The sequence below is a fragment of the Gossypium arboreum genome, chromosome 5, assembly GCF_025698485.1.
Source record: "Gossypium arboreum isolate Shixiya-1 chromosome 5, ASM2569848v2, whole genome shotgun sequence".
Classification (NCBI taxonomy): Eukaryota; Viridiplantae; Streptophyta; class Magnoliopsida; order Malvales; family Malvaceae; genus Gossypium; species Gossypium arboreum.
Genome location: NC_069074.1, coordinates 5,728,658 through 5,800,345, shown reverse-complemented (window position 1 = coordinate 5,800,345; position 71,688 = coordinate 5,728,658). Strand labels below are relative to the sequence as shown.

The window sequence follows — 71,688 nt, the reverse complement described above, 5'->3', positions numbered from 1 at the left end:
CTTATTCAGAAGAACCAGTGAAGATTTTGGCTCGTGAAGTTAAGGAATTGCGGAACAAAAGAGTACCATTGGTTAAAGTATTATGGCATCGACATGGTATGGAGGAGGCAACCTGGGAAACAGAGGAGTCAATAAGATCACAGTATCTAAATCTATTTTCAGGTAACAAATTTCGAGGACGAAATTTTTAAAGGGGGGGAGAGTTGTAACGGCCTAATTTTCGTTGGTGTCGGAAATGGTGATTTGAGATCACTAAATTCGACAAATAAGATTGAACAAGATAGTAATTTAATATTTATGAGTCAAGTAAGAATTTAGAAGAATTTGTGAAATGGTGAAATTAGTGAATTAAAAGAATTTATTAGGTCAAACGGGTCAAAAATAAGGTATCGAGACCTCAAAGTTGAAAATCGAGCTATAAATATTTTTATAAATATTTATGGAGTGTCATTGAGTTAGTATTAAAGTTTCGTTAGAAAATTTTAACGTTTGGATGGCTAATTAATTGAAAAGGATTAAATTGAAAATAGCACAAAATTTGTTAAATTGTGAGTAAATAGCTTAAGTATTTAAAAAGATGGATTTAAAGAGCAATTAGACCCAAAGGTTAATGGCTGGATGGTTTGGGTATGAAATAAGCAAGAAAACAATGTGAACAAGGGGCAAAATTGGAAATAGATAAAAGTTAATAGTTAAATAATGATGTAATTGAAAAATCTAGACATTTTCTTCATAATTTCTCAGCCAAAACGCCATAGAAGGTCTGGAGAAAGCTGGTTTTCATATTTTTACATCATGTGAGTCTAATTTTGCTTTTTCTTGATAATTTTATGTTTTATGACTTTTACAATTAGGTCCACTTGTAGAATTCATTAGTTTTTGATTTTATGGGTGAAATTGGAAGTTACCCTGGATGTATAAGGAATTTTATGATGAATTATTATGAAATTTAAGTTCTAATTTCATATTAAGGTGGTTTTATTAAGTGATTTTGATAGGAAATGATATTTAGGACCTAATTGTGAAAAAGTTGTGAATTGAAGGTTGCTGTTGAAATTCAGAATATAAAAGGTTTTGAAATAGTTTATAATAATAAAATAAAGTGTTAATTGAGAAAAATTAGTTCAATTGATGGGTGAATTGAGTAGGGACTAAATTGTGAAAACTGTAAATTTTGGGGTAAAAGTGCAATTTCGAAATTTGAACAGCATAAATTGTGAAGTGAAATAGAAATCAAATAAATGCTAATGAGTAGAAATATTTTATATTATAGATCAAGAATCCAAAGAAGAACGAGGAAAAGAAAAAGTTGCGGAATAGTCCCAAAATTTCAATATCTTCTACAAATTAGCCGGTAAGTTCATATGGTTGAAATTAGATGTTTATTTGTGAATGATTGAAGTATATAATGTGTTATTATATACTGAATTTGTTGTGGGATTGTGTAGATTTTGTTAATGAAAGAATAAATGTGGAAATGCAAATTAGGAAAACGCAGGATTGAGTAATGCGTTCGTATCGTGACGTGTGATGAATTGTGGATAAGACCATGGTTGTTCCATGGCAAAGTGTGAAATGTAGGTATGGTATCATCCATACTGAGTTGTGAAATGTAGGTATGGTATTATCCATACTGAGCTGTGAAATGTAGGTATGGTATAAGAAATGTAGGTATGGCATTTCCCATACCGAGTTAAAAAAATGTAGGTATGGTATTTCAATGAGGAAAACCATACTGAGTTGTGAATCGTGGCATTGAGCAACGACGTACTCAATTTCGTAAGCCGCTTCCTAATTTGATTATAAGAAATAAAGAGAAGTGATCCAAATGAAAGAGATTGAGTAGTTATTCTTTGTTGAGCTCAACTATGTGAATTATTATAACAATGGTTGTGAATCGCAGGAAACTTTAGTAAATGTTTTGGTATTGTTTGAAAATATTATGTTTGGTAAGCATTACTTTTAACCTATGAACTTACTAAGCTTCAATAAGCTTGCTTGTGTGTGTTTAATATTTTTATGTAGATTGACTTGAAGTGAAGTGGGTAGATCGGATCAACACAACAAAGCACACTATCCAGATCAATTCCGATAGCTTTTGTTTTATGTTTGAAGATTTATATGGCATGTATAGAGTTTGAATGAATTGAAGTAAAGATGTTATAAACTAGTTAACAATCTTTGTACTAAAATAGTTTTCAGTAAGTAGCAGTAGTTTGACTTTGAAAATCACTAAAAATAGTAGAAATGGAATTAAATAATGAATAAATTATGGAATCGAATCTCGATGAGTCTATTTTCATATGGAAGAAGCAAAACAGGTATATGAGCTATATTTTATGAGATGTTTAAATTTTTGTGAAACAGGGCCAGAGCAATTTCTGGATCCCCTATTCTGACTTTGGAAATTCACCATAAATTTTACAAAGATAATTATAAGTCATACTTTATATGTACAGATTCCTTATTGAGTCTAGTTTTATTAGAGACAAACGGCATAGTCATTGAAGCTCTGTACAGAGAGATATCTGATTCGTAATACACAAAGGTCAGAGTAGTCAAACCCTGAAACAGGGAGATTTTAAATAATAAACTGTACTAATTGGCTTGACCAAAATTCTAGAAAAAATTGGTAAGTAGATGTATGAGTATAAATTCAGAGAAAATTTACGGATTTGGATTTCGAGTTTTATAACTCGAGATATGAATTATTTAGCAACTATGACACAGTTGGACAGCTTGTCTGAAAAGTGTGATATAAATTGTTTGAATTTGTTTAAGTGCTCAAATAAGTTTAGTAATGCCTCGTGCTCGACTCCGGCGACGGTCTCGGGTAAAGGGGGCGTTACATTTATTGAATGTATTAGAACATGAAATAAATGAAAATGACGATCAAATTTATTTATAAAGATCCGGATGACTCGAATACGAGAATTGAACGTGGAAAAGAAAAGATATCGAATTAATGAAATTATAAACATGAACAAACAACGAGGTAAGTTAGTGTAACTTGAATTGTATTTTTAAATGCATGAAATATCGATATAATGAATTAACTGATTTATGTTTATGAAGAAATGACAAGAGAATGATATTTATCATGACATGTAAATATGTGATTATCTTTGATACGTTAATACAAGGAAATTAAGTATATTGAGACGAGTAATAAATTCAAGTAAAACATGTCGAGAAAAAAAAAAGTACGTTTAAGTGACAATATGTTTGATTTTAATTGGTTCCAAATATGAAAGTTAAATGAAATAAAATATCTGATAAATAAATCGGTAACTCCGGTAATGCTCCTTAACTCTATTCTGGTGACGGATGCGGGTTAGGGGCGTTACACCAGGTACTGTGGTTAACTTGCAAACGTTGCCTTCTTCCAGTCTAGACGACAAACTATAACCCAAGAGAAGAATTTTCCACCGCTTGTTGATGTTCCAATGCCTAATGGGTGCTATTAGGCGACACTGGACTGACACCCTATTGCCGATGTGACCGAACGATCACGAACTCCCTCCACCCTTTACTTTTTTCTTTCAAATTTTTTCGGTTCTTTTTTTTTAGTTTTCTTTTTTTTTTCCACTCTCAGCGTTTTTCTTAAACTGATTTTTTCCCATTGTAAATACCCGTTAAAATATTTTTCACCTATTAATACAATTTTAACTTGATATTAGTAACAATGAAAAAAGTTTTTAACTTGATAGTGTTATTTTACTGGACAATCAGGACTGTTATTCCATATATTTTGATACGAAAATAAATTTTTGTGCATAACAATGATCATTCTTTTTTTGAATGATTCGAAAAGTTTTTTTTTTATAATTATCGTAATTCTAATTACATAAATAATGAATCAAAATATGATGATCCCTATTATCATTTTAACTTGTATGATAGTGATACTAAGTACAGTTGAAATAATTACATAACAAAGTGGCGGCCACGGGCTCCCCATATTTTCCTCTTTCTTTTTGGTTTTTTTTTCAATTATTTTTTTTTCTCACTCTATCCTTCCTTTCATGCACCACTATAATAATTACAACTGTTGCAGCCTCGAGTCGCATTTCAGCTTGTTTCTATCGTCACTGTCATTTCCCTCACCGTTGATCTTTTTGCCCCCACCTCCACATAAGTCTTGGACAATAAGATTAAAAATACTAGAAAAAAACTTAATTAAACTCATGTTTTCCATATGATTATACTCTCAAACTTATATGGGGTTTATAAAGCATCATCTTCTGGTGATATTAAACTTGATCACATAACTATGGTCAATTGATGAGGCTTTCCTTGTGCAAGTTTGAACACGTCACTGCATAACAAAATTTGAACACATGACAGCATAACCACGATCAATTGGGAGTCTGAGTTGCAATGTGACATCTTCTAAGGTGATGATACACTTTCCACATGACAAATGAAATGTGTGGGCCTTTAAGCACCACTGCATTACCGTGAACTCAAACATATATTAAAACTATCACAATTTCTCCCTAAAACACCAACATAAATAAATCTTTCTCCCTCAATTTGAAACACTGAACACCAAAGAGAATCAATTTTTTTTCTGTTTTCCCCACTTCTATTGAATACTAAATTTTTTTCCAGTTTTATCCCCTACTACTAGCCACAAATCTTTCTTCCTTTTTTTCTCCTCTTCAACAAACAAAAAAAAAAACTAAACACTTCAACATATACAAATTTTGCATCGGAGATCGGGTATATATAGTGGGTGGTGCCGCTCGACAGCATGGCAACACAAAAAAAAAAAATTATTTTTTTCATTGACAGAAATTTATTTAGAAAAAAAAAAAACTTGACTGATGCCGCCTGACAGGCCGACAACACCCATTAAAAAATATTTTTTTCGTTTTTTTCTCCACCATGAATATCCATATTTTTCACAGGTATTTCGAAATATACATACAGGTGTTGCCTGACACAGTGTCAACACCAAAATTTTTTTAAAAAAAAATAATGATTGAGTAATGATTAAAGGAAAAAAGGAGATGGGGCCGCTGGTTGATTAAACAGTACTGACTGTCATTATAACAAACGAGTTATTTTCATATATTATTTTTCTTCCAAGTCATTTTCGTAATTAAATAAAAATTTAAAGTTATTAATATAAAAAGAACCTCATTTTCCATGTGTACATAATTTTTTTAAAAAAAATTGAAATGTTGGGAAAAATTATTGAAATTTTATTTAAGAATGGAGTGCTTCAACTCTTTATTGCATTTTTGAATAAATACTTGTCCATTTTGGGGGTATTGGGGCACACTGTATTGCATTTTTGTTTTACTAAAAGAAACAAAGCATAAACTTTTATGTTTTATATATTTAGGCAAAAATTGACTCCTTTTTTCTTCAAAAACCTTTCGTTTTTTTGGGTTTTTGTTTTGTTTCTAAAAGCAAACAAAAACCGAAAGGGGACTTAACGTTCAATAATTGCTGCTGCACTCCAATTTTGCAAATCATAATAATATATTAATAACAGTCACTTGTACCATAATCTGTTTCGAAATTTACAAGAGTCGTTGTCAATTTTTTTTTTAATTTTCGTCACTTTTAATTTTTAATCATCAAATATTAGTTAAATTAATTTTTACGAGAAATTGTTAAAAATTTTAAGGAAATTAGTAATTTGTGCTAAAGCTTTAAAAATTCAATCAATTTTTTCATAAAAAATAATTGAATAAAATTTGAAGGTTTAAGTTCAAATTGATAAAAAAAAAGGAAGAGATAAAGTTGTGATTGTACCTTTATACTATTTAGGATTGATAGGATTTGTGGTTGTATATAACAAAAATATAAGTAATATTAACATATTATTAAAACTAGGTCAGATAAAAGAGAAAAAGGATAGGATTCCAAACCTATAAAATGTCAAATTTAAGAATGATTAGATTAAGCAAATAAAGTGAAGTTAGCTTAAACTATAAGCGGTTGAGGTGGAAGGAAACGTTAGCCATTGTATCTGTTGTTTGGTCTCCAGCTTCCCTAATTATTTATGGTTTCTAGCTCATCACTTTCATATATAACGGGAAAAGAAGTAGAGGATGAATTAGATTTTACTTCCTTATAATAATTGTTTTTTGGAACATAAGAGGATTAAAAACATGTTAATAGGATTAATAAATGGCATGTTGAAGTTCTTTATTTGCTTGAAACAAGGGTTAAGGAGACTAATGCATTGGCTATCTTGGGGAAACATTTCAGTGGCTGGAATTATTTGGATTATTTCAAAGAATCATATTGTTTCGGATGTATTTGTGACTACTAGTCAAAGTATTTTTTTTGTAGATTGGAGTTTCAGAATTCTGACTTCTTTCTTACCGCTAGTAATGATAGTGTGGAAAGGAGGGTTTACTGCTGTGAATGCTCTTGTTTGGCTGATTAAGCCTTTCAAATTTTTGGGTTAAGCATAGTGATTTTATGAGTATTGTTGCTGAGTCTTGGCATGATGAGGTTGATGGTCATCCTATGATGAAATTATTTCTTAAGTTGAAGAGGTTAAAAAGGAGTTTAAAGGCTTTGAATTCTGAGGCTTTTGGAGATATTTCTGATCGGGTGCGAAAAAAGAGGGCTGAGCTTGAAGAGTTACAGATTGCTAGCTTAAGGTGTGATTATAACCTCGACTGTGAGAGGCAAATTGAAAGAGTGCAAGCTGAGGTGAAAGGGTTGCAGGATGCTAAAGAGAGATTTCATCGGCAAAAGGCAAGAGTCCAGTGGCTGCAGGAAGGGGACCACAGCACTAAGTTTTTCCATAATGCTGTTGCTGTTACAAAGAATAAGCATACTATTCGTGCTATGGTTGATGATAAGGGTGCCAAGTTGGACACGCCGGAACAAATTGAGGTTGAGATTATTCAGTTTTATCAAAATCTGCTTGGTTGTGATGATGCTAAGGTTTTGGGTTGTACCGATCTGCTTCTTAGTGATTTGTTCATAGGAAGCACAAAATGATATGGTTCGGCCTGTTACGAGGGATGAAATTAAACAAGCTATCTTTGATCAAGGTAATGACGGGACCTGATGGTTACACAGCTTTTTTCTTCAAGGCAGCTTGGAATATCGTGGCAGATGATTTTGTTGATGCTGTGAAGTTTTTCTTTATTTCTTCAAAGCTGTTGGGAGCTTTTAATGCAACTACTGCTACCCTTATTACTAACTGTGCTAATCCTAGCCATATCAAGGAATATAGGCCTATCTCCTATTGTTCTGTTGTTTAAAAATGCATCTCTAAGATTTTGGTTCGGAGGATCACTCCATATATCTCTGCTATTATTTCTAGTAGTCAGTGCATTTGTTAAAGGTAGGAGGCATATTTCTCCTAGGTGCGCCATCAAAGTGGACTTGCAAAAAGCTTTTGATTTAGTGAGTTGGTCTTTTCTTCTTGCTATTTTAAGGAACATGGGTTTTCCCGGTCAATCTGTTCAGTGGATTTCAGCTTGCAGTATTAGTCCCAGGTTTTCTATTCCCGTAAATGGAGGCATTGTTGGGTTTTTTAGAGGTGCTAGGGAATAAAACAGGTAGATCCTCTTTCTCCCTACCTTTTTGTTATCGTTATATGTATTCTTTCAAAACTGTTGAATAGGGCAGCGATGCAAGGAGTTTTCATGTTCCATCTTACTCATCTTTAATTTGCTGATGATCTTATTATTCTTGCAAAGGGCACAGTTGATTCAGTTATTGGTATTTGGTGCATCCTTCAAGAGTTCTACTATTTTTCTAGTTTGCAACTTAATGTTTCTAAGACTGAGATCTTTGTTGCCGTTATATATGGCTAAGGATGATCTGGTAACCGTGCAAAGGGTCACTGGTTTTAAGTTGGGAAGGCTGCTTGTAAGGTAGTTGGGTGTGCCCCTGGTTTCTAGGTAGTTGTCTATTAATGATTGTGGTTCTCTTTTGGAGGAAATCCAGGCAAGAGTCAAGGGTTGGGCTACTCTACATCTTAGCTATGTCCGTCGGTAGCAGCTTATCTAACGGTCTTTGTAAATATATAATCTTACTTATCATTTTCGACTAATTCATCTTTTCAAGTAAGTTTTACTTTTTTATATATACAAGAGAATGTAAGGAGTAAGAAACTTAAATGGAAAATGAGAAAAATCCAACTATTTCCTGATTAAAGATTTCTACAGCCATCATGAAAGGAAATTATGATCCATTGAACAAAAGAATCATTTAATAATTATACTAAACAAAGTTTAACTTGTAGAATATTTTATACCCTGCAGCGAAGGCACATTTGTTATGATTTGATGGAGATACTACCATTATGGTAAAAAAGAATAAAATTATTAAATCAAGGGTGATCATATTTTTCGAGAGTATATAGGAATATGTAAAACAAGATGTGATCAAGTAGATGGTTAAATTTCTAATTAGGCCTTTTTAAGTGCTGGTTATGTCAAAATGGTCATAATTGCCAACCCAATACTGACAGATCCTGCAATTGCGCCGTTGCATTTGCTACAATGAAGGCGTGGGATGATAAGTTAAATCCAAAAAAATTATGTTGAAATAGAGGTGTTTAATTAACTTAATCATATATAAAACATGATTAAAAATGTTGGGGGATTTATTTATGGGGACCAGCTCAGCACCCTAGATTCGCCTAAGCCCCTAGGATTAGCTCATTTGTGAAATTGCATCTTTTATGACTTATAAATGTCACCGTTTCCTTTCTCATCATTAATCTAATCTGATATTATAGTTGGAGATTCTGCAGAAAATTCCTGTTTCTATTTTATCTTTTGCACTGCTCATGCATGTGCTGATCTTCTTCACAGTTTTGAACCAAATAATTCATCAAATAACCTCTGATTTATCCATCAATTTGATTCCTCAACGACACTGAAAAATGGCTTTGTTTTAGTTATCATCGGTCAATTGTTTGGGCTTAGCTCAACTATGTCTAGTTTAAAACCAACCCACATCTCCAATTTCAAAACTCACTGCTTTAATTTACTTGTAATTTGGGAATAATAAGAAATTTTATTCCTGAATTTTTACGGATATCAATTTTTATTAATCATTATATAAATAAATAAACCTATTCTAAGATAATATGGTGTGCATTGCTCGTTCCGAATTCCCGCTTCAAAAACGAAAAAATTTAGAAAAAAATTAGGTTTAGACAAAAAAAAAAAAGGCTTATTTAGAAAACGGATCGGACCTCAGGCAAAATTTTTTGTTCGACCTGAATTTGCAAAAGAAAAGCTATTGTTTTGCTGTTAATTTTTTACTGTTTTGTTATCATTTCACTATTATGTTATTACAATTTTGTTGTTGTTATTTGAATATTATATAACTCTTATTTTATTGTTAATTTTGCTACCATTTTAAAGGCATTTGCTTGTTAAGTTACATTTATCTTAGAGCTATTTAAGTATTAAGATTTTTTAAAATTTATTTTAATTTGTTGGGAAACATTTATTTTAATATTTTTAGTGTATTATATATTTTTTATTTTTTATATAAAAAATAAAAAAATTTAATATAAGCTGAATTAAACCTAAATTTAGCCTCCATAATTTGAGTCAAACTTTTAAAAAAAATTAAACTTATTTTTCGTACCCAACTTATTAAACCCCCTAAAAAAAATTTTTAGGGCGGGGTTCGAGTTATGTAGAGGTGACAAATTTATATTGATTCTGCGTTAACCCAAATTCATATGAAAGTATCCAAAGTGGAAGTGGGTCCAATGATGAGGAAAATATAAAATGATAAAGTGCATTGTGTCGTAGCATGGTGAGATTAAAGGCCATTTACGCTACTTACTTTCCAACCGAATTAGTTATGTTATGCATTTACTATTTCACCATTTTTGTTTTCTTTTTGGGAGGGCTCATTTTGGTTGAAACGTGATATCATACTTTCAAAAACTTCCATCAAACTTTAAAATAGAATAATATAAGTGAGGAAATTGTATGAAGACGCCCACTATTCAACTGATTTTCATTAGCCTTCTCTAAGACTTGGGTTCCTTTAAGAGTCATGTAAAAGTATGTAATTTTATTATTATTGCAGTAAACTTGAACAGTCATTTGAGGGAGCCTTACTTATAGCAGAGCTGTAGATAGGGTTGGGATACAACTTTATCTACAATCTACATCACTCTCTGCAAAGCAGTTTTAACATAAAACTCATATCTTTTCTTGTACATTAGTGCGCAACGTAGCATCTTTTATGGGGATTTTCTTATATTTTGCTACCATAATAGGAATTTGAATCCTCAATCTTATCTTTTCCTTCTAAACAAAGCTAATAATTGATTTATTGTTGGCCCAATTTTGGTGAATCATTCTTATGATATATTTTTTGTCTCAAGAGAATTTTTGTTTCATTTCTAATAGTTTCATTTATATTACCAAAAAGGTTTTATGAAAAAGACTTAAATCCCATCATTGTATAGAAATGAATCTATGAATAACCGTATAATTAATTTTAGTTATTAAAATTTAATTTTGTTGAATATATATAATGCAAGGTAGATGTGGTAAAGACTACTTCCAACTATACCAAACTCCAATAATTCCAAAGATATGTAAGCAGGTGAAGTAATCGACCCTTTTTTACAAAGCAAAGGTCAACTTTATTAAAGTGTTAGAAAAAGGAAACTACATTTATTTCTCCCTACTCAATCTCTCTCTCTCTTTCTTTTTTTTTTTTTTTTTTTTTTGAGGCTTAGATCTTGCCGGAAAATACAATTCCCATGCTTTCACTGAGAGTAGTGACCCATCAGCTTTATTAATTGCATCTAACATGTGCATATTGACAAAAATTTTACACAATATTTTCATGGAACCTCCAATTGGTCCTTAACCATAAGCTCAACTAATTACCCCCCAAGTGATTCTAATTAAGGAACTAAGTTACCCAATTTTTACTTGAGTTGATTTATGCGCTTGCATGGAACATGACAATTAATAAAATAGTAATCTTGCAGTTTTTAAATTTTGAAAAATGGATTGACATATAAGAATCAAAGAAACAAACATATAAAGTAAAAGCACACAAATCTTCTCCTTCATAAATTTTCCAAGAAATTTCGTCTTAGCAAAACTACTGAATATATAATATAATTATTATATTTAAAAAACCAAGTCATAAAGACACAAGTATTCTTTTGGGATGGAAAAATAATAAAAACTTAGTTAAGAGAAACGTCAACAGTGCAGGTTTGCACAAGTTGATACTTCATAGCCGAACCAACTTGGATCGCCTTAGTTCGATCCGTAAAGGAAATATAAGCCGGACAATTGGCGTTGATTTGATACCGACCCGAAATCCAAGTCCCCACCTTCCATTTCAGTTGCCCGTAAACCTTGATGTTCAGCAACACCATGCCGGTATTCATGTCCTGGCTCAACCCTTCCTCCAGAAACGGAGCCACTGGCACTGCATTCCCGCTCAAAAATGGGGACCAAACAGTGACGTCGAGATGCCCCTGGTATGTTCTGGGTACCAGTGTGGGTAAAGTTATCTGCTGGTTATGGTAAGATGCGAAGATGTCGAGTTTTTGGTAGTAAATGCCGATCCTGTTGTTCGGGTTTCGGGAAGATAATGTGATTTGCATGGTGGAAGTGAGCATGTTCGGAGCTGTGAGGTTGAAAGCGTAGATGGTGACATCTTGGAGGATGAACCGAGGCTTGTCGGGGTGGAGAATGGCCCATACGAGGAAAATAACTATGCCCACAACGACGAATACCCCAACAATGGCTACCGTTATGCGCTTGGGTAGCTGTTCCTCGTCATCGTGGTGGCCGCAGTCCTTGGCCGACATGGTGGTGCACAGGCAGTCCTTGGCCGACATGGTCGTGTACAGACGCTGCTTTTGGTGGAGATGACAAGATCTCTAGCTCAGAAAGTACAAAGAGATGGGAAAGGTTTAGGAGGTGATAGCAAGAGAAAAAAATAATTGAGACATGACTAAAGATATATATAGAGATATGTACGTGTGTAAGGTTTCGATTTTTAGCTTGTAAATGAAAAAATATATATAAAGTATTAGAAATATTTAAATAAGTTCGAGCTCGGACTTGGTTTAAAAATGATCATAGTTAATTATAACGGTTTAATATTTATATGTATAATTATATAATTGTATTATTAAAAAGAAAATGCCAATAACTTTATTTTTATTAAATTATTATCATCTAATTCATTCTGTACTTAAATTGACGTGGAAATGTGGTTGATGTATGCTTATGATAGGGAATTGGATGATGTTAAATGGGAGATGGTGGGTGGTCCATAATGAGTGTTTGTTTGGTGCAACCTTGTCTTGGGGTGCATTCCTGCTGGGAAATTCCACTTTTTGTAAGCAAAAACAATATTAAACGGGATTCTTATTATATTTATCTTACTACACTATACTTGCCTCCCAATTTTGGTCAAGTCTAACTCTTCTTTGAAACCAATAAGTGATGCTAAGAAAAGAAACAGTACAATTATGGAGAACCCAAAAAAATGGTTGACATGTGAAGCAAAGGTTGAGCCTAATTATTACATGAATTCCTTCTTATGAATAGATATAGTTTCTTTTTAAAGAAACTCCCAGTAGACAAAGTTTGAAACCCTGAATTGAATTTCTTTTTCTACGAGGAGAATAAAAATGTCCATGGTTTGTTTCATTTCACTTTTTTTTTTTTAAATTCTTCTCCAAGAATTAGATTCTATTAAAATATGTTTTATATCAAAATTTTTACAATTAAGTTTAAATAAAATTATATATTTTAATTATTCTCAACTTGAATAGTACTTTTAGTTTCTTTTTAAACTTTTTTATTTTATTTTTAGCCTCTAAATTTTCAAAAATTTTATTCTCGCCCCTCAATATCGTATTCTTGACTTTTTCCCTAGTTTTTTGAGTACTTATTATGCGTAATAGTGATGTGTACATCTCCAACCTCACAATATGCACATGCCATGTATAAATTTGTCTCGTTCTTCATTTTTGTGTTTTTGTATTATTATTTTTATATATTTCATATTTATTTTACAATCTATAATTATCCTTCTTAACAATGTTGCCTTCTAAGTTCAAACCTACATTCTTTCTTTAGGAATTTGATTTTGTACTAATTATTCTGTGTTGTAATTATTCATTTATATTTGTAATATACAGTTGGAGAAGAAAAAAAGCATGATGCACCAAATAGGGTTATTGGATAGGAGCAAATTAAATAAAAAGCTGAGTTTGCCATTTACTTTTTATCTGTTACAATCTGAGTAACTAGTAATTACAAAGTGCACATGTGGTTGAAGTGAGATTGCAGGAAAAGCCTATTGTAATTGAATTAAATTGTTTGCCCTCTAAGGACCAAAACTGCAGGTGCAGGAATAGCTTGGTTTTTAATACAGTCGTAATTGTACAATAATAAAAATATTGGCTATATATACGTCATATGATAAAAGACTACTATAATATCGTATAAAACAATACATGAATTTATTATGTACTACATAAATAAATAAATAAATAAAACAAAACGTAAAATATAATATGGACCTGCCATGCTACAGTAATAACATTAAATTCAATTCAATAATTGATATATTGAATGAAGAAATTATTACATATAAAAGTTTTAAAAGCTACTTTTAGGATATTCACAAGCAAAATATTGAGCATATAGAAAAAAAACATGTATGTATTTAAACTGTGAAATTTTAATAATAAAATGAAATTATTCTAAAAACCCTCTGAAATTATGAATAATTGTTAAGGTAGTTTATATGCTATAAATGTTAAAAAGAATAGAGGATTAGGTTCAATTATTATTATATGTATATTCTTCTATTTTTTTATAAAATATAAAAATATTAAATTACTCTCAAAATAATATAATTTATTTTGTAAATAAAAATATTTTATTATTATCTAATTAAATTAATATCTATTTAACTCATGACACTAATCGACACCAACTTAATCCAGTGTTTAATGTAGATTATTTGTTAATTTTATAAAATTAAATTAAGATTAATTATATTTGATGGAATGATAGTATTTTACATTACTAACGAATTAGATATTATTACTTAGCTAAAAAATTCAAAAATAAATATAAATAAGTTTAGCTTTAAATGAGATTACATTGTTTATTTCACTTTTAATATATATTAATTATGAATCAAATATAAATAAATAATTAATATGGGGAAAAACCCAAAATTGTTAGAATATGGTGGTTGAAAAGAAAAAGAAAAGAAGGATAAATAGTTTTATAAGTTAAAAAAAAAAAGAAAAAAGTGGAAAATCTTTTGTTTTGCCTTGACGTCAAAGGGAAACAAGTAGGCCGATAGGAATATGGTTCCCAAGTATCCTTTTGCACCTTTGTGCAAAAATATACTTAATCCATCAATCTTAATATAAATCTCTAACCTATCTGAAAAGCAAAAAAGTTCAGGGAAAAATATAAATTTAAAAATGAGTTTGTGTAAAAAATCGAGGCCTATGTTCTAAATAAGTTCGGTCTAAGGTAAGTTTTTTTTGTCCAGACCGAATTTGCAAAAAAAAAAAACTGTTGTTTTCTGTTACTTTTTTGTCACTATTATTATATTCTTACTATTTTGTTGTTATTATTTAGATATTATATAAATTTTATTTTATTGTTAATTTTGCTACTATTTTAGAGGTATTTACTTGCTAAGTTGCATAAAAATATTTATTTTAATATTTTTAATGTATTAGATATATTATATTTTTAAATTTTTTATATAAAAATAATAATCTAAAAGAAATTAATGCCTGTGAACCGAGTCAAACTTAAATTTTAATATTTTTATTTGAGTCAAATTTAGAAAAATTTTAAATTTATTTTTCAGATTGAATCAAAACTTTAAAAATGAGTATACAATTTTATTGATCAAAACTTAAAAAATGAGATCAAAATTTTATTGAGACCCTAAACCATAGACCCGACTGGCGTTAATGACGACAATCTTAATATGATTTTCTTTTCCAATGCATTACTTTGCTTTATTTGGTATTTTATTCCCATTCGTGAAAAGTAGAAAAGAACGTGGAATGCAATGCTTTTTCTTAAGCAATAAAATACAAGAATATGGCTTGGGTAGCATGTGTGGCTTTCAGCTCTTACTACGACAAAAGACTGAAAGAGTAGGTTCTTTCTTTTCCTTCATGGTTTTATTCCCTTTTGTCATCAATAATTTTATATGCAATCTGTTTTTGGATAAGTTTATTGTATGATTTGCAAGTTTAGATTATAGCAGAGATTGGAATCCAATAATATAATTAATTAATTAATTGTATGAGCTGAGATTTGAACTTTAAATTTATTGAATATGAATTTTAAATGTAATTATATGATATCAAATTATTATCTAAAAACTAATATAAGATAAGATTATACATCAATTCTTTTCGACTTAAAGAGAAAGGTAGATGATGGAAAAGCAAAAGGAAGGGATCCATGAAATAGAAAGAAAAGGCTGGAAAACTCACTCTAGATAATGGGAAATTAAAATGAAAAAGGAAAAAAAATATTACGATCATGTTTAAGATATTATATATAAAAAATTTGATAGTTTATTTTAATTAAGTTTTAGAGGTGTCTTGTTATTTTGTTTGTATTTTATTAATTTTAGTATTTTATAAAAAAATATCAATAAAAAATAAAAATTGTTAGCATTAATATGTTAGAATTATATAAAAAATGAAATATTAAAACAATGATTATTTTGAAGAGGGAATATGAAATCATATTTGGCATTGAAGATTATTTTAATTGATAATGAAATAAATATAATATTATGATATTATCTTTTAAATGTTTTTATACATTGTTTATACTAAGTGAAGCAATCACTCTTTAAAATTGTTTTTTATATGCTCATTGTCATGTACTATTATTTTAATTATTGCATATTGTTTTACCTTATTTTTATTTTTTCAAATTAACATTATAGAGTTTACTTAACAATAATTAAAATATATTACTTATAAGTTAATTAAAATTACATGCATACAACACACGCGACATTAGAAATTAATAGTAAATAAATTGATCCACAATAATTTATAGATAATATATAATTAATATAATATAATATATATGTATTACTTTATATAGAAAAATATAAATTATTTATTATTTAAAATTTTCAAACTAACTAGAAAAGCTATCTATTTAGATTACTTTTTAACTTAAAAGACTAATTTAATTTAAAAAATACTTTTAAAACACAACAGTAAACACCATTTTAGAAACAAGGTTGATATGATTGGAGCCCCATGTGATCTTGATTGTTGGGTTTCATAGATTGAATTGTAGTCTTGGACTATGCTTGGGCTGCTTCATCGGCAAACCTTCTAGGACCAATATATATTTTACTCATAATTATTTACCAGCTTTTTAATTCCTTAGTCTTTTTATTATTTGAATTTAACAATATAGGTCCAATTATTATTATTTTTTTAAATTTATATTCGTTATAATGCCAATTTCTTTATTACATGGTTATCGAATAATCAGTGTAAAGTTGAAGGGTTAATTGTGATTAAAGGTTAAAGGGTTTTATGGGTGATTTCATAACTTGGAATCAGATGAATGTTAAATGAGATTTGGTTGGCTAATAAAAGAGAGGAGAAAGGGTGTTGTAAGAGATGGGAAAAACCTCAAGTTGGTGTGGTGAAGGTTAATAGTGATGGGGCCTGGGGACTAAATGAAAGAGCAGGAATTGGGGTTGTTGTGAGGAATGATTGTTGCAGGGTATGCTGGTTTTAGACAAGTTGATACTCCAATTGAGGCTGAAGCTATTGCTGTGAGAGCAAAATGGTTTTCAATCTTGTGTTATTGAAACTGACTCAGAAATTTTGTACAATGGAAAGTGTCAAGGGCCAGTTTGACGCAAACTCTTCATCTTTCTATTTTCTTATTCTTTAATTAATGGTTATTTCCTTTTGTTTTGTATTAAATATAGTCATTTATAGTTAATATTGCTGTGTATATTTCAAATATTTTACTTCTTGTGTTAGACGCAAATAGATAGTATAAAACAATATATTAACCTTAAAAGAAATTAAACTTATTATTTGATAATGCTGATCTGCCAGCTGAAACTTCAAACTGCATTGTCTTGTCAAATGCAAATATGGTAGAACATGTTTTGCTGGACTGGACACTGTGGGTAACTTCTCCAGTTCCCATTCAAATTGCACTGTTAAATTTTCTAGAGCAACTTGTGTCTGTTCATTGGTATAGGAATCACAACCTTACAGTTCCTCGTCAAATCGACCTTGTTCAACATTTATTGGTGACTTTGCAGCGCGGTGATGTTGAAGTTCCTGTTTTGGAAAAATTAGTTGCAGTCCTTGGGGTTGTATTGGAAGATGGGTTCCTGGCATCTGAACTTGAAAACGTGATTAGGTTTGTTATTATGTCATTTGATCCACCTGAGATGAAACCACATCATCAAATAATGCGTGAGCCCATGGGAAAGCACGTTATAGTTAGGAATTTGCTTCTGGAGATGCTTGTGGATCTTCAAGTTAATCAGAAGAAATGCTTGAACAGTGGCATAGAATTGTTTCTTCTAAATTATTGACTTATCTTCTTGATGATGCTGTTCATCCTACTAGTATGAGATGGATCATGACTCTCCTTGGCGTACGTCTGGCTTCTTCTCCCACTTTTGCTCTTAAATTTCGCACTAGTGGAGGTTATCAAGGCCTTATGCGTGTGCTTACTAGTTTTTATGATTCTCCTGATATATATTATATATTATTCTGCCTCATATTTGGGAAACCAGTTTATCCAAGATTGCCAGAAGTTCGTATGCTGGACTTCCATGCACTCATGCCGAGTGATGGGGGTCATGTGGAGTTGAAATTTATAGAACTATTGGAATCTATAATTGCTATGGCAAAATCCACCTTTGATAGGCTGAGCATGCAGTCAATAATTGCTTGCCAAACAGGAAATTTTTTCCAACTTGCGGCAGAACTGGAGGAAAATGCAGACATGACTGCGGAGCTTCAGGGTGAAGCTCTCATGCACAAGACATATGCTGCACGCCTAATGGGTGGGGATGCATCTGCTCCTGCCGCTACAACTGCAGTTCTGAGATTCATGGTTGATTTGGCAAAGATGTGTCCTGCTTTTTCAGCTGTTTGCAGACAGACAGAATTTCTAGAATGTTGTGTTGACCTCTATTTTTCTTGTGTTAGGTTTGTCTTGAGATACATTCTCATTATATGCTTCTAATTTTCTACAATTTTATTCGCATTAATTGTATATCTCATTATAATGCTATATTTTCTCTAATATGACTTATAAGTAATATTGTTCTGTTTGTATTTTGGCTTGCAGGTCTGGTCACACAGTGAAGATGGCAAGAGAGCGTTCAAAAGAGACAGAAGAGAAGAATTTGAATGGTTATGATGATGCTAGTTCGCAAAATGCGCCCTCTAGATTCCCTGTGGAGCAGGAACAGTCTGACAAAACTTCTATTAGTGCTGGAAGCTTCCCTTAAGCTTCAACTTCTAAAGATATGCTTGTCTCTTCAAATTCCAGTGCTGAAGATAAAAGAATAGATGAAACCTAATACATCCCAAGAGGAATCGAAGAAATCATTGCTGGAAGATGTCCAAGTTACTCAGAGCAAAGATGGTGATAGTGTCAATCAGGTTACTGCCTCAAGCACAAATAAGTTCACCTGCCATAATACCGACAATCTGGCTATTCAACCACCAGATTCACAGAGTTCTGTAGCTCTTGCTAGTCCAGATTCTTGTATTTTCTCTGAGAAATTAAATTCCAAAAGCCCCCTCGCTCCTCAATCTCCCATTATTGCTCTGACTTCGTGGTTAAGTTCAACTTCAAACCATAATGAATCCAAAAATCCCATGGAGCCTTCTACGTCTATAGGTGTTGATCAATCCTTTGACTTGAAGTCTGGTTCTCCAGGATTGTTGGAGATTTGACACTCTTTAACCGGATGAAGTAAGAACTTCAACCTGGACTTTAACAGCAATGTATTATACCCAGATAGAGAATGAAGGAAAAAATGCTTGAGATTTAAGCTTTGAGCTTCTTTCAAGAATAGAGAACAGAATTTTAAAGACAAAGAAAAGTGTATGGAAGTGAAATCTGATGATTTCATTCAAAAGAAACTTTGGCTCAAAGCCATTACATATACCAGACTTTAGCTGGTCAAAAATCAACAAATTCATCACCTAAATATTACCTAACTCCACTAGTTAGTTACATAGGGACTAGGTGATTTTGCTTGCACACTTAAACAAAGCTGGTAACCAGCTCTTTGACCATCAGTTATATCAATTTGTCATTCAAAATGAACTAAATTACAAAAACATTGTTAAAAAAGTAACAAAATGAAACTGAGATAAAACAGTAGCATTAACATATTAACATCTTCAATTGCACGTACTTTACCCGGACAACATATGTGCATAAATTCTTATGTGCATGAATCTGCATGAGCTGCATGTGTTGCATGGGAACTAACTTCAACAAGGACCAACAACTACAAATACTGCCTTTCCAGTTATTCCAAAGCTTCTTCTGGAAATGGATGATTCTGGCTATGGTGGTGGCCCTTGTTCAGCTGGGGCAGCTGCTATGTTGGATTTTATAGCTGAAGTACTGGCTAACCTTTTAACAGAGCAAATAAAAGCAGCACAATTTGTGGAGAGCATCTTGGAAATGGTTCCACTATATGTTGAAGCTGAATCTATGATGGTTTTTCAAGGTTTATTTCTAAGCAGACTAATGAACTTCATTGAAAGGCGTCTCTTGCATGACAATGAAGAAGAAGAGAAAAAGTTAGATAAGACCAAATGGTCCTCAAACTTAGATGCATTATGCTGGATGATTGTTGATCGTGTTTACATGGGCGCTTTCCCTCAACCTGCTGTATTGAAAACTCTAGAATTCTTGTTATCAATGTTGCAATTAGCAAACAAAGATGGTCGAATTGAAGACGCAGCTCCTACTGGAAAGGGTCTTTTGTCTATTACAAGAGGTAGCAGACAACTTGAGGCTTACGTACATTCAGTTCTTAAGAATACAAATAGGATGATATTGTACCGCTTCCTACCATCATTCCTGATTAGCATAGGGGAAGAAGATCTCGTTTCCTCCTTCGGTCTACTAACAGAACTTACGCAAAGATCACTCACAAACTCTTCACAAGATGATCCAGGAATTGATATCAGCAAAGTTTTGCAGTTATTAGTTGCTCACCGACAAATAATATTCTGTCCAACCAATCTTGATATTGATCTAAATTGCTGTCTTTGTGTAAATTTAATTTATCTTATTCCTGACCAAACGCGAAATGTACAGAACCTGGCAATTGATGTTGTCAAGTATTTACTGGTTCATCGAAAATCTTCTCTGGAAGACCTGCTTGTCTCTAAACCTAACAAAGGACAGCGCCTAGATGTACTGCATGGTGGTTTTGACAAATTGTTGACTGGAAACTTATCTTCTTTCTTTGACTGGCTTCGGACATCTGAAGAGATGATAAATAAAGTACTGGAGCAATGTGCAACCATAATGTGGGAGCAGTATGTTTCTGGCTCAGCAAAATTTCCTGGAGTAATAATCAAAGGCATGGAGGGCCGTCGTAAGAGGGAAATGGGAAGAAGATCACGAGATACTTCAAAGTTTGAACAAAAACACTGGGAGCAAGCGACTGAAAGGAGATATGCAGTGGAGGGGCTTCGTGATACAATGCTGAAAGCGAATGGCAAACCCATCTCCAACAACTTGTACATGAACGAGGAATATTCCCAATCCGTAAACCCTCTGCTTCTAGAGATCCTGAATGGCAACTTTGCCCCATTGAGGGTCCATACACGATGCGCAAAAAGCTTGAGTGCTGTAAATTAAGAATTAACAGTATCCAAAATGTTCTTGATGGGCAGTTGGATTAAGTGAGACGGAGCTTCCCAAGGTAAAAAATGAGGATGGTCCAGATGTTTCTGATTCTGGTTCCAAAGCTATTTTCAATCTTTTGAATGAAATTGAACTATATGATGAATCATTGTATAAAGGATCAGATGACGTGAAGGATGTAACTTCTGTTAAAAATGGCTGTAATGATGACAAAGCTGGCAGTGTAACTGAAGCTAGTCTTCACTCAGCACTTGAGTATGGTGCAAAATCTAGTGCAGTTTCTGTTCCTATGTCGGAAGGCATACCAGGAAGATCTGAAGCTGAATTTCCTGGGCTGTCACCTTCTGTTAGGATTGATGAAATCAAAGTTACAGAGGATAAATTAGATAAGGCGCTGCAAAATGATAGTGAATATTTTATCATACCTTATTTAGAACAACAGGAAAAGATTCGATTCAGATATAACTGTGAGCGAGTAGTTGGTCTGGACAAACATGATGGTATATTTCTGATAGGGGAACTTTTTTTATTATGTAATAAAGAACTTTTACATTGATGATACTGGCTGCATATGTGAGAAGGAATGTGAAGATGAGCTCTCTGTTATTGATTTAAGAAGGATGTTACTGGCTGTATGGATTGCCTATCAAAAGCAACTTCATCCTGGGACACAACACCAAAGGCATTGATAGGGGGAAGAGCCTGGGCCTACAGTGGTGGTGTATGGGGAAAGGAGAAAGTGGTTGCCAGTGGTAATTTACCTCACCCTTGGCGTATGTGGAAGCTTGATAGCATTCATGAGATTTTAAAGCGTGATTACCAGCTACGTCCTGTTGCTGTTGAGTTGTTTAGCATGGACGGATACAATGATCTCCTGGTGTTTCACAAAAGAGAAAGAGATGAAGTATACAAAAATCTGGTTGCCGTGAATCTGCCAAGGAACAGCATGTATGTAATCTAGCACTCATCTACTTTTAGTTCTGTTTTTAAGGTAGCTTTATGGTGTGGTATTAGCTACTTCTTGAAAATGAAGGGCGATATAAAGGTACAGAAAGGCTAGTATCCACTAGCCTTTCTGTTTATCCCAAGCATCTATCTTTGCCAATGACAACTGTGCCTTGCTGCGCTTATGCTTCATTATTTTAAGTGCTTGTCTTTCTTCCTTTATCTTCTGAATTTTGAAAAAGATTGTTTACTTTGTAGTTCTTTTCCTTGCATCAGGTTGGACACAACAATTTCAGGATCAACAAAACAGGAAATCAATGAGGGTGGTCGTCTCTTTAAAATAACAGCTAAATCTTTCTCAAAGAGATGGCAAAGTGGAGAAATCAGCAATTTCCAGTACCTCATGCATCTCAATACCTTGGCAGGACGTGGATATAGTGATCTTACTCAATACCCAGTCTTCCCATGGGTTCTTGCTAATTATGAGAGTGAAAATCTGGACTTGTCAGATCCCAAAACCTTCCCCAAACTTGAAAAACCAATGGGCAGTCAGACACCAGAAGGGGAAGAGGAATTTAAGACCAGGACAATCCCAATATTTATTCAAGATCATACTATTATATGAATGATCATATTGATGCATTTGTGCTACTTTCTTTAACATGGTCTTTAAAATGCATGTATTAGGTTGTGTATCTATGCTATGCTTTACCATTGCCATTCTCTTTTATTTTTCAGATATGAGAGCTGGGATGACCCAGAGGTCCCCAAAATTTCATTATGGTTCTCACTATTCTAGTGCTGGCATTGTTCTCTTTTATCTCCTTCGCTTGCCACCATTCAGTGCTGAAAACCAGAAGCTACAGGGTTGCCAGTTCGATCATGCTGATCATCTTTTCAGTAGCATAAGAGACACTTGGTTGAGTGCTGCTGGGAAGGGTAACACATCAGATGTGAAAGAACTGATCCCAGAATTCTTCTACATGCCTGAGTTTTTGGAAAATCGCTTCAGTCTTGACTTGGGTGAGAAACAGTCAGGGGAAAAGGTCTGTCTTGGTTAAATTTTTTTAAAGTTGTATAGTATGATCTATAAATTCTTTTTTGTAATTTGCCAAATTTTGTGGTTCGTTAAGACTTACAAACTTCTCATTTTCTCTTGTTTCATATTTCCCTAGGTTGGTGACGGTCACGTTCCTCCTTGGGCTAAAGGAAGTGCTAGGGAGTTCATTCGGATGCATAGAGAGGCCTTAGAATCCGATTTTGTTTCGGAAGATCTTCACCATTGGATGGACCTCATTTTTGGATATAAACAAAGGGGGAAGGTAGGTACTGGCATTCTCTTGAAGCACATTTTCAACACTCAAACACACATTACTTGAGAAAGATGTTAAAAACTATTAAGTTTTCCGTATATTGTTGTTACGATTGACAGGCTGCTGAAAAAGCTGCTAATGTTTTCTACCACTACACATGAAGGGAGTGTGGATATAGATGCAGTTACAGATCCTTCAATGAAAGCTTCCATTCTAGCTCAGATCAATCATTTTGGACAGACACCTAAGCAACTATTCCTGAAACCGCACGTGAAAAGGCGGTCTGATAGAAAGCTTCCTCCTCATCCACTGAAGAATTCAACTCTTCTTGTTCCACACGAAATACGGAAAAGCTCTTATTCCATTACTCAGATCGTCACTTTCCAAGAGAAAATTCTTATTGGCAAGGCAAACACTAAGCTTAAACCTCGAATGTATGCCAAATATGTCGCATGGGGTTTCCCTGATCTCAGCTTGAGATTTTTGAGTTTTGACCAAGATCGACTCCTTTCAACACATGAGAATCTTCATTTAGGAAACCAAACTCAGTGTGCTGGTTTTAGCCATGATGGTCACATTTTGGTCACTGGCGCTTAGGATGGTCTAGTTTATGTTTGGAAAATCAGCGAGGAGCATCCGCGTGCCTCCAGTCGTTTGATGTTAGAGAAAGTGCTTTGTGCTCACAGATCCAAAATCACATGTCTTCATGTCAATCAGCCTTATATGTTGATCGTGAGCGGATCAGATGGCTGCACTGTTATCATATGGGACCTCATCTCCTTAAGATTCGTTTGGCAACTTCCCGAATTCCCAACATCAGTTTCTGCTGTCTATGTGAATGATTTAACTGGTGAAATTATGACTGCTGCTGGAACTCTATTTGCTGTTTGGAGCATCAATGGATGCTGTCTAGCAGTAATTAGAACATCCCAGGTGCCATCTGATTATATAATCTCTGTGACAAGTTCAACCTTCTCTGATTGGCTGGACACAAACTGGTATGTAACAGGTCACCACGATGGGGCTGATAAGGTCTGGCATATGGTTCACTGTACTGACATAGAGACGATAAGTAATTCGACTAGCGTTGGAACCACAGGAGGGTTGCCTTTGGACAAGTCACCAGAATACAGATTGCTCCTCCACAAGGTATTGCGTTTCATAAGCACCCTGTTACTTCCCTTTTCTTAACTACTGATTTGAAGCAGTTGCTGAGTGGTGATTCTGGCGGCCATTTGCTGTCGTGGAGGTTACCGCCCTGAAAGATCTTGCAAATCAGGTGTGCTAATTTTAAAAAAAAAAAATACTATTGAATGATTTTGGTAAAGTACTATGGTGGCTCCTATATTAAAAATTAGATTGTATTTTAGCCCTCTACTAAAAATAAGCAAATTAGTTATTGTACATTAAATTAATGAGTAAATTGATCATTTCTATTAAAAACTCTAGCCATTTATAAAAACTAGCATGGCTAACAAATTAACTTGACAACCATGTGTACCTCATATTAACATATATGAAGTAGTTTTAATAATAGAAATAGATAAAATTTTAATAAAAGGAACAATTTACTTTTTTATCTAATGTATAGGGATTAATTTGTCCATTTATTAAGTAGAATGAACAAAATGTAATTCAACTCTTAGTATAAAGACCTCCATAATATTTTTACCGATGATTATCATCTACAGTATTAATTCCTAATTGTGTTAAAAACACCTTATCTTTTAACAGATTCCAATTTCTTGTAACAGAAATACAGATTCTCTTCATGATAGCATGAAAAGCCAAAAAGCAAAGACAACAAAAGCAGCTTGGATAGACTATATAGATATTATAAAGGTAAAATCTCTTAAAACCTTGCCATATTTACAAGCATTGAGGCTTTTTTTATTACAATGCATTTGCATGGTGGCTTCAACTCTCTCCATTTTGAACGTGGGAATGACAGGCTATACGCTTTTCTCGTATGTTTTTTTTTAAAAGTGGAGGATATATAGCTTTTGAAAAACATAGCCTCTACTGGGTTTGGCACGTACATAGAGATGGATTTTGCTAAATGTTTGTAATCAAGTTGTATAGCTAAGAAAGAAAAAGTGCATCGCACCCAAAATCAATTTTGCTAATGAGTGCTCTAATAGCCTTTTTTTTTTTTTTTAAGTTAACTAATTAGGTTTATAATAATACCACTAAATTAAATGAACTTTTTATAACTGTTCAAACATGTATAACATTTCAGTGAAAGTTTAAATTAATCTCTCTACTATTAAATGAATCACCTTAGTTTTGTAAAAAATAATTTATTTATTTCTCAAAATTATTATTTTGAAAAATTTTATGCTTTTGTAAATGAGATATTTTATTGAATTTTGAGCTACAAATTAAAAACAATATATCATTCTTTAATAACTCTATTATAATTTGGTTTTATTTGTTTAATGATTCATAGATTATATTGATCCATTTAATAGTAGAGAGTCTAATTTGATCCAATCAGCATGTTCTTCACTAATATTTAACAATATTAAAAACCTAAATTTCTAAAGCTAATTTCTCATGGCATATGCTATTGCAAAATACAGTATAATTATTTCTAGCCCAAAATGTTCTAAATTTTTTTACAAAAATCATGAGACTTCAGTTTTATAAAATAAAAATTCATGTTAAATACAGTATAATTTTTTCGACGTACGGAGCATTATTGTGTAAGAAAATAAAAACTAAAGCGCAAAAGAAATCCATAACAATGGTCACTAACATGCCTGCAAAGCTCAAGTGCTTAGAAAAGTATTATGTATTTATGAAAAGCATGCACCTACTGCCGAAATTTGTTGTGCACTACTCGGGTCATAATAAGGAAGAAAATGAGAAAGTTGAGATGCTATATGCCTATATGGGCACAGTCAAAGGTTGGCCATTGCTTATATTCTGCCGAAAGAACCCATCTTTCGAATACAATTCACCTTTTCGAAAATTAGAATTTTATTCCTGTGCCATTTCTTATTTCTGTTGAATGTTGTATCCAAAATTCTTTAAAGGGTCCCTTTTATTGTATGACAAAAAAGTTAACACATTGTGTATGCATTTCTAAAATAAGATGTTTCTAAATTCTACCCAGAAATGCAAAGACAATGTTCAAGTTAAAAAACCTCTACAAATTGTCAACAAACAAAATTTAACATACCTTAGCCTAGTGTTTTGCTTATTACAACACCCAATTGTCGACTTTAGAATTGTCACTGCTTAAAAAAAAAAACCTGACTAAAACTCCAAACCCATGTGAAGGTTCATGTTTGAAGTTGAGAACTGGAGCCCAGATACTGACTAGCTGTGAAATTAGTCACCCTTGGTTTGGACCCTCCCAAATAATCCGACCCCATAAGATAGGCCCATTTGCTTTCCTCCGGCAACGATGCTGCGTGTACCATCCTCTCAACCCGTTTATTCATTATCTCCTTCTCCCCCACTGCGATTCTCGAATTCAAAAATGGCGTCGTACACTTTTCTTTGGCAAAGCCGATGCATTTTTCCTTAGCCGCAACCAAACAAGCTCCCATTTCGATATCTTCGCACCGCTCTCTTTCCGTTAAATTCATTGATTTCCCACCAATCAGGGAGTGCCACCAAGCGGGTTTACACTTGTTGGAAGCAGTGATGGCGCACCCAATTCGTGCGCCTTCCTCGCATTGAAATATGATTTTTGATTCGCAGGATTTGTAAGCAACGGCCCAAGAAGGAAGGTCTTTGAAAGCAAGAATGTATGGACCGAATGATGGGTCGTCCGAAGTTCCTGCTAGGATTGGACCACGGATTAATGGGAGGGGGTGCTCGAATTTTATGGTCGTCGAAGAAGCAGAATATTCCTCCAAGTTTTGGGGTAATAAAGGGTCCATACCTTTAAAAAACCAACTGAGAAAAAACTCAAGTGAAAATTGAAGGTCCTAGAGTGATACCAAAATATTGAACAAAAGAAAAAAAAAAACCAAAATTGTAAAGTTAAATCTTTTCAAGCTCATCTGAGCTAGAGGTGCTCATATGCATCGGGCCGAGCCGGGCTCAATTGAAAATTCAAGCTCATTTACTAGACTCGGGCCTGACACAAAAAATAGGCTTAAAATTTTGCCCAAGTCCAACCCGGATTAAAATATTAAAACCCGAGCCTAACCGATCCGCTTTGTATTAATTTTTATATAATTTTAAATATATATAATACATCAAAATACCAAAAATATCAAAATAAATATTTTCCAACAAATTCAAAATAAATTTTAAAAGATATATAGACTTAAATAACACTAAGATAAATATAATTTAACAAGCAAATGCCTTTAAAATAATAACAAAATAACAATAAAATAAATTTTATACAATATACAAACAATAACAATAAAATAGTAACAACATAATAACAAAATGGTAGCAAAATAGAGAGAAAATAATAAAAAAAATAACATTAAAAAAAAAAGAGCAGATTTTTTTTGTCTTTTAGTAAAATTCAGGCCAAGCCCCGCCAAAAATACCTTACCCGAGGCTCAGCCCGTAAAAAACGGACCTTATTTTTTGTCCAAGCCCATTTTTCAGGCCTATATTTTTGCCCAAACTCTCCCATATTTCGAGCAGGCCTTCGAGTTGGGCCAGGTGATCCGACCCACAATCAGGTCTAATCCTAGCCGGGTAGGGATAAACTCAAGCTTAAACTTAACTCTTTCTTAAAATATAATCCAGCTACTTGAGCTGATTTAAACTTTGATAAAATAGTCAAGTTACACCACAATGTTAGTTCATAAAATAGTCTAATAAATTAATACATAACCAAAAAAAAAAAAAAGTTCACTTTTCGATGCATGTGGCACATAAAACTCTACTTCATTCTCACATATCAAACATACAAGCTTCTTCAAGAAGAGTTCCTTCAGCAAATTTTGTGAATAAAATTCCCTATAGAAGAACCCTAAAATTTAAAGATGTCTAAACTCCATATTCACTTACATACACCCTTTCAAGCTACAAGCGATGCATATCCTCTAAAACAGACCAATGCTACGAATATGATATGCATTCACCACTGTATTTATTACTAAAAAAAGTCTAAATTACAATTTAGTTAACGCATCGCGACAATCCTACTGTAACCGCAAAAACCCTAAATCCTAATTTTCACACTCAAAAACTCTTGATCTTCTTCTTTAAGGAGAAAACAAGCTTAAAATTTAACTGAAATGCTTAAACTTGGAAGGTTAAAGATAGCTATCTACTGCTCAGAAAATCAGAACGGATCAAACTGATACAGAAGAAAAAGCCTAAAAAAACAAAAAGATACAGAGTATTGAAGGAAAGCAACAGTTGGGAGAGCAGCGAGTCGAGCTGAGTAAACTCGAGCTAGAGTTCGAAAATGGCGGCGATAATTACCAATTCACCGAAGAAATGACAAATCCATTGCTAAGCAACATAGAAAAGCTCCATCTTTACAGTCATAACAGGTAAATAAGTAATAAGCAAACGTTAAATACCCATCAAGATGAGGTTGGCCCTTGAAGGTTATAAAGAATTGAGATCCGTTTGTGTTTGGACCACTGTTTGCCATAGAGAGAATACCAGGTCCGTCATGAGTCAGTTTAAAATTCTCATCTGCAAGGAAACATAAACTTTAATGATTAAGTTTTGACTTGATTCATCGTAAGATACTTAAGTGCTGACATGCAAAGGCCTACCTGCAAACTTCCCTCCATAAATACTTTCTCCACCAGTGCCTGCAAATCAATTAAAGCTCTTTCCTTACAAGTCTGGGCATACATTTAGATGCCAAGCAGAGTCTGCAATCTCTCAAAAATAACAGAACAAAATTTCGATGCACTGGAATGAGCAAGCATACCATTTCCCTTTGAAAAGTCACCACCCTGTAGAAAAAAGTAAAACATAAAAAATGGAAAAGTTTAGCGCCGTTGAGTACATGCTTTTTTTCTGTAAAATTAATAGATACTAGCTCCCCTCACCTTCCCTACAAAGCAAAAAAATAAAAGTACTGAGCTTTTCTCTAATTTTAGTCACTCTGCAGACGCCCATGATGACTAACCAGTTTAATCACCAGCAACAAGCAGTAGCACCAAGGAGGTGAAAACAAGGCTCAAAAAGTTCAGGTTACAGCACTAAGATCTATCAATTAATACTCAGCAGAGAACTTACTCATTTAAAGATAACTGAAATATTTTCCTAGTGATTAATTGGCACCAAAGCTTAAGTACTGAGCTTGCTGTTTCAGATAAAGGTCATTTAGAATGATTATATATGATTAGACCAAAGAGATACATGTTTAATTGACTGCAGATACAAGAAATCTGAATCCTATCAACCGAATAAGATATTATGATAGAAAAGTAAGATGTTAATCAAACTAAAATTACAGCTTAGTAATAAAAACTTTGCATCACTGCAGAAGGTAGGACATAGGAGAAAAAAAATGAAACAAGAATCATCATAGCAAACATTCCTCTGATTAATTAAAATGATTTGTAGAAAGAATGAGTAACATACTTGGGCCATGAATCCTTTGATTATTCGATGAAAAAAAGCTCCTTTATAGTGCAAGGGTTTCCCGGTAGATTTGCCAATGCCCTTTTCACCTATGGTTTAACACAGTTCAATATAATCAAGAAGCCTGATAAACTTGTTTCCAAATGCAGACAATTAGTTTATAAGACGATAAAATTTGAAGCAGGGCTTTGTGTGATTTATCCTAGTCAAAGAAAAAATATTCATGAGATAATTAAATCTTGCACTCGTAGACTATGACACAGGAGACGTTTAAAGAATCTAGAAAGACCAGAAACTAATAATTAATAGGTTTATCAATACTGATACACAGTAACAAAAAGATGACAATCAGTGCAAGCACCAAAATTAAGTCACCTGTCACTAACAAAAATATGGAACATTTTCAGGGATACCTGTACAGAGTGCCCGGAAATTCTCAGCTGTCTTAGGAACAACATCTGCAAAAAGCTGTAAATTTGGAAAAAAATAACTTTGTCTTTATCCTTAAAATGAAGTTAAGACTCAGATAATTTCCAAATATGTTCCCACAAAAAACAGGGAACAAAAACGGAGTAAAAAAAGCCAGCAGCTGGTTTTTGGCTTACCTCGATAATAATTCTTTCCACCAGATCTCCACCAATTGAAATATCGAAGAATACCATAGGGTTCTTTTTTTTACTCATCGCTCCTCAAACTACAAAATAGTCAAGTTACACCACAATGTTAGTCGGGCTGAATAAACTCGAGCTAGAGTTCGAAAATGGCGGCGATAATTACCGATTCACCGAAGAAAGTATTGGCGCGTGCTGCACTTCTAGCTGCTTGCTTATGCTTAGCTTCTTTGTTGAGAAATTTGCCCTAGTGCTAGTAGTTTCGCAAATATCTCCTTCGAGCTTAACAACTATGGATGATTTTTTTGTTTTATTGTAAACTGGTACCTGAACTATATTCAATCCTCAAATTAGTCCTTAATTGTTTTTGCCAAAATGATACCTAAATTATCAATATTGTCTCAGTTTACCCCAAAAATGACACAAAATTGATAGTTTATGTACCATTTTTTTATTAAAAACATTTAAGGATTCATTTGAAAATTACGGTATAGTTCAAGGATTAATTTTATGAATAAAACCATGGTTTTTAAGGTCTAATTCTGCCTTTTATACCCATGAAATTTAGTTCTTTTACGTTTGATTGGAATAATTTGATCCTTTGCTATTTTGATTTAAAAATTAAGATTTAATTAATAAATATTTTTGTTAAATTTATATAGGATTCATTTTAATAATAACAAATTACAAATATATATATATATATATATATATATATATATAATATTACAAGGTTACGAATTATTTATTTAATTTACACTTAGCTTCCTATTTTTAGATCATGTGCCTCAAGTACCCAAATGCCCAAATGTTAATCTTCTCACTATTTTGTAGGATTATAATTAATTTATATATATATATATATATCAATTTTCCATGCACATTAATTAAAATAACTAATTGAAAATATTTAAACATCAACTAGTTTTAAGCCAAGTGAGAAAATAGTTATATATTTTATAATTTAATCAATATGTGAAATTGATAAATGTTGATGAAAGATATTTATAATATTAATGATTATAAACCAAGTGAGAAAATAGTTATATATTTTATAACTTAATTAACATGCCAAATTGATAAATGTTGATAGAGAATACTTGTAATCTTAATGAATGGCTGAGATTTTCAAATGAAGAAAGTAGTAGGACTAAATTTCAATTGTTTTCAAAGTATAAAGATTAACAACAAATTTTACCAAAAAGAAAAGTAAAATTGACGAAAAACAATTTCCGATGCCGGGACTTGAATCCGGGTCTCTCAAGTGAGAGCTTAGTATCCTAACCACCTAGACTACAACGGATTTTGTTCAGCATGAAATTAATATTTCCACAATAATAAAATAAGAAACGTTAAACAATGAAGGTTAAAATATGTCATAAATCCCTATACTCTTAGTAAATTTGGAATTTAGTCCTTGTATATTTATTTCGAGAAGTTTAGTTCCTTTACTTTTCATATTTCAAAATTCAAGTCCAATTACTAACACTATTAAGATTATATTATTAAATTCATGTTCATTATAATGTTGTTCTTTTAGTTACATTGTTGCTAAGTGAGTATATATATATGTTTTTTTAATTTCAAATTATCATACTAACAAATTTAACAAAAATAATAATTGTGTCAGCAATTGAACTAAATTTTAAATTTGAAAAGTAGAGAAACTAAATTACTAAAACAAAAATATAGAGACTCAATTTCAAATTTAGAAAAAACATATCTTAACCTTAAATTAATTAATAAATAAAACTATACAACCATTCAATTCAAATCTTTTTTATATATAAAATAAGATTATAGGGCATGTTTCTCCTGTCAATAATAGGATCCCATCAAAATATTGGTAGAGTTATTCATTGGTTGAATCAGGTTAAGTAAAACATTTAGGTCTGTTTTTTAGGTTAGGCCTGAAAAATAGGTTTAAAATTTTGCTCAAGCCCGGTCTAAATAAAAATACTAAAATTAGATTCCGACCGAACATATTAAAATATTTTATATTATTATTTTATATAAAAATAAATTTAAAAATATAATACATCAAATACACTAAAAACATTAAAATAAATGTTTCCCAACAAATGAAAAATTAAAAAAATAATATCCTTAAATAACACTAAGATAATTGCGACTTAACAAGTAAATACCTCTAAAATAGTAGTAAAATTAATAATAGAACACAAGTTAAACAATATCCAAACAATAACAATAAAATAGTAGCAATACGATAGCTAAATGATAGTAAAACAATAAAAAAATAGTGGCAAAACAGTAACAAAATAGCAGTATTTTTTTTTTTTTTGCAAATCCGGGTCGAGCTGGGCATAGGTCGAAAAAGCTTACCCGAGACCCAACCTGTTTAGAAAATATGCATTATTATTTTTTGTCCAAGCTCATTTTTCAAGTCTATATTTTTGCTCAAATTCTCCCATTTTTTAGCCTGGCCTTTGGACTGAGACTGGGTCACCCGACTCAGTCCATAAACAAATCTAATTGTCAAGGGCATCGACTTTTCAACAAGTTGACTCTAAAGAATAAGCAAACACCAGCACCTCGTCTGGTAGTAAATTGGCAATAAAAACTATTCAAACTTTCGAGATAAACTCGTCATTGAATATTAAGAGTAGATGCAATATTAAGTCAATCGCACTGCGAGAATGCTTCGTGGAAGCATCAAAATAACAAGGCAAGATAATTCAACCTCTCTCATCATGGGTATGTGTCTACATACGAATTCCAAGTTCCACGACAGACTGCTCTTTTTACACTACCTCCAGGTAAAACTAGAATCAATCCAAATTACCCATGGAGAGGAACTGATAAAAAAATGGGCTTCAGCTATCTCTAGGCAGGCCATCTTGCACTGGAAGATAAAGTCGTTATGGGAAGACATTTGCACTGTCTTAATGCATATCCAACTACAGGTGCGAATAGGCTACCATCCAATGGATTTTCACATACAAAGAGTGGCACTACAACCATCAGCAAGCGGTTCTAATATTTCTTTAGCATTAACCAGTATTGTCGTTTCATGCTTTTGTCTGGAAACATGATAAACCCTTAAGAATTAAAAATTGCAAGGTACTAAATATGATTTATTATTTTTTGAAAAGAACATTAAGGATTTTAGTAAGGATAATTCTCAATAAATCTAAACTATTATTTTTAGATTAAAATTTTATATATAAAAAGATTTGAATTGAATGGTTGTATAGTTTTATTTTTCTATTAATTTAATGTTAAAATATGTCATAGGTTTTTGCATTTTTTAATTTGAAATTTAATTTTTATATTTTATTTTTAAGAATTTAGTTCCTCTTCTTTCCAAATTTTAAAATTCAGTTACAATTGCTGACATAATTATTTTCTTTGTTAAATTTGTTGGTATGATATTTTGAAATTAAAAAAATACTCACTTAGTAGCAATATAACTAAAAGAACAACATTATAATGAACTTGAATTTAACAAAATAATCTTAATAGTGTTAGCAGTTGGACTTGAATTTTAAAATTTGAAAAGTAGAGGAACTAAATTTCTAGAAAAGAATGTACAAGGACTAAATTCTAAATTTACTAAGAGATTTATGACATATTTTAACCTTAATTTAATTATAGTCAGACCGTTTAACGTTTCTTATTATATTATTGTAGAAAAACTAATATGTGTTCACACTAATCAAAATTTGTTGTAGTCTACGTGGTTAAGATACTCTGCTCTCACTTGAGAGATTGGGTTCAAGTCTCGGCAATGGAAACTATTTTTCGTCTTTTTTACTATATCTTTTTGAAAAAAAAATTGAAATTTAATCATTTTACTTAAAAAGTTAAAAATTAAGTCCTGCTACTTTCTTCATTTAAAGTGTACAATGTCCAAGGTTGTTATTATTATGGGGCAAACTGAGACAAAATTGATAATTTAGATATAATTTTGGCAAAAAAAAAATTAAAGACTAATTTGAGGATTGAATATAGTTCAGGTATCAGTTTACTAATAAAAAAAATCAATAGTTGTTAAGCTGGAAAAGGAGATATTTCATCCATGTTTTGCGAGACTGTAGCAAGGCTTGTGTTATGTGGAAATAATTTATCCCTGAAAGGTGTTCTATGCAGTTTTTTTCCCATCCTGCTATTAGACTGGATCATTTTAAACTTAAGGAATGAGCTTGATCTAGGCTATATAGAGGTAGAATGGCAGTCTTTGTTTGGTATAATTTATTGGAATATGTGGAAACAAAAGAACATGTGGATCTTCCAAGGGGTGGATGTCGATTTAAAGTATATTATTATTTCTTCGTGGAGTTGGGTTCGCTTTATCAAGCATAGTCTTGTTTTATTTGTTGGGTTTTCTAGGAGTCTTAGCCGTTGCAGTCAATGGAAACCTCCACCGTCAGGGTTCATTAAATTAAACATAGATGGGGTGAGATCCTCGAGTTTGGGATTTGCATCAACTGCAGTAGTGGTGAGAGATGTTAAGGCTAGATGGCTTGGAGGTGTGGGTAGAAATATCAGAAGATGTAGTGTCATGATAAATTAAACAGGGATTCAACAATAAAAATACAAGAACTTTTAGAAAGAAGTGACAAGTGATTTTCCAGAAGAACATCTTGACTGGTGTAAAGTAAAAGATCTCATATGATTCTATCAGGATTAAGAAAATCTCAACAAAAATCATTGAACAAGTTCGGATTGATGAAGTTTGGATTGATGAAAATTCAATTTATAGAGCAACTGCTTTATCTTTGTAATTCAGCTCTATTTTATTAAAAAAAAAGAAGAAGAGATATTTGCGAAACTACTAGCACTAGGCAAATTTCTCAACAAAGAAGATAAGCATAAGCAAGCAGCTAATAGTGCAGCACGCGCCAACACTTTCTTTAGTGAATCAGTAATTGTCCCTACCATTTTCGAACTCTAGCTCGAGTTCACTCAGCTCAACTCATGGCCCTCCCAACTGTTGCCTTCCTTCAATACTCTGTATCTTTTTTTTAAAGCTTTTTATTCTGTATCAGTTTGATCCGTTCTGATTTTGTGAGCAGTAAATAGCTATCTTAAACCTTCCAAGTTTAAGCATTTCAGTTAAATTTCAAGCTTCTTTTCTCCTCAAAGAATAATATCAAGAGTTTTTAAGTGTGAAAATTAGGGTTTAGGATTTTTGCGATTACAGTAGGTTTGTCGCGATGCGTTAACTACATTGTTAAACGCTACATTATTTAGTTGTAATTTGGACTATTTTTTAGTAATAAATACAGTGGCAAATGCATATCATATTCGTAGCATTGGTCTGTTTTAGAGGATATGCATCACTTCTAGGTGAGTGAATCTGGAGTTTAAACATCTTTAAATTTTAGGGCTGTTCGATAGGAAATTTTATTCACAAAATTTGTTCAAAGAATTGTTCTTGAAGAATCTTGTATGTTTGATATGTGAGAATGAAGTAGAATTTTATGTTCCACATGCATCAAAAACTAAACTTTTTTTTTTTTGTTATGTATTAATCTATTAGACTATTTTATGAACTAACATTGTGGTGTAACTTGACTATTTTATCAAAGCTTAAATTAGCTCAAGTTGTAACACCCCCTAACCCCAAACCGTCGCCGGAATGAGATTATGAGGCATTACCGAACATATCAGACAACTTACGAATAATTTACAATTAATATAACTTTCATAGTATAATATAATAATTAAGTCCCTATCTTGGACTCTCGAAGTTCAAACACGTATTAAAAGAAGAACGGGACTTATTCGAGTATTCCAAAATTTTTTTTTTATAAAAAAAATTTCGGCAGCATTTCTGCTTATTTTTACCTAAACCTCCTGCAAATTCAAACCAAAATCACCAACACCAATGTTTCACATTCATATAACTAATATTTATATCATTAACATAATTTTAACTTAATAACTATCATAGCATCATTCAAAATTGATTATAAACTTCATTCATTTAACAACTTAATGTTCATGTATCAAAATATCATGTACTTTCCTTACCATTTCATTTAACCATCTAAATCTTATAATTCATCCTTCACTACTCAAAGTAATATACATATTCAAGTGACTAAACAACACCTATGTACATGCCACCTTTACTCAAAAGAAAAATATCCATCACCAAGTTTGTGTTGGAGTCGGGATTGTTCTGGATGCTGAGCCGGGACACTTAATTTCTACTAACTGCAAGACGAAACAACTGCATAATCGAGTATGGATATACTCAGTGGTATTACTATAAATCAAGACTATTTAACATTAATAAATTACAAACATCAACCATAAATTTTATAATTATTTAAACTACTTTTATATATAATTATTTTACTTCATAAATCATTTTTCTCATACTAACTCAATTCATAATTTAGTTCATACATTCTTTCTCGTACTTTTCAATAGTGCTAAAACAAATAATCTCATTTTCAAAATTTTATTTCAATTATTTACCCTATTAACAAAACTCGGACTATGACAGATACGCGGATTTCCACCCAAACACACCAGAATGTCCAACCCAAACACACCCAGAATGTCCAACCCAAACACACCCAGAATATTTTAAATCTTCTATAACATACCAGTAAGACATTAAGTGCCTCTTCGGATAAATCGAAGTATATAATAACAGAAACATCTTCTCGGTCGAACTACAATCTCCTCATCACATCACAAACCCAATGGCATGCCATTTGTATCAAATCTAGTCCGACAAGTTAATAGGGTATTATTTTACTTTTCTAATTTCAATTTAATTTACACAAAGATTTTTAATACTCATTCAATTCAAATATCTATTATCTTAATTCATATACAAATTAATTTTCACACAAGTGTATACCATCAACACCATACAATTGTCGCCATTTATTTATTTTTCAATCAATACACTTTTCAAATAATCACATACTTACCTCAAGTCTTACTTACCATACATAACAATTAAAATTTCAGCAATCAATAATAATTAAAATTTGAATTATAGTAATACACACCGTAATTCCCCCGTTTTAGTCCTCGATGACTTTCTCATTTCCTTTCGATGCTTGACGTTTCAGGTTCTTTGTTGGCTACTGAAAATAATAGTAATTTATATTATTATTTACAGCATTAATTATAATAAATAATTAAATTTCTAAACAATTCCTACCTTATTCCCAATTTAATCCTAACTAAACTTAATTATTTTCTTAATCCAATTCACTCTCTTTTCTATTCAAATTTTGTCTAAACTTATATTTACCTATAAAATTTCCAGCATATTTCCCTAATTTCGAAATTTCTTCAATTTAGTCCCTTCAACATAAAACTTATCGCCTAGTTTACAATTTAATCCCTTAATCAATTCTAACTTAGAATTCATTCAATTAAATCCCTAATTCCATAATTTATCCAACATGAACCATATTTGGAAACATATAAACTCTTGAATTATCAACTTAATTTCATCAAAACTTATTTTAAAGCTTCTAAAATATCAAAATTAAGAGAAAAGACTTAATTAAGCTTACCAATTAAACTTGAAGCTTTAAAATTCCAATTTCCCTTTTTATTTTCTTTCCCTTTTTCTTCCCCTGTTTTCGTTTTGTTCCCTGCTTCGTTTCTGTTTCTTTTGTTTTGTTTCTTTGTTTTCTTAATTCTTTTTATGCAATATTATTTTATTAACATAATATAATATTAATATCATATATTAAAATATCTTTTACTTTAATATTAAGTAAATTAATAATTATATAACAAATGTACATATTTATATTATTACAAATGTCATTATCTAATTTGCTTATCAAATAAAAATCTCATGATTTAATTAATACAATTCATAATTATAAAATATCTTTATACTTAAATTATAAGTAATTAAATATTTAAATTACAATTGTACCAATACAATTCTTACACATGTATATTTTATTACCATACAATTGTCTTCTATTTAATTTATTTAATAAAATGCTAATAATAATAATCTAATATAAAACCATAATGTTAATTAATAATTATAATAATTTAATATAAAATCATAATAATAATCATTATAATATATAAAACCTAAAAAAATCTTTGATTTTATTTCACCAATATGCCGCCTCATTTGTAGTCAATGGTTTAATTGCCATTTTAATCCTTTTATTTTCTATTGCTTTATAATTAAACTTTTACCCTTTATTCAATTTAATCATTTTTATTACTTACTCTAAATTAAGCTAAATCCACCTAATTAGATCCTAATTAGACACACCACTAGGCTCATGAATATTTTTAATAATTATTTTCGAACTTATTTCACTAAGACGGATGCCCTATAACTCACTTTTCCGGTGCCCGTGAATTTCAGGTTATTACACAAGTAGCTGGATTATATTTTAAGAAAAATTAAGTTTAAGCTTGAGTTTATCCCTATCCAGCTCGGATTAGACCTGATCATAGGTCAGGCCACCCGGTCCAGCTCAAAGGCCAGCCCGAAATGTGGGAGGGTTGGGGCAAAAATATAGGCCCAAAAAATGGACTTGGACAAAAAAATAAGGCCCATTTAAAAAAGGGCCGAGCCTCGGGTAAGATATTTTTGGCCTAGGCCCGGCCCGACCTGAATTCACTAAAATACAAAAATATTTGCTCTTTTTTTTTCTGAATGTTATTTTCTTGTTGTTTTCTCCCTATTTTGCTACCATTTTCCTATTATATTGCTACTATTTTATTGTTATTGTTTGGATATTGAATAAAACTTATTTTATTGTTAATTTTGTTATTATTTTAGAGGCATTTGCTTGTTAAATTGTATTTATCTTAGTGTTATTTAAGTCTACATATTTTTAAAATTTATTTTCAATTTGTTGGGAAATATTTATTTTGATGTTTTAGTATTTTTGATGTATTATACATATTTAAAAATTATATAAAAAATTAATACGAGCAGGTCGGGTCAGGCCCGAGTTTTAACATTTTTATTCGGGTCAGATTGGGGCAAAATTTTAGGCCAATTTTTCGGGTCGGGCTGGAGCCTAGTAAATGGGCTTGAATTTTCAGTTGAGCCCGGCCTGACCTGGCCCATGAGCACTTCTAACTAGGATAAACTTGAAAAGATTTGACTTTACAATTTTGGTTTTTTTTTCTTTCTTTATTTTGGTATTACTCTAGGACTTTCAATTTTCACTTGAGTTTTTTCTCAGTCGGTCTTTTAAAGGCATGGACCCTTTATTACCCAAAAACTTGAAGGAATATTCCGCTTCTTCGACGACCATAAAATTCGAGCGCCCCCTCCTATTACTCCTTGGTCCAATCCCAATCAGAATTTCGGATGACCTATCATCTGGTCCTCTTCGCTTACAAATATTGCAAATCAAAAATCATATTTCAATGCGAGGAAGGTGCACGAATTGGGTGCGTCATCACTGTTTCCAACAAGTGCAAACCCGTTTGGTGGTAGTCCCTGATTGGTTGGAAATCAATAGACTTAACGAAAAGAGAGTGGTGCGAATATATTGAAACGAGAGCTTGTTTGGTTGCGGCTAAGGAAAAATGTGTCGGCTTTGCCAAGGTAAAGTGTACAACGCCGTTTTTAAATGCAAGAATCGCAGTAAGGGAGAAGGAGATAATGAATAAACGGGTTGAGAGGATTATACACGCAGCATCGTTGTCGGAGGAAAGGAAATAGGTATATTTTATCAAGTTGGATTATATAGGAGGGTCTAAACCAATGGTGACTAATTCCAGAGCTAGTCAATATTTGGGCTCCGGTTCTCAACTTTAATTGTGAACCTTCACATGGGTCTGGAGTTTCAGTCAGTTTTTTTTAAGCAGTAGCAATTCTAAAGTGGACAATTGTAGGTCTTGTACCACAATTGTAGACAATTTTGGTTTTTTTTTTCTTTCGTTCAATATTTTGGTATCACTTTAGGACCTTTAATTTTCACTTGAGTTTTTTCTCAGTTGATCTTTTAAAGGCATGGACTGTTCATTACCCCAAAACCTGGAGGAATATTCCGCTTCTTGGACAACTATAAAATTCGAGTGCCCCTTTCCATTACTCGGTGGTCCAATCCCGGCTGAAACTTCGGATGACCCATCATCCGGTCCATACATCCTTACCTTCAAAGACCTTCCTTTTTGGGTCGCCGCTTACAAATCCTGCCAAACAAAAATCATGTTTCAATGCGAGGAATGTGCACGAATTGGGTGTGCCATTATTGCTTCCAACAAGTGCAAACCCGCTTAGTGGCAGTCCCTAATTGGTTGGAAATCAATGGACTTAACGAAAAGAGAGCAGTGTGAACGTATCGAAACGAAAGCTTGTTTGGTTGTGGCTAATGAAAAATGTGTTGGCTTCACCAAGGTAAAGTGTACGACGCCGTTTCTGAATGCGAGAATCACAGTGGGGGAGAAGTAGATAATGAATAAACGGGTTGAAAAGATGGTACACGCAACATCGTTACCGTAGAAAAGCAAATGGGTCTATCTTATCGGGTCAGATTATTTGAGAGGGTCCAAACCAAGGGTGACTAATTCCAGAGCTAGTCAGTATTTGGGCTCCGGTTCTCAACTTCAAATGTGAACCGTCACGTGGGTCTAAAGTTTTAGTCGGGTTTTTTTTTAAGCAGTGGCAATTTTAAAATGGAAAATTATGGGTGTTATACCACAATTGTGGACAATTGTAGTTTTTTTTTTCTTTCGTTCAATATTTTAATATCACTCTAGAACCTTCAATTTTCACTTGAGTTTTTTTTCAGTCGGTCTTTTAAAGGTATGGACCCTTCATTACCTCAAAACTTGAAAGAATATTCCGCTTCTTCAGTGACCATAAAATTCGAGCGCCCCTTCCCATTACTCCATGGTCCAATCCCAACTGAAACTTCGAATGACCTATCATCCGGTCCATACATCCTTACCTTCAAAAACCTTCTTTCTTAGGTCGCCGCTTACAAATCTTGCGAATCAAAAATCATACTTCAATGCGATGAAGGCGCACAAATTGGGTGAGTCATCACTGCTTCCAACAAGTTCAAACATGTTTGGTGGTAGTCCCTGATTGGTTGGAAATCAATGGACTTAACAAAAAGAGAGCGGTACGAAGATATCGAAATGGGAGCTTGTTTGGTTGCAGCTAGGGAAAAATACGTCGGCTTCTCCAAGGTAAAGTGTACGACGCTATTTTTGAATGTAAGAATCGCAGTAGGGGAGAAAGAGATAATGAATAAACGGGTTGAGAGGATGGCACACGCAACATCGTTACAGGAGGAAAGCAAATAAGTCTATTTTATTGGGTTCGATTATATGGGAGGGTCCAAACCAAGGGTGACTAATTCCAGAGCTAGTTAGTATTTGGGTTCTGGTTCTCAACTTCAAATGTGAACCGTCACATGGGTCTAGAGTTTCGGTCGGGTTTTTTTTTAAGTAGTGGCAATTCTAAAGTGGACAATTGTAGGTGTTGTACCACAATTGTGGACAATTGTGGTTTTTTTTTCTTTCGTTCAATATTTTGGTATCACTCTAGGACCTTCAATTTTCACTTGAGTTTTTTCTCAGTCGGTCTTTTAAAGGCATGGACCCTTCATTACCCCAAAACTTAGAGGAATATTCTGCTTCTTCGACAACCATAAAATTCGAGCGCTCCCTTCTATTACTCTGTTGTCCAATCCTGAACAAAACTTCGGACAACCCATCATCCAGTCCATGCATCCTTGCCTTCAAAGACCTTACTTCTTAGGCCGCTGCTTACAAATCCTGCAAATCAAAAATCATATTTCAATGCGAGGAAGGTGCACGAATTGGGTGCACCATCACTGTTCCAACAAGTGGAAACTTGGTTGGTGGCAGTCCCGAATTGGTTGGAAACCAATGGACTTCATGGAAAGAGAGCAGTGCGAAGATATCGAAATGAGAGCTTGTTTAGTTACGGCTAAGAAAAAATGCATCAGCTTCACCAAGGTAAAGTGTACAACGCCTTTTTTGAATGGAGAATCGCAGTGGGGGAGAAGGAGATAATGAATAAACGGGTTGAAAGGATTATACACACAGCATCGTTACCGGAGGAAAACAAATGGGTATATTTTATTGAGTCGGATTATATGGGAGGGTCCAAACCAAGGGTAACTAATTCTAGAGCTAGTCAGTATTTGGGCTCTGGTTTTCAACTTCAAATGTGAACCGTCAAATAGGTCCAGAGTTTCAGTCGGGTTTTTTTTTTTAAGCATTGGCAATTCTAAAGTGGACAATTGTGGGTGTTGTACTACAATTTTGGACCATTGTGATTTTTTTTTTTTGTTTCTTTCGTTCAATATTTTGATATCACTTTAGGACCTTCAATTTTCACTTGAGTTTTTCTTAGTCGGTCTTTTAAAGACACGGACCCTTCATTATCCCAAAACCTAGAGGAATATTCCGCTTCTTCAATGACCATAAAATTTGAGCACCCCCTCCCATCACTACGTGGTCCAGTCCTGGTCGGAACTTCAAACGACCCATCATCCGGTCTGTAACAGCCTAATTTTCTGTGGTGCCAGAAACAGTGGTTTGAGACCACTAAATTTGACAAGTGAGTTTAAAATTTTTAATAATTATTATCTATGAGTTAAGTGTAATTTTAGGAAGATTTTTGAATTAATGATTCGTGATTTAGGGGAATTTATTAAGTAAATTGGGTAGAAAACGGGGTATCGAGACCTTGATTTTATAAATTGAGCCGTAAATATTTTTATAAATATTTACAGAGTGTCATTGAGTTAGAATTAAAGTTTCGTTAGGAAATTTTAACGTTTGGATAGTGAATTAATTAAAAAGGACTAAATTAAAAAAAATGCATTCTCAAGACTCTGTTCCCGTAAATCAGACTTGTAAATATTTATAAATATTTACGAAGCTAATTGTATAGTTAATTAGGTGTCGATTAAGTGAATTTGCTAGAATTAAAAGTAATTAGGTATAAGAACTAAATTGCATATAGGGTGAATGTTAAATTATAGATTGAAGAAAAATTAAAGGGGCCAAAGAAACAATTATGCCATTACTTAAAGTTGAGTTGACATAAGTTAGATATTTATAAGTTTATTTTATATATATTCTTAATGTTTAAGTATAAATATATATTAACTTAAATATTAGTAGTTGGAATGTATTAATAATAAAAAAGTCTGCTATCCTAGCATGGCATATTTTGCCTCTCTGGCACGTTTCTTAGGTTTCTTTTCTTCTGTTTTTGTTTTGTTATTTGTGACAGTGATCTACTTCAATAATCGTTGTGGTCTTGATTAGCACAGTAACTCCAAGGTAGGATTTTGAATCTAAAAAAAATGGAAGCCGATTTAGCGGAATTAACTCTTAATGAAGATGAGGAAGAAGCCCTACAAATTTAAGTTGAGCCAAACATAATTCATTTTCCAACAATGAAAAGTACTATGGCAAATTTATGGCATCCAATACGGGGGTTCAAATTCGAGATCTAGGAGAAAAATGATTTTTATTTTAATTTTACCATGTTATGGATATGGATAGGGTGTTAAAAGGAGTTCCACGGACATTCAATAATCATTTGCTAGTTCTACATAAATTACAGTGGGGGAAAGATCCTTTAAAAGTTTCCCTAATCCTGTTGCCCTTTTGGGTGCAGATTCATTATGTTCCTATTGGCCTCTTTTCTGAAAATTTGGCTGTGCAACTGGGAAATTTCATAGGGAAATTTTTAGAATATGATGGCTCGAATCTGGAAAAAGAGAACAGAAATTATATGGGAATCAGAGTTCAGACTGATGTAAGGCGCCCGCTAAAAAGGAGAAAGCAGATTAGGTTTTACAGAAACTACACATATGTAAGATTCAAATATGAAATATTGTCACTATTTTGCTTCTACTATGGTTGATTGGGTTATAACGACTCTTTTTGTGAAGCTAAGATGGTGTTAGGTATGGAGACTAGTGAAATGGGTTGGAACTTATCCTTAAGAGCTCAGTCCAAAATGGATCTAGCTATGAACAACGTTTAGTTGAGAAAAGAGGGCAATTGGAAAACGAACGGAAACAGAAATGATGGTTCTTTGACAAGGAATTCTTTGTGGGCCGTGGGAGACAAAAAATTAGATTATGGACAAACTTTTGATCCAATTTTGGGATTCAACTTAGAGGACAAACTAATGGATGGGTAGTATTTGGGGGAAAAATATTATTAACTAAAACTATAGTTGATATGGAGCATGACCTGAAAGATGGAGTATTAATTGGATAAGAAGGAAAGAAAAGAGCTAGAAAGGAGATGGAGGAGCCAATAGCAAAAGGTAAGTGTAGTAATACGGAAGTCAGAAATAAGATACTGTTGGAGATCAACCATTTATCATTGGCGGCTGCCAAGAGGCAAGCCGACCAATCACAATAAAAATTTTAAGTTGGAATGTCCGTGGATTGGTGAGCCCACGGACTGTTCGAAGACTTCGGCATACGCTGAAGGCACAAAATCCCCAAGTAGTCTTTTTTATGTAGACAAATTTATGCAAAAGTCAAATGGAAAAAGTTTGTTATACATGTGGTTATGCAAATGGGATTGAAGTCAATTCTGAAAGCACTAGTGGACGTTTATGTCTAGCATGGAGGAACGAGATTGGTTTTACGCTCCAAAGTTATTCCAAAAAACATATTGATGTGATGGTTGATGATAATGAAGCAAGAGGTAGATGGAGATTTACTGGTTTCTATGGATCTCTTTATGTGCAAGACAGACATAATTCTTAGGCAGACTTGAGAAATTTATACACTGGTGAGATAGCTCATTGGTTTATATACAGGGACTTCAATGAGATCATGTATAGTTTTGAAAAAAAGGGGAGGTTTACCTCGAGATGAAAGAAGAATGGAAAGGTTTCGAAATGTTTTGTCAGTTTGTCAGCTAACTGATGTGGGGTTTTCTGGAAATTGGTTTACTTGGGAGAAGGGAAACCTACCTGAGACTAATATCCGAGAAAGACTAGATAGAAGAGTTGCCAACAAAGAATGGATGGCCATGTTTCCTGAGGTAATTATTTGACACTTAATCCACTTTTTTTCTGATCACTGTCCCGTTTTAATTAATACGAGAAAGGTCATTAAACGACCAAACAAAAAGAGATTCAAGTTCGAGGCATGGTGGTTAATGGAAGAGTCATTTGAAGAAAATGTCAAAATCAGTTGGGAAACATCTTCAGGAAATCTGTTGCAAAAGCTAGATATGCTAAAGGATGAGTTACAAAAATGGGATAAAAACAGACGATTAGAAAGACGACGGCGAAAAGATTTTCTCACAGCCATACTTTTAGAATTAACAGAAGCTAAAAGAGATGATGAAAAGATGGTTGAACTGATTGATGCGAAGATTCAATTGAATTTTGAAATTGAGAAGGATGAGCGTTATTGGGAACAAAGAGCTCGTGTTGATTCGTTGAAATTTGGTGACAAGAATACAACATACTTTCACAGCCAAGCAACACAACGCCGAAGAAGGAACCTTATCCATAAACTGAAAGATGAATAAGGGAGAGAAACGAAGATTATTCAGGAAATAGAAAGTATTGGAGTTCTTATTTCCAGAATTATTTTCGTCAGAAGTAGGAAGAAATTATGACCATTTTCTATCTGGAATTGAAAGATGTATATTTAAGGAGGACAATCAAAGACTCACAGCGCTATACACAAAGGAAGAAATTGGATATGCGGTGTTTGAGATGGGTCCTACAAAAGCCCCAGGAGAAGATGGATTACCAGCTGTTTTTTACCAGAAGTGCTGGCATATTATTGGGGATGATGTGGTCAAATTTTGTCTACAAATTCTCAATGATGGTACAGAGGTTGAACAGATAAATGTGACATATATAGTACTCATTCCAAAAATTGTCAATCCTTTTACTATGAAGCAATTTAGGCCTATAAGTTTGTGCAACGTGATTTACAAAATTGTGGCGAAAGTTATTGCAAATCAATTCAGAGGAGTTATTGAGATATGCATTGATGTGGCTCAGAGTGCTCTCTACCAGGAAGGCTGATTTCAGATAATGTTTTTCTAGCCTATGAAATTCTCCATACACTGAATTAGAAGAGATTGGGAAAAAAAGGTTTTATGGAGGTAAAGTTAGATATGAGTAAAGCATATGACAGAGTTGAATGGAGTTTTATTAAGGTAATGATGGTTCGAATGGGTTTCGTGACAAATTGGATAGATACTATTATGAAATGTCTAGTTTCAGTGCCTTATTCAGTGGTGGTTAATGGGTGTATAGGAGAAAAGTTTCAACCGTCTAGGGGACTTTGACAAAGACATCCTTTAAGTTTATTTCTTTTTTTCATTTGTGGAAAAGGACTTTCTTGTTTAATGCGGCTAGCAGCTACAGAAGGATCATTGAACGGAGTCAAAATCAGCAGATGAGGTCCGCAAATATCACATTTGTTATTTGCAGATGACTACATATTGTTTAGCGAGGCGACTAGTAGAGGAGCCACACTATTAAAAGAAATTCTAAGGGAGTATAGGATCTGTTCAGGCCAATATGTTAACTTTGAAAAATCTACTGTCTTTTTTAACAACAATACAGTAATGGAAGATAGACAAGCAATTGAAAACATTTTGAGGGTACGAAGTTCAAATGACCTGAAACGCTATCTTGGCCTACCAAATATGGTTGGAAGAAAAAAAAAGAATCGTTCCAGATTTTAAAAGATCGAATTAAGAAGTGGACTGACAATTGGAGTGCCAGACGCCTCTCTTAAGGCGGGAAGGAAGTTTTCATAAAGGCTTGTTTTCTTTTACCAATTTCGTTATATGTTGAATTAGAGGGTATTATTGCCAAGTTTTGGTGGCAAAAGGGGCATGGGAAAAAAGGAATACATTAGTGCACATGGAGGAATGTGTATCTTAAAGAATAAAGGGGACCTTGGTTTTAGAAATTTTAGTCAGTTTAATATCGCTTTATTAGCCAAACAGGGGTGGTGCCTTATTACTTATTCGAATTCGTTATTGGTGAGAGCTTTTAAAGCTAAATATTATTCGCAGTCAAATTTTCTTAATTCTCAACTAGGGAACTTACCTTCACTTACTTGGAGGAGTATCTGAGTTGTAAAAGGCTTACTACAGAATGGACTGGGTTGGAAAGTTGGAAGAGGCGATGGAATTTCTGTATGGAAAGATAGATGGATCAAAGGACAGATCACAGGCGAACGGAGCAATAAAAACAATAGAATAGAGTTAGTATCAGACTTAATTGAAGCTTTAACAAGAACATGGAAGACAAAGTTAATTAAAAGTACCTTTCCAACAGAAATAGCTCAACAAATCTTGCAGAACCTTCTTTCGGAAACACCTTATGATGATTTCTGTAACATCCCGAAATAGGGCCTAAACGGAACAGTGGTTGCGAAACCACAAATCCGAGGTAGAATGTAACGGCCTAATTTTCAATGGTGTCAAAAATGGTGATTTGAGATCACTAAATCGGACAAATAAGATTGAACAAGATAGTAACTTAATATTTATGAGTCAAGTAAGAATTTAGAAGAATTTGTGAAATGGTGAAATTAGTGAATTAAAATAATTTATTAGGTCAGACGGGTCAAAAAAGCGAGGTATCGAGACCTCGAATTTGAAAATCAAGCTATAAATATTTTTATAAATATTTATGAAGTGTCATTGAGTTAGTATTAAAGTTTCGTTAGAAAATTTTGATGTTTGGATAGCTAATTAATTAAAAGGACTAAGCGAAAATAGCTCAAAATTTGTTAAATTGTGAGTAAATAGCTTAAGTATTTAAAAGATGGATTTAAAGAGCAATTAGACCCAAAGGTTAATGGCTGGACGGTTTTGGTATGAAATAAGCAAGAAAACAATGTGAACAAGGGACAAAATTGGAATTAGCATAAAAGTTAATAGTTAAAAAATGATGTAATTGAAAATCTAGACATTTCTTCATCTTTCTCAGCCGAAACGCCGTAGCAGGTCTCCTATGCTGGTTTTTCATATTTTTGCACCATGTAAGTTCAATTTTACTATTTCTTAGTAATTTTATGTTTTGTGACTTTTACAATTAGGTCCAATCATCTAATTCATTAGTTTTTGATTTGGTGGGTGAAATTGGAAGTTACCCTGGCTGAGTAAGGGTAGTTTATGATGAATTATTATGAAATTGAAGTTCTAATTTCATATTAAGGTTGTTTTATTAAGTCATTTTGATAGAAAATGGTATTTAGGACCTAATTGTGTGCAAAATTGTGAATTAGATGTTGGTGTTGAAATTCAGAATATCAAAGGCTGTGAAATAGTTTATAATGATAAAATAAAAGTGTTAATTTATAAAAAAATTAGTTCAATTGATGGGTGAATTGAGCAGGGACTAAATTGTAAAAACTGTAAATTTTGGGGTAAAAGTTCAATTTCGAATTTTGAACAGCATAAATTGTGAAGTGAAATAGAAATCAAATAAATGCTAATGAGTAGAAATATTTTATATTATAGATCAAGAATCCAAAGAAGAACGAGGAAAAGAAAAAGTAAAGGACTAAATTGTAAGGTTTAGTCACATTTTGTATCAAGGTAAGTTTACAGTAAATAAATGCAATATTCTTTTATTTTACATTATTATTTTCAATTTCTAGCATTTATATATTTATGTTATGAAAATATTTAAAGTCGAATTTAAGGTGAAGTGATGAGAGGAAAAGTGTTAGAAAGCCGGTTGAACCCTAGGAATGATAGGATATTAGGGTTGACAGGACAGAACGAAATGAGCCATGTAAGTCCATATTAGAAATATGGCTTTGGAGACAGGATTGAGCCATGTAAGTCCATATTATATATGGCATTGGAGACAGAATAATTCATGTAAGTCCATGTCAAAGACATGGCATTGGCGAGATATTGATAGCGAGAACGACCCTAGTATCCTTAGTATTCCGAGTGGTTCAACGGGTCAGGATCTGAGTTAAATTACAGTGAATTAACAGCAAAGGAAAAGTAGATTATACTTATGAAAAGGAAAGGTCGGTAAGAAAGAAGGTAAGGGAATAAAGAAGAAGATAGAAATTGAGAAGTAAAGAAATTTATGATGTTAGATGATATTATGCATAATTATCCATTATGTTGAATGTTGTGATTTATTTGCTTGTAAGCTTACTAAGCCTAGTGCTTAATCTCTTTATTTTCTTCTTCTTATAGTACTTATCTAGTCACTCGGGGATCGAAGGAAATGTCGGAGGCCGATCACACTATCAAAGAAATAACTCGGTATAACTAGACGTTTTGTTTTAGGTATGGCATGTATAGAAACTTAGCTACTTTTGGTATAATATGAATAATGAATGATGTGTAAATACTTGCTAGTGATTAGCTAAGAAAATAGCTGATGATATACATGTTTATTAATATGTATGATTGAATGATGATTATCACATGAAAATTATGAAAATGTGAAAGTAGCCTAAAACAGATTCAAGTAACAGAAATGATGTAACTTTGAAAAATCACTAAAATTGTAGAAACATAGTTTGAAGATGAATAATATATGAAATTAAAGCTTATTATGTATATTTTCTTATGGAATAAGCAAAACAGGTAAAAGTATTATATTTTATGATATATCTGAGTTTTAGTGAAACAGGGTCAGAGCGATTTCTGGATCCCCTGTTTCAAATTTGGAAATTCACCATAAATTGTACAAAACTAATTAGAAGGTATAATTTATATGGTTAGAATGCTTGTTGAATCTAGTTTTGAGAGAAACAAACGAATTAGTCATATGAATTTTGTACAGGAATCAAAATGGTTCGTAGTAAGAAGAGGTCAGTGCAGTCGAGTTTTGAAACAGGGGAAACTTTAACTAATAAACTGTACTAATTGGCTAAGTAAAAAATTCTAGAAAAAAATTAGTAGATATATATATGAGTCTAGTTTCATGAAAAATTTACGGATCTTAATTTCGAGTTTTGAAACTCGAGAAATGAATTTTTAAGTAACCATGACGCAGAAAAACAGTTTATTCCGAAAATTAAAATAAGTGATTTAGAGTTGTTTAAAAGGTAAGATAAGTTTAGTAACACCTCAAGCTTGACTCGGTGATGGTTTGAGCGTGGAGGCGTTACATTTATTGGTATCGAGCAGGTTTAGTCGGTTCTCGGAACAGCTAGTGTGAGAAAAGTCTAGCTATACATGCCATACTTGTATTTTGATAATGTGACGACTCTCGACGATTTTTAAATATTTTGTTTTATTGTAATGGATCCCGAGTGAGCTGGTGATGATGATGTAGAAAGTAATGCGCCTGCTCCGTAGAAGGGTAGCGCCATCGAGAATAGGCGATGTGATTAATCGGGGAGGAGTGACTCGAGAAGCTCTCTTCCAAGCTTTGAATGATTTGTTTGCCGAGTTCGTTCGTATACGAATCCGGCAGTTAGACCTCCACCCTCTCATGATTCTCAGGCTACCCATGTAGCTCAAGCTCCCTCAATCACAGGTACAGTGATAAGAGAAAAGCCACCGATTGATAGAATCAGAAACAAGGGCGAAGAGTTCCGAGCAACAAAAGATGATGATGCGAGAAAGAAGCGAATTTTGGTTAGAAAATACTATCGAGTCTTTGATGAGTTATCTTGTACACCGAGGAATGTATGGAATGTGTAGTATCACTTCTTAGAGACTCGACCTACTACTGGTGGAAGACACTTGTATCGGTTGTACCAAAGGAGATGGTCACTTGGGATTTCTTTCGGGAGGAATTTCGTAAAAGTACATCATCGAGGTTTATTGACCGAAGAGAAAGGAATTCCTAGAATTGAAACAAGGTAATATGACGGATCGATGAGATTTCGCTTAAATTATCGGCAACTTAACAAGGTAATGAGAAAGAACAAGTATCCATTGCCTAGAATTGATGATCTGTTTGATCAATTGAAGGAGCTCTGTGTTTTTCAAGATAGATTTGAGATCCGGATATTATCGGTTGTGAGTTAAAGAGTCGATGTCTTGAAGATCGCTTCCGGACTAGGTATGGTCATTATGAGTTCCTTGTGATGCCATTTGACTTGACTAATGCTCCGCCATTTTCATGGACTTAATGAACCGAATTTTCGACCGTACTTGGATAAGTTTGTAGTTTTGTTTATTGATGATATCTTGATTTATTCTCATGATGAGACCGAGCATGCGAGCATTTGAGAACGATTTCTGATTCGAAAGATAATCGGTTGTATGTCAAGTTCAGCAAAAGTGAGTTCGTTACGAGAAGTTGGTTTTCTTGGACATATTGTTTCAGGTGAAGTATTAAGGTTGATCCGAGCAAGATTTCAGCCATTGTTGATTGGAAGCCTCCTAGAAATGTATCAAAAGTTAGAAGTTTTCTTGGTCTTGCCGGATATTATAGGCGATTTGTAGAGGGATTTTCCATGATAGCTACCCCGGTGACAAGATTGCTGCGAAAGGATGTCAAGTTTGAATGGACTGAGAAGTGTCAACAGAGTTTTGACAAGTTAAAAGCATTGTTGATTAAAGCTCCTGTTTTAGTGCAACTAGAACCGGTAAGGAGTTTGTGATTCTGATGATCGTCCATGAATGGACTTGGTTGTGTACTTATGCAGGAAGGGAAGGTAATTGCTTATGCCTCTAGACAACTAAAGCCACATGAGAAGAACTATCCGACACATGATTTAGAGCTAGCGCCATTGTTTTTTTTTGAAGATTTGGAGACATCATTTGTATGCGGTGAGAAGTGCCACATATTCACCGATCACAAAAGTTTGAAATATTTGATGACTCAAAAGATTTGAATTTGAGGCAAAGAAGATGGTTAGAGTTGATTAAAGATTATGAGCTAGTGATCGATTATCACCCATGTAAGGCAAACGTTGTTGTTGATGCTTTGAGTAGGAAATCGTTATTTGCATTAAGAGCTTTGAACACTAGTCTAGCCTTATCAGATGATGGTTTTATCTTAGCTGAGTTGAGAGCTAAACCGATGTTTCTTGAAGAAATTTGTGAAGCTCAAAAAAAAATGACAGTGAGTTGTTAACCAAAAGAGATCAGTGCGAGTCGGATGTAGAGTCAGATTTTCAGATCGATTCGACGGTTGTTTGATGTTCCGAGAGCAGGTATGCATACAGAAGAATGATGAGCTTATTCGAAAGATTTTAGGAAGCACATAGTAGTTCTTTGTCTATTCATCCGGTAGTATAAAGATGTATAATGATTTAAAAAAAATGTCTTGGTGGGTAGGAATGAAAAGGACATTTGAGTTTGTTTTAGATGTTTGATCTGTCGGCAGGTAAAGGCCGAACATCGGTACTTTCAGTTTATTGCACTGTGCGGTCCACGAGTGGAAATGGGATCGAGTTACTATGGATTTTGTGACAGGATTGCCGTTTACACCGAGAAAGAAAGATGCAGTATAGGTTGTGATTGATAAGTTAACGAAGTCGGCTCATTTTATCCCAGTTCGTATGGATTATTCACTTGACAAGTTGGCCGAGTTGTATATGTCAGAGATAGTCAAACTACACAGGTACCATTATCGATCATTTTAGACAGAGATCCAAGATTTACTTCACGGTTTTGGAAGAAATTACGAAGGCTTTGGGCACAAAGTTGAGTTTTAGTCTGACTTTCCACCCTCAAACCGACGGTCGATCGAGAGAGTTATTCAGTACTTGAAGATATGCTTAGATGTTGTGTCTTTGGAATTTCAAGGCGGTTGGGAAAAATATTTACCATTAGTAGAGTTTGCCTACAATAATAGTTATCGATCGAGTTTGAAGATGGCACCTTATGAAGCTTTGTATGGACGTAAATGTCGCACACCTTTATATTGGATGAGCTTAAAGAAAGCGGATTCTGAGGTTGATCTAGTTAAAAGCAGAAGAAAAGTGAAAGTTATCGAAATTGTTTAAAAGCGACTTGAGACGAGCGAGAAGTCATATGCTGATTTAAAAGAAAAGAGATCGAATATCAAGTTGGTGACAAAGTTTTTTTTTGAAAGTATCCCCGTGGAAGAAAGTTCTCATATTTGGCAAGAAAGGCAAACTAAGTCCATGTTTTATTTGACCGTTTGAAGTGATTGAGAGAGTCGGACCATTAACATATTGGTTAGCTTTCCCGATTGAGTTAGAGAAGATTCAAAATGTATTTCATGTGTCTATGCTACGTCGTTATCATTCAGATCCGTCACATGTGATTTCTTAGACAAAGGTTGAGATTCAACCAGACATGACTTATGGTAAAGAACCGGTAAAGATTCTAGCTCGAGAGGTAAAGCAATCAAGGAACAAAAGTATTGCACTTGTGAAAATACTATGGAATAGACATGGGGTGACGAGGCTACATGGGAACCGAAGAGGCTATACAAAAATAGTACCAAAATCTCTTCACAGGTAAGATTTTCGGGACGAAAATCCCTAAAGGGGGGGAGAAATGTAACATCTCGAAATAGGGCCTAAACGGAACAGTGGTTGCGAAACCACAAATTCGAGGTAGAATGTAACGGCCTAATTTTCAATGGTGTCAAAAATGGTGATTTGAGATCACTAAATCGGACAAATAAGATTGAACAAGATAGTAACTTAATATTTATGAGTCAAGTAAGAATTTAGAAGAATTTGTGAAATGGTGAAATTAGTGAATTAAAATAATTTATTAGGTCAGACGGGTCAAAAACGAGGTATCGAGACCTCGAATTTGAAAATCGAGCTATAAATATTTTTATAAATATTTATGAAGTGTCATTGAGTTAGTATTAAAGTTTAGTTAGAAAATTTTGATGTTTGGATAGCTAATTAATTAAAAGGACTAAATCGAAAATAGCTCAAAATTTGTTAAATTGTGAGTAAATAGCTTAAGTATTTAAAAGATGGATTTAAAGAGCAATTAGACCCAAAGGTTAATGGCTGGACGGTTTGGGTATGAAATAAGCAAGAAAACAATGTGAACAAGGGACAAAATTGGAATTAGCATAAAAGTTAATAGTTAAAAAATGATGTAATTGAAAATCTAGACATTTCTTCATCTTTCTCAGCCGAAACGCCGTAGCAGGTCTCCTATGCTGGTTTTTCATATTTTTGCACCATGTAAGTTCAATTTTACTATTTCTTAGTAATTTTATGTTTTTGTGACTTTTACAATTAGGTCCAATCATCTAATTCATTAGTTTTTGATTTGGTGGGTGAAATTGGAAGTTACCCTGGCTGAGTAAGGGTAGTTTATGATGAATTATTATGAAATTGAAGTTCTAATTTCATATTAAGGTTGTTTTATTAAGTCATTTTGATAGAAAATGGTATTTAGGACCTAATTGTGTGCAAAATTGTGAATTAGATGTTGGTGTTGAAATTCAGAATATCAAAGGCTGTGAAATAGTTTATAATGATAAAATAAAAGTGTTAATTTATAAAAAATTAGTTCAATTGATGGGTGAATTGAGCAGGGACTAAATTGTAAAAACTGTAAATTTTGGGGTAAAAGTTTAATTTCGAATTTTGAACAGCATAAATTGTGAAGTGAAATAGAAATCAAATAAATGCTAATGAGTAGAAATATTTTATATTATAGATCAAGAATCCAAAGAAGAACGAGGAAAAGAAAAAGTAAAGGACTAAATTGTAAGGTTTAGTCACATTTTGTATCAAGGTAAGTTTACAGTAAATAAATGCAATATTCTTTTATTTTACATTATTATTTTCAATTTCTAGCATTTATATATTTATGTTATGAAAATATTTAAAGTCGAATTTAAGGTGAAGTGACAGAGGAAAAGTGTTAGAAAGCCGGTTGAACCCTAGGAATGATAGGATATTAGGGTTGTGAGACGAGAACGAAATGAGCCATGTAAGTCCATATTAGAAATATGGCTTTGGAGACAGGATTGAGCCATGTAAGTCCATATTATATATGGCATTGGAGACAGAATAATTCATGTAAGTCCATGTCAAAGACATGGCATTGGCGAGATATTGATGAGCAGAACGACCCTAGTATCCTTAGTATTCCGAGTGGTTCAACGGGTCAGGATACGAGTTAAATTACAGTGAATTAACAGCAAAGGAAAAGTAGATTATACTTATGAAAAGGAAAGGTCGTAAGAAAGAAGGTAAGGGAATAAAGAAGAAGATAGAAATTGAGAAGTAAAGAAATTTATGATGTTAGATGATATTATGCATAATTATCCATTATGTTGAATGTTGTGATTTATTTGCTTGTAAGCTTACTAAGCCTAGTGCTTAATCTCTTTATTTTCTTCTTCTTATAGTACTTATCTAGTCACTCGGGGATCGAAGGAAATGTCGGAGGCCGATCACACTATCAAAGAAATAACTCGGTATAACTAGGCGTTTTGTTTTAGGTATGGCATGTATAGAAACTTAGCTACTTTTGGTATAATATGAATAATGAATGATGTGTAAATACTTGCTAGTGATTAGCTAAGAAAATAGCTGATGATATACATGTTTATTAATATGTATGATTGAATGATGATTATCACATGAAAATTATGAAAATGTGAAAGTAGCCTAAAACAGATTCAAGTAACAGAAATGATGTAACTTTGAAAAATCACTAAAAATTGTAGAAACATATTTTGAAGATGAATAATATATGAAATTAAAGCTTATTATGTATATTTTCTTATGGAATAAGCAAAACAGGTAAAAGTATTATATTTTATGATATATCTGAGTTTTAGTGAAACACAGTCAGAGCGATTTCTGGATCCCCTGTTTCAAATTTGGAAATTCACCATAAATTGTACAAAACTAATTAGAAGGTATAATTTATATGGTTAGAATTCTTGTTGAATCTAGTTTTGAGAGAAACAAACGACTTAGTCATATGAATTTTGTACAGGAATCAAAATGGTTCGTAGTAAGAAGAGGTCAGTGCAGTCGAGTTTTGAAACAGGGGAAACTTTAACTAATAAACTGTACTAATTGGCTAAGTAAAAAATTCTAGAAAAAAATTAGTAGATATATACATGAGTCTAGTTTCATGAAAAATTTACGGATCTTAATTTCGAGTTTTGAAACTCGAGAAATGAATTTTTAAGTAACCATGACGCAGAAAAACAGTTTATTCCGAAAATTAAAATAAGTGATTTAGAGTTGTTTAAAAGGTAAGATAAGTTTAGTAACACCTCAAGCTTGACTCCGGTGATGGTTTCGGGCGTGGGGGCGTTACAATTTCCAAGTATAGAGAGGGGAGCCATCCGGTAAATTTTCAGTAAGAAGCGCCTATAAACTATTACAAGAGGCTAGCTTGGATCCTAATATTTTAAAACAAACCGATCTAAAAGATTTCTACAAAAAACTTTAGAATCTACAGTTGCCTACGAAGATTACAATCACAATATGACGTATTTCTTGGAATTATATTCCTACTCTTGTCAACCTAAGATCTAAACGAGTAACAGCTAATGCAGTGTGTCCTCAATGCGAAAATGGAGAAGAAGACAATATTCACGTTTTTTGGCAATGTCCTATAACAACAGAGGTATGGCAAATGTTAAGCTTCTCGTGGGTACTAAATAGCACGGGACTGGCTTACCTGGATCTTTAAGAGTTGCTGTAACATCCCTAACTCGTATCTGTCGCCGTAACAGAATTTCGAGGCATTACTAGGATTTACATATCATTTAACAAAAAATTTAATTAAATAGTTACCGATTTAATGCATCATATAAATAAACGTATTACCATTCAATCAATAGCTTGGCACTTGTCTAAGCATCAAACAACAACATTGTTAGTATACTTGCACATATTTTATATAAATTCAACATTGATATACTTATTTTCTAGACATGTCACACTTGAGTTTAATAATTGTCTCAACTTACATAATTTCCTTGTATCAACATATCAAAGATAATCATATATGTACATGTCATGAAACATATTATTCTCTTATTGTTTCTTCATAAGCATATATCATTCATTTCATTATATCAATATTTCATGCACCATCATTTCCATATATTTTATGTATAATTATTCGGTAATAGTTCAAATCAAACTTAACATAAATTAAATTCCATGTACCTATACTTATTTCGTTTATCTATCTTTATAATTATTTCATACAACTATTTTGTACATATATTTCCATATGACCAATTCTTGTAAACATTTCACACAACCATTTTTTACAACCAATTCATATAACCACTCGTCATCTGATACATATTACTTGAATATCAATTGTTCAACAGATGTCATAGTGTTTCCTATCCACGGTCTTATTTATCTTCGACATGATGCCATAGTGTCTTTCAACTATGGTCTTATTCATTTCCTGTCATGTTGCCATGGTATCTTTCAACTATTGTCTTATTCATTTCCTGTCATGTTGTCATGGTATCTTTCAACCATGGTATTGTTCATTTCCTGTCATGTTGCCATGGCATCTTTCAACCATAAAAATTCTAGAATTTATACTTTAGCCAAAAAGTACAGTAAAATCTTCAAATTTATCTCTATTCTGCTGTTTGACAGCTTCAACCTTTCTTTACTAAAAATTAATTATCTTTTAGTACGGGATTCGGATGATGTTTTCGTTTATTTCTCTTGAAAATAGACTCATTAAGGATTTAAACATATAAATTTAAGCCCCTAATTATTTTTATACAATTTTTAATAATTTTCCAAAGTCAGAACAGGGGAACCCAAAATCAATCTGATCTGGCGTCACATAAATTGTTATATCTCACAATTTACAATTCCATTACTTATACCATTTTTTCTAGTGAAACTAGAATAAATAATCTTTAATTTCATATATTATTTAACCTTTAATTAAAACTTTACAATTTTTGGTGAATTTTCAAATTTAGACTACTGCTGCTGTCCAAAACTGTTTTAGTGCAAAATGTTGATTACTAAGTTTATAACACCCTTATTCCCTTTCTCTATAATATTTCTCATCACTTTCTCTTACTTCCCTTCACTAACATATCAAGAACATAAAACCTTATGTAAGAAAACTCTACTATAGCATCATATCCATGCTTTTTCAATAATAACAAGCTTAAAAATATATTGAAATCTTGATGTTCTTACATTGTCCTATTGATTTCAATCTTTAACTTGACTTTCTCTCTCCTCCAGCTTCTATTTCTTGAATCTAACTTGATATTCTAGCTCCCCATAGTCTCCTTGTCATCTTTCTCTCTTGATGGCTATGGAAATTCTTTTGATTTCAAAGTGAAAATGGTGGATTTTTGGTGAAAGGACCAAATTGTAAAGAACAGGAAATTTCTTTCTTTTCTTCTCTTCTAACGTTGGTTGCATGTAAAAGATGGATGAGAATTCCTCATCTTTCTTTCTTTATATACTAATAAAATATCTTATTAAAATATTAAAAAAATATTATTTAATTAAATAATTATAAAATATCAAAATATCTCTAATATCATTATTGACTTCTAGAATTCTCTCTCCTTCTAATTGACCATTTTGCCCATTATGATCTTTTAAAATTCTATCATTGAGTCATCATTTAAATTTGGTAAAATTATAATTTACTCCATCATAATTCTTCACCTATTCAATTTGGTCCTAATTCATCCATTTTCCTTAGTTTCTAGATCATTCCACCCTTAAAATATTTACACTATTAGTCCTTTAATTTTTTCATATTTACACTTTAACCCTTAAATTTTGAGTATTTACTCTTATGCAACAAAACTTTTCTCACTTTTACAATTTAGTCCTTTCTTGAATTAATATATCATAATATACTTCCCAATACTGACATAACTCAAAATTTCCCTTTTTGTCACTTTATTTCCTTATTTTACTATATCAAGGATAATATCTTACTATAAAAATTCTCGGGGTATTACAGTTGCTCTTCTGAACAGTGCCGAATGGTTTTCTGTGGAATATGGCTCATCAGGAACTCGAGAAACAGACTCATCCATGAAAGGAAAACAGAGACAGCAAGAGAGTTATCACAAAGTATACAAAGCTATATGGCTGAACTTATAGGTATAATAGAGAGATCAAGTACCTTGACCATAAACAAAAATCATAGTAGTCGAGAAATTAATACTAGGGCGGAGACCAAGTTTGGCGCAGCCTTCGATAAAAAAAACTTTAAATCGGCTTCAAGTTTGGTGGCTTGGGACTATTTGGGGGAACTTTTGGCATAAAAAACTGTATTACACTCAAATGTTCCATCGCCTTTCACAGTCAAAGCCTACATAGGACTACAGGCTGTAAAGTTAGGAATATCGTTGGACCTTCGCTCAGTCGTGGTAAGGGGAGATTCTCGCTTAGTCATTAAAAAAATGCCAATCACAAGAACAAGATAAGTTTGTCATCGGGGCGATAATCAGTGACATTCAAAGCAAGAAAGCATGGTTTCATGAAATTGGGTTCCAGTTTATAAACAGAACAGACAATGTCCATGCCCACAAAGTAGCAAAAGAATCTTTAAAGAAAGGAGAGGAAACATACCAGTTGAGAGCAAACCCAGACCTTTCCTATTTGAACCCGGAAGGACGATGGAGAGTATGCCCAGATTAGAGAGGATTTTGTGTAGGAAGAATTGAATAGCAGAAATGAAAACTAAAAGAGAGGCTATTCGACTGCACAGAGAGGGACGTTGGAAATGATAAGAAGAGGCAGTTGGTGTCTAGCTGTGCCTTGGAAATCGGCTAAGCATTATTACTTTAGGTTTGCTTTTTCTGCAGCTTTAATTGAGTTGTCTTTTCATTTGATTTTGTTTATTTTAATTTAGGTTTTGTTTGTTAGGCCGATAAGTAAGATACAGTCCATAAAGTCAATACCAAAACTGGGCCTCGTAATGTGTTTTCTATTTTCTTCTTAATAATAAAAGCCCAGTAGAATTTACTTAAAAAAAATAGATTCAAATAAAAGAATAGAAAACCGATGTAGGACTTGGACGTCCAATATTTGATTGAAGTAAACCTCAAACTGAAAAGAGAAATTTTAATTGATTAAAAAAGCATGCAAATGAATAGGGTATATTAATAGATAAAGATGGAAGCAATGAAATTTGATTCAATTTTTACCAAGGCATTTATTTTTTATAACCATAGGTATTATTCAAACTGACAGTGATAATAAGTTAAAAAATTCGTAAATAATAATATTTGTGTATGTTTGTTTTTTTATTCTAAAAGATAGCATTCTATAATGAATAAGATTTGAAAACTTGGTGGTTTAAATTTGTAAGGTTAATTGAATGAATAAAAATGTTGTAGTCAAATGTGTGCGGTGACATGCAAATAGTTTTATGATTTAGGATTTTTGTGTTTAAATAAAATTAAGGTGATAAAGTCAAGATTATGATATCATCATAGTTTGAAACTCTGAATTTAGAACTGCCTATAAAATGGGGAGGGAAGAATGTTTTATTTACACAACTAAAGGAAGGAAATTAAGGAAACAAAATCCAAATTAATGATGCCCAAAATGAAGGCATTTCTTATAGCTTGCATTCTCTTGCTTTTCAGTCTTGCTATTTTCACTGCACCTGCCTCAGCTCGACCACTAGTTGCCCTAAGTAAGATCAAATTGCTTACTAATTAATTTATAGAAAATTTTTATCCTTTTAAAATTGCATCTTCATCCTTGTGTTTTGTGATTTTTTGTTAGTGAATTCCCTTAAAATTGCATCTTTAATATTAAGTATTTGGTTTTCGTGTTGATGCAAAAGGATATCTAAATATATTCAATTTGTAAGTTTTGGGAAAGACTATATTTGAAAAGTGATTAATATAAATCCTAGATTGAGTATTTTGATTGTCAAATTAATGGTATATGTGTCTGAGTGTTAAAACAAAGTGGGGTTTGAGTGGTGCAGAAAAGGGTAGCAGCCCAAAGCCAAGGCTAGGGCCGAGTCCTAAGTGTAGCATTGTAAACAGTAAACGCATATGCGTTTGACATCAATGATGATCCAACTGCTCATGAGGAAAAGAAGGGAGTCCTCATCTCGATCGTTTGTCCAATGTATCCACTACATATGCATGGGGTTTTTATCAAATAATATGTTTGGAGTATTTTGTAATTTACAGTGATAATAATATTTGAGGATGGGTTGCCTTTAATATTTTAGACATTAAAACAGCCTGGGTTTGATGTTTGATGCAGGTGAGGTTTTTGGTTTTTGGTTTTTGGTTAAGCAAACATTTCATTATTAGAATAAAGGGTGGAAATAAATAAGGTGAAAAGTCAAAAGACCTAAACAGTGACCAAAAGTGGGGGTGAAATAGTAGAATTTCCCTATTGCCTCTCATCCACGAGGAAACTACTATGAAAGCATCCAAGTCCATTCTATAAAAGCAGTCTCTTTCATATTTCTTTCTCCCAAAATTGGATTGCTAACAAAACTGAATTGCAATGAAATAGATTTGTTCCCAAGGATAAAAATCTTTTTCAATTTAAAACAGGTTACAGCTAAAATAAAAAATATGATTAAATCCAAATTCATATAAAACTGTATTTGATTGAAGTCAGTCAAATGAAATTTAATTTATTAAAATTATGCAAATGAATAGAGTTAATTAATAGACGACTATCACAGAAACATCTTCGACAACGATTTTATAACAAAGGTGGGTAGGATGTTTTATTAAAATCATTATTTTCGATTCTCTTCATTATTGATATTTATTATGATTGATATTTTATATTTGATTATAAGCTATCTATTTTTATTTTTATAGAAGATGTGTTTGATGATCAAATTAATAAAATTTATAATTATAGAAAATTAAAATTTATTAAAATATTTAAAATTAAGATTAAATTTATAAAATTTATAAATTCTTAAAATCAAATGTGTTATTATATAATTAAAAATACCACATCATCATTCCCATTAATGATTTAATAGAGAATTACCAAAATATAACAATGAAATTGAAAGTTTATGTAATTTGACAACCAAAATAAAAACACCTGGACCTAAGTTATCCTACACCTTGGACTCTCCTTTCTACCCTTCAATAATGTTTATTTTTTTTTAAGATTTTAGTTTCAGATTATTACATCTCTTTTTTCTACCGTTGAATAAAATTTTATTGACAGTAATTGCGGATTGCGATCTCGTATTCGTATGGGTTCAGATAACTATTAAAAACCATAACCAACAATTGCACTCTATATAGCATATCCATAACATGTGTCTAGGAAGAAGTTTACTTGGTTCGTATTTTCAACTATGTACAACAACAGCAGCAATAAAATGCACTTAAAGAATTACAGAATTGAAGTGAAAACACAGCATCTGATTTGTTCTTTTCAGAAATACATGTGGGGAGTGGTGAAAGGAGATATGAATGGTTAATTAAGAAGCCAACACTTACAAGTTACGACATCAATGTGAATAAACCAGGCAATAAAAGCTTACCCAGGAACAGTAATTCATGAAACAGCTCTGCCATTTATTGGAGTGCGTTTAATTGCAATTGATCCGGCCGCCAACCTTCATATGTTAAAGGAAAAAAAAATGATGATTCATGAACTAACTCCGTCGACAGTCCTCAATCATCATCCCTTTCATACTCTTGGCCAACCATATGGCTGTCTCCCTTGGGGACACCTTGTCTTTCCCAAATGGCTTCAAAACAACTGACAGCTCTTCCAGTCTGTTATTTTGTAGTAACTCTGCAGACAATTCTAGAAGTCCTTCAAGTGCCTCTGCCCTTTGCCTATCACACTTGACATCCAATGTTTCTTTTTCTGCTGTCTCCTCTTCCTTCACCACGTCTGTTGAACCAGATTCTGCAAATGAGGAATTGGAGTTCCTAACATCTTCTTCCTTAACACCGCCATAACCTGAAACAATTGATTTTGAACTTGGTGACTTAAGGGTCACTGGACTAGTCATGTTTCTCATGTTCAATTCATCTTTCACTACATTTATGAAATTCCCAACATCCACATCCGGTTCCGCTTTTTCCATCCCCTGTTGCTCACTGCCAACACGGAAGCTACTATGCCTTATAACATGTATAACATCATCGAAAACCGGAGGAGAGGTCACTGCTGGTTTTTCAATTGTTGGGTTGTGCTCATTTGTTCTTTTCTCTGGCTGTGTGTTCTTTTGGGTAGAAGAAATTGGTTGGGAACTGCAAGGCATATTTCCTGCAACTGATGAGACAAGTTCCATCACAGTGAACTTGTCATCGCTGCTGGATGCAGAGGAAAGATTTGAACGGTGCATCATATCAAGTCTGCTACTAGGTCCGTTTGACACAGTTTCGTCCTTAATACTTGACCTGATAATGGGGAAATCTTCTTCAATAGTTGGCCCCCTTACAGGGGTATCTCTGCTACTTGACCTGCTTATCGGGGTATCATCCCAGCTGCTTAATATGCTTACATGTGGATCATCACCGCTACTCGGCCTCCTTATTGAGGTGTTACCCCTACTACTTGTGTCGCTTATAAGGAGACCATCCCGTCTATTTACTCCGCTTAAAGGAGCATCGTTGATATAACTTGTCTGAATTAATGAAGCATCATGCCTGCTAATTGTCCAGCTTGAAGTGGAGTCATCTTTATGAACATATATTTCTTCTGAAACCGCGCCTGGAAGGTCCACAGGGGCATTCAGACTCACTTTAGCATCAACTGAAGTAAAATGAAAAAGATCCTTGGTTGGACTAGACTCTTCAGTTGAAGACATGATTGATTTATGGTCATACCCATGGCTTTCTCTCAAAAGAACTTCAGGCTTGTCTGATTTCAGAGCAGGTGAACTGTATGGTGGATATGATTCCAAGCTCTTCATGTCGGTGATTGTCTCGTAATCATGCACCTGTTCTGTCATGTCGATGAAAGGGGCTGTTGCATCATCACATACCTCAAATGCTTGAATTGAGATTGAAGATGAGTCAGAATTGCTGCTATCTGTTTGCGCCGCCTTGGTACCTGCCATTAGAGCTATCTCAGCCTCTGGTTTTACACCCCTAGAAGCATTTGCAATGCGACCGTTAAGCATTTGACAAGGAATAACCTCACACTCCTGGTTTATCTCACTATATCCTAACTTTGGTCCGTTACTTGCCCCATTTGAAACATCACTTTCAGCATGTTTTATTCTTCCAGTAATAGGTGATCTTCTTGCAACTTTGGAAGGAGGAGTTGTTTGCCTAGGCTTAGAAGGTAGTACATCTTCAGCAACATGCGTCCCAGGCGCAGGCTGAGGAATCCCTTCATGTCTAGGTTTGGCCTTTGGGGAGGATTCAATTAAAGGTAACTGGATAGCAGAATCTTGCAAAATAAGCGAGGATATTGATAACTTAATAGATTTAAATAGGAACACTTACTGGAAGCAGCCATACCTGGTGCTTCAAATGGTGTGATCCTGGTATCCTTTTTGCAGAATCTAATGGCAATTTTGTTGAAGCAACAGTTGGTGTATCTGCATTAGACTTTGAACTCGGACTGGGAGCAGGTGGTTTGAGAACTTTGGGTGATGCCTCTACATTATTTCTTTGAGTCAATCCACCTGCAGATTTTGTACGGCTGCCTCTCATTGGGGAACCGCTTTCTCTTACTTTCCCTTCTTTCAAAGCCATCATTATACTTCTGATGGTTTTTGGTTGTTTTGATTGAGCGTTAGATCCCTGTTCCATACAAGAAGGTTTGGTCATTCCTTTTTCATCAAGTTTGCCTGTGGAAACAATGGGGCCATTCTCTTCTTTACTTGGCAGGTGCTGCTCAGTGCTTCCTTCCTCATCATTAGAAATTGAATCTCTGTCAGTGGCCTTACTATTGCTATTTGAAACCATTGTGGCAGTGTTTCTGTCACTTGAAAGTAAACTATCTTTATCACTGCATGAGCTATTACTGCTGTGACTCTCGGCCATATTTTTCCTATTATCACGAGATTCACGACCAGTGGAAATATGCTTATCCAAGGAGCAATTTGTTGAAGGGTAGCTGAAGGATGAACGATACTGATCAACATACGGCTGCAGATAAGGGTGCTTCAAAAGCTCTGATGCCTAATCAAAATGAAAATTCAAACTGTTACTTCGAACTCTTGCAGATGTAGAATTCTTAGACCTTTTTTTTTTGACAAAGCATTCTTAGACTTTAAACAAAAAACTCTTACACTTGGTCGGTGCTCTGGATTCTTTCTTAGCATGCCCTTGATAAGTGTTTTCCTGTGTGTATTACATTAAACAAATTAATTATCATGTACAGAGGATTTAGAGACCTTAACTTTGTCCAAACATGTATATGAAAGAATAATTAAAAGAAGAAATAAAAACAGACAAGGATATAAGAGCATTAGTAGAGCATAAAAAAATTATGCGGAATACTCAGGTCATCATGCACACAAACAATGGTGAGCGCTAAAATGCACATTAAGACTTACAAGGATGGAGAGTAACAAGAAGGCAAAGGGCCAATAGAGGAACGATTTATCTTGCTTATCAACCCTGCCATGTCCTAGAACAAGAAGTTTGATAAAAGTTATTCAAATTAAAATTGCATCATTTACGTGGTTAGTGGAAGCATAAAATTAGCAGTTGCAGAAAACCTCTCAAATGAGAGGAGGACATTACTTTAAACCAGTCAAGTAGACAACCATAAGAACTTTAAAGCACTGTTTAAAAGAGACGAGCATTGAATTCATGAAAACTGTTTTTTTTTTTTTTTTTACTAATTCCTGGAAACTGTTTGAACCTAGCACAGGATTACTGCTCGTTCCTAATTAAGATAAACAACAGATACAAAGTTTTGCTACATTTGTTAATGGTGAATATTTCACAACAAGATAAAAGGGAGAAACTAGAACTCTTACAGTTTTCTTGTTTTAATATAATATCAAATGAAATACACGCTACTTGCCAAAATGGATATAATTACACCTAAAAGAAGGGTTAATGTAAACCCATTCCAGGATACAAGAAACAGATTCGACCAAAAGAAATGTGAGAACTCTTACAAATGCTTTAAAAGCAGGGCGATGAGCAGCCATCTCATACATACAGCACCCTGTTCAACAAGAAGCGGTTAAAAAAGAAAAATATTTACTCATGTCAAACACATATTTAGGAAAAGACATACCCAGAGACCAAATATCAGACTTGAAACCATAAGGAATATCTGCGAGCAGTTCAGGACACATGTAATAGGGAGTTCCAACTACCTGAGCCATGTATAAAACAACTATTAAATTGCACTGAAACTACAAATAATTAGCATTTTCTTATATAAGGAAAAATAAATAAACAAATGAAAAAAAATGATATCAAAGGTATATAAATTTTGTCTTCACTGAAAATGGTCCAAGTCTGGTTGGTCGTCAATAAAAGGGCTTAAGTACGCCTGGTTGTAGACTAGTGGTCATTGTCATGACCCCCACCATTGGAGGTTGAAGATGCAAGTTTCAACTCCCTCCTCCCCACTGGCTTTTGTCCAAACGTTCCGAGTATCAGGTATTGGGGCTTGAGGAGTACAAATCTAACTCTAAAGATACTGTTCATCTTCGTACACTTACTAATATGGAATATCCTTCTGCAGTTTTTAGCTTCTTTTTTTTTATGTTAAACTACTAATGCAAGGTGATGTCATCTAAGCTATCGATGTAGTGATGTCAAACCCTAGACATTCCTCCCCAACCCACCATCAATAATAATAATACTTGCCATTCAAAAGTACATCCATCCAACCGTCAGATATAAGCTTGGTAACTGGAAGTTGCATACATGTATGTATTCTCAATTTTTCAGAAACTGAAACATCAATCCCAGAATTAACAATTGATTTTTTTGTAATTTTTTATTTTTTAATAACTCAAAAAAGCAAGTGATTGAACCTCTGAGTTAGCAGCTTAAGATCCAAAGTTTGAGTCTTAATATTGACATCTCCTCCCCTTAAATTGTAATGTAAGCTAAAAAGAATAATCAATTTTTTTTCATTTTAATTCTTTCCTTGAAGAAAAAAGTGATTACCTATGTTCATTTGGTTGTTCTGATTATAATGATCATCTTGCAAGCTGTGGCACACCGAATTATATTAATTTCCGATTCTATCAGTTCCTCAACAATTGGAGCATTTGATGAATTAGATAGTTTATTAGTAACCATGGTTCGATGCAAGATTTTTGCTATAGAACGTATGGGAAAATTGAGGTATCAGTAAACAGAAAATAAATATTAACAAATCTCTACTTTTAAGCTTAGTAGCATAAGCTTAAATGCTTAATATAGAAAAATGAACCCAAAAATCTGTTCCATCCTTGGAGGTGGATGAAAAAGATTAAAAACAAAAAGCATATAAAAAATTCATTTTATTACATGGTACATACCGAGGAAGCCAAATCATCTGCCTTCAGAGTCTTGGCAAGTCCAAAATCCCCTAAACCAGTACAGACAAGGGATAAATTTGTTGATAACAATATGAAATTAGGTAGGAAATCTAACATAGCTCAAGGATGAAATGTGAGAGAGGGAACCTGTAGAAAACAATAAGAAAAGGGAAAAGACGAACTCACCAAGGCGGACATTTTGATCTTTGGTAAGAAAAATATTGGAACACTGAAAAATATAGTGCCAAAGTCAGCGCATACATCATTATGATACCAGAAAGGCTAGTCTAAATTTAAAACAAGACCTTTAGGTCGCGATGCAAAACAAAATTTGAATGCAGATATTCAACAGCCAGAAGAAGCTGCGCAAACCACTTGCAGAGTTTCTGCACAACGTTTACAGTCATGGGTGTTAACTTGCAAGTCATAACTCACGAAGAAAATAACTTTAAAATCAACAAGGCATTAAATTACCTCCTCGGGGAAATAGACTCCATTAGATTTTTTCATCAATTCAGCACTGTTAAAAAGGAACAACAAAAGGGCAATATTGACACATTTCAAAAATTGCTGATATTGAAGAACAAAAAGCTCTGAACCAAAGTTCACCATACAAGCTAGGAAACTCACATATCTCCACCTTCACAGTATCCAGTAACAATGCAAACATAGCAACCCTGCATTACAGTAAAAAAAACTCAAAATCAACATAAAAAAAGGCCAGTCACAAATTAAAAAAACTATTAAGTAAAAGTAGATTTTGACTCGAGATTCCTAACAAAAGAAGTAGTATCCTATGATCGTATCTTACTTTCTCAACCCAAGCTTCCTTAAATTCAACAATGTAAGGATGCTGGACTCGTGATATAAGTGCCATCTACATTCCACAAAAGTCAAACAAAGTTATAAACTGGAAAACGTAAACTTTCTAACATTACAGATTGAATTAGTTAAACAAAGTAAACTAACTTCTTGATGTGCCGATCTCCTGCAACGCTCCGTTTGCCGCGCCAATCTGATCTTCTTCAGTACATACCTGGAAATTATAGAAAAACAAAATTTAACGCATTATTAAAAATCCAGAAAGTGAGAAATTAGAAAATTACTTCTTATTCTCGGATTTGTGGTGAACGAGAATGGCAGCGCCGAAAGCACCGCGGCCGATCTGTTCCATGATCTCGTAATGATCCATTCGAGACTCCATTGCTTTTAACTCTTTACTTCTTCTTTTTCTTTTTCCAAATCAAAATAACAAACAAAAAGAGCAATCAAGACGAAATAAAGAAACGAAAATCATGATTCTTCAAAGACATCGAAATCTTCTCCTCCATTTTCCAATGCTATTTAGTTCTCTTAAGCTTTCTCCTTCACTTCACTTCTATTCTATAGCAGGAAACAAGAGGACAACAAATTTGAAGCTGTTTTTTTCAGTTAGGAATTTTGTAGAGTAAGAGAAGGTGGTTAAGTAACTAAGCAAGATAGTTAACCAAAGGAACAGCTTAATTAACTCTCTCATTAGTTAATTATTTATTTTGGGAAAGTGGGCTGAGAGGTGGAGCTTATGGGATTAATTTGGAATCCTTTGAATTTAATAAACATTAAAGTGTTGTAATATACTTTACTTAAATAAAAATAAGATAAATTATACATATACCCATCCAATTATGATTTTTTTTAATTTTAGGCACTTTAAAATAAAATTACAATTTAAGTACTCACGTTAGAGGTGATCATGGGCCGGGCCAGGCCCAAACAAAATTTTAGGCCCATCTACTAAGACCGGGCCAGGCCAACCCGAAATAAAATTATTAAGCCCGAGCCGGCAGGCCCAGCCCATATTAAAATTTTTTCTTATTTCATTAAATAAAAATTTTAAAAATATAATAAATCAAATATATTTAAAAACATAAAAACAAATATTAAAACAAATAAAAATAATACTAAAATAATTTTAAAACAACACACAAATTAACAATATAATAAAAATAGTTATATTAAAATTTAAAATAATTAAAAAATTAAAAAATAAATTAATATATAATTTGGTAGGGCAGGCCAAATAGCCAAAAACTCTTACTCGAGGTCCGGCCGTTTCTAAGCAGGCCTCGTTTTTTTATCCAAGCCTATTTTTCGGGCCTATATTTTTACCCAAACCCTTCTATTTTTCGGGCGGGCTGCCCGACCATGATCAGCTCTAACTCACGTTACATAATTCAGTTATTTTGGTCATTTCATTAGAATCACAATCACCAAGTTGACATGACAGTTAAAAATTTGATATAATAACAATTTTAACCTCAATTTTTATATATTATACCAATTTAATCATAATTTTAAAAATCAATTCTCAAATTTTACAAATATTTTTAATTTGATCTTAATTTTTAAAATTCAAAAAATAAATAAATACATAATATTTTTAAAAATATAATAATATATTTAAATTTTATATTAATATTAATATTAAATAAAAATAAGTATATTAATATTTTAAAAAAACTCCCCAACCCCATCCCTCTTCCCCACCGGACCTCCCCCACCCCGGTCCCTCCACCCACAGCTATTGCTTTCTCAATACATTCATCAATCTTCGTAGCGAAAGGTCTTCACCCTCAAAGTCCTGTGCCGAGGAGTGGGGAAGAGTTTTTTTGTTTTATTTTATATTAATATTAATTTATTATTATATTTTTTAAAAAATATTTATGTAGTTTTATATATTTCTTTGAATTTTTTAGAAGTAGGATCAAATTAAGAATATTTATAAATTTTGAGAGTTAAATTTTTAAAATCATGACTAAATTAATATAATTTATAAAAGTTGAGGTCTAAAATATATCGATTTTTTTAATTGTCATGTCAACTTGTCGTTTGTGATTCTAATAGGAGTGACCAAAATGACCAAACTATGTAATGTAGATACATAAATTAAATTTTTTTTATTTTGTGTGTCTAAAAATAAAAAATTTTATAATTGAGTAATTATTTGTGCAATTTACCCATAGAATAACATTTTCTGTTTTGCTTATATATTATATTTATTTTATATTTTTAGTGGATTTTAATGTGAGGCGGGAGCAATTAATGTAGTTGGCATTGAAGGCCCACAACTGAAGTGCACTAAGTTTTTCGGCTTCTTCTTTTCTCCTTACAGACAATAATGAAAAAAAAACTGTTGGAATTTACAAGAATGAAAAAAAAACTGTTGGAATTTCTTAAAGCAAGAAAAATGACGTTTACGTTTTAAAATTATTTGTATTCAATTTCATTGTTTTTCTTTATGGATATATAATTTATATGGCTCATAAAATATAATAGTGAGAATTTTTAAAAATGTGAATAATTAAAATTAAAATGATTTTAATTATTTTATTAAAATAAATAGTTTAAAATAAACATTTAATACTTCAATTGATTAACCTTAATAATCCTAATATTTTACTTTTCACTCTATATTTTTTTAAATATAGAAGTAAAGATTATAAAAGAATTTATCTTAAGACTTGATTACATGGTAAAAAAGAAGAAGGAAAGATTGATTATTGCTGGTTTTATTTTAATACAGTATAAATATAAAATCTAAACTTTAAAACTATTTATTTTTATTTAATGATTAAAATTATTTTAATTTTCATTATTCTTATTTTAAAATTCTTACTATAATTATTATCCCATAATACCGTATTATCAAATTGATGATAAATAATACATGAACACCATAAATTTAATTAATAAAGTGTATCATATTACATTTATGTTTACACTATAAAAGTTATCCTCAACTCAAATAATTAATCTTAAAATAAATATAAAAATATAAAAATAATTTAATTAAAAAATAACAGCAAAAAGTTACACCATCCGAAATAGTTGAGAAATCCAAAGCAATGATTAGTGTATTATATAAGTTAGCAGGAGATAAGAGTGACTTGCAAAACCTTATTTTAAATAAATAGAATAATGGTAAGCTTTTAATGTTATATATCATTATGGAAAGATGGAGCGTTGTTTTGTTTGAGCAGGATGCAGCTTTTCCCCTCCCTATTTGTAAGAGTATTAACATGCACCGGTTCTTAGGAGAATAAATTTCCTTCCTTGAAATCAATGTTAAATAAT

General features: G+C 32.9%; 7 protein-coding genes and 2 long non-coding RNA genes across 9 annotated transcripts; 5 read left to right on the top strand and 4 right to left on the bottom strand.

Moving 5' to 3' along the window:
- The first annotated feature begins 5,924 nt into the window (after window positions 1-5,924).
- Window positions 5,925-8,055, top strand: LOC128293218 (uncharacterized). Its single transcript, XM_053028930.1, has 2 exons — window positions 5,925-7,541; window positions 7,683-8,055. Exon 1 carries the CDS (start codon window positions 6,445-6,447, stop codon window positions 6,973-6,975), a length of 531 nt encoding a protein of 176 aa, XP_052884890.1. The 5' UTR covers window positions 5,925-6,444; the 3' UTR covers window positions 6,976-7,541; window positions 7,683-8,055.
- Window positions 8,056-10,963: 2,908 nt separating this feature from the next.
- Window positions 10,964-11,994, bottom strand: LOC108466058 (NDR1/HIN1-like protein 1). The gene has a single exon (XM_017766428.2). It carries the CDS (start codon window positions 11,828-11,830, stop codon window positions 11,168-11,170), a length of 663 nt encoding a protein of 220 aa, XP_017621917.1. The 5' UTR covers window positions 11,831-11,994; the 3' UTR covers window positions 10,964-11,167.
- Window positions 11,995-16,648: 4,654 nt separating this feature from the next.
- On the top strand, window positions 16,649-24,426 carry LOC108451024 (protein SPIRRIG-like). Its single transcript, XM_053028791.1, is given in 18 exon segments — window positions 16,649-16,679; window positions 16,754-16,806; window positions 17,062-17,533; window positions 17,536-18,211; window positions 18,354-18,510; window positions 18,578-18,941; window positions 19,522-20,742; window positions 20,745-20,930; window positions 20,933-21,435; window positions 21,437-21,515; window positions 21,518-21,854; window positions 22,128-22,433; window positions 22,587-22,617; window positions 22,619-22,897; window positions 23,027-23,173; window positions 23,284-23,321; window positions 23,323-24,320; window positions 24,323-24,426. Coding segments are annotated over 18 exon segments (5,982 nt in total).
- Window positions 24,427-26,451: 2,025 nt separating this feature from the next.
- Window positions 26,452-27,057, bottom strand: LOC128293178 (uncharacterized). The gene has a single exon (XM_053028786.1). The coding sequence runs from the start codon at window positions 27,055-27,057 to the stop codon at window positions 26,452-26,454; it is 606 nt and encodes a 201-aa protein (XP_052884746.1).
- A 954-nt stretch (window positions 27,058-28,011) lies between these two features.
- LOC108450196 (peptidyl-prolyl cis-trans isomerase CYP63-like) lies at window positions 28,012-30,611 on the bottom strand. Its single transcript, XM_017747712.2, has 7 exons — window positions 30,473-30,611; window positions 30,301-30,389; window positions 30,109-30,163; window positions 29,696-29,784; window positions 29,037-29,061; window positions 28,876-28,914; window positions 28,012-28,792 (listed from the first exon to the last, which is right to left on the bottom strand). Exons 2-7 carry the CDS (start codon window positions 30,376-30,378, stop codon window positions 28,578-28,580), a joined length of 501 nt encoding a protein of 166 aa, XP_017603201.2. The 5' UTR covers window positions 30,379-30,389; window positions 30,473-30,611; the 3' UTR covers window positions 28,012-28,577.
- Window positions 30,612-44,792: 14,181 nt separating this feature from the next.
- Window positions 44,793-45,795, top strand: LOC108451022 (uncharacterized). The gene is made up of 3 exons (XM_017748760.1): window positions 44,793-44,958; window positions 45,074-45,300; window positions 45,367-45,795. Exons 1-3 carry the CDS (start codon window positions 44,793-44,795, stop codon window positions 45,793-45,795), a joined length of 822 nt encoding a protein of 273 aa, XP_017604249.1.
- Window positions 45,796-48,769: 2,974 nt separating this feature from the next.
- Window positions 48,770-49,652, top strand: LOC128292883 (uncharacterized). The gene is made up of 2 exons (XR_008282853.1): window positions 48,770-48,840; window positions 49,462-49,652. It is a non-coding gene; the product is annotated as an uncharacterized LOC128292883 (long non-coding RNA).
- An 11,009-nt stretch (window positions 49,653-60,661) lies between these two features.
- Window positions 60,662-61,368, top strand: LOC128292921 (uncharacterized). Its single transcript, XR_008282910.1, has 2 exons — window positions 60,662-60,807; window positions 61,108-61,368. It is a non-coding gene; the product is annotated as an uncharacterized LOC128292921 (long non-coding RNA).
- Window positions 61,369-62,376: 1,008 nt separating this feature from the next.
- On the bottom strand, window positions 62,377-69,154 carry LOC108453197 (serine/threonine-protein kinase Nek5-like). Its single transcript, XM_017751161.2, has 14 exons — window positions 68,682-69,154; window positions 68,545-68,611; window positions 68,387-68,452; window positions 68,206-68,252; window positions 68,050-68,095; window positions 67,881-67,961; window positions 67,762-67,804; window positions 67,576-67,625; window positions 66,333-66,414; window positions 66,211-66,260; window positions 65,638-65,711; window positions 65,371-65,422; window positions 64,595-65,260; window positions 62,377-64,509 (listed from the first exon to the last, which is right to left on the bottom strand). Exons 1-14 carry the CDS (start codon window positions 68,777-68,779, stop codon window positions 62,770-62,772), a joined length of 3,162 nt encoding a protein of 1,053 aa, XP_017606650.1. The 5' UTR covers window positions 68,780-69,154; the 3' UTR covers window positions 62,377-62,769.
- Between the last annotated feature and the right edge of the window lie 2,534 nt (window positions 69,155-71,688).

Bases quoted from the DNA above. Each gene is read 5' to 3' on its own strand.
- LOC128293218 (XM_053028930.1), top strand. From the start codon at position 6,445: ATGAGTATTGTTGCTGAGTCTTGGCATGATGAGGTTGATGGTCATCCT.
- LOC108451022 (XM_017748760.1), top strand. From the start codon at position 44,793: ATGGAAAAAGTTTGTTATACATGTGGTTATGCAAATGGGATTGAAGTC. The intron at 44,959-45,073 runs GTAGATGGAGAT...GTTTATATACAG, and splicing joins TGATGATAATGAAGCAAGAG to GGACTTCAATGAGATCATGT. The intron at 45,301-45,366 runs GTAATTATTTGA...AATACGAGAAAG, and splicing joins GGATGGCCATGTTTCCTGAG to GTCATTAAACGACCAAACAA.
- LOC108466058 (XM_017766428.2), bottom strand. From the start codon at position 11,830: ATGTCGGCCAAGGACTGCCTGTGCACCACCATGTCGGCCAAGGACTGC.
- LOC108450196 (XM_017747712.2), bottom strand. From the start codon at position 30,378: ATGAGTAAAAAAAAGAACCCTATGGTATTCTTCGATATTTCAATTGGT. The intron at 30,164-30,300 runs GTAAGCCAAAAA...CCAAATTTACAG, and splicing joins TGGAAAGAATTATTATCGAG to CTTTTTGCAGATGTTGTTCC. The intron at 29,062-29,695 runs GTATGTTACTCA...TTTTTTCTACAG, and splicing joins TCAAAGGATTCATGGCCCAA to GGTGGTGACTTTTCAAAGGG.
- LOC128293178 (XM_053028786.1), bottom strand. From the start codon at position 27,057: ATGGACCCTTTATTACCCCAAAACTTGGAGGAATATTCTGCTTCTTCG.
- LOC108453197 (XM_017751161.2), bottom strand. From the start codon at position 68,779: ATGGAGTCTCGAATGGATCATTACGAGATCATGGAACAGATCGGCCGC. The intron at 68,612-68,681 runs GTAATTTTCTAA...TATAATTTCCAG, and splicing joins CACAAATCCGAGAATAAGAA to GTATGTACTGAAGAAGATCA. The intron at 68,253-68,386 runs GTAAGATACGAT...ACTGTAATGCAG, and splicing joins AGGAAGCTTGGGTTGAGAAA to GGTTGCTATGTTTGCATTGT.